Source organism: Phalacrocorax carbo, chromosome 11, assembly GCF_963921805.1.
Source record: "Phalacrocorax carbo chromosome 11, bPhaCar2.1, whole genome shotgun sequence".
In the NCBI taxonomy this organism is placed as follows: Eukaryota; Metazoa; Chordata; class Aves; order Suliformes; family Phalacrocoracidae; genus Phalacrocorax; species Phalacrocorax carbo.
The window spans coordinates 10,091,870-10,158,215 of NC_087523.1; the positions used below are offsets into that span (position 1 = coordinate 10,091,870).

Sequence of the window (66,346 nt, forward strand, 5' to 3'; positions counted from 1 at the left end):
GGCCTCCCTGCTGAACACCCCAGGGCTGAGCCACGGCATGGATGGGATCTTGCTGGGATGCTGCCAGCCATGCCAGTGAGCCCTGCACCTTGCACTGGGAGGGCACCAGGATCCCCTGCTCCAGTGCCTGGGTGCAGGGACCGTCACAGGCCAGCCTTTAATGTGTTTCTGGTATTGTGAGGAGATACTGCAAAGCTGCCTCCCCTCTTCTTTCTACCCCTGGATACCTAGTGCTGTGACTTGGCACGTCTTGCCCGTAAAGTCACGCCTCTTATCTCTAGAAAGGGTTTAAACAGAGCAGTCCTGAGCCTGGGCAGCCCCCGGAGCCCTCCCAAAGCATCACAGAAAGGGCGAACTACTTTGCAGCCAGGCAGACAAAGCCTGGGCATCTCTGCTAGTGGAATTTGCTACAGGGCAAGATTCAATGGAAGGAAAAAAAGAAAGAAAAGGCAAACCAAACAAGTCCAGAAGAACTAATTGTTGGAGCTGAATGAAGGGCAAATTTTCCTGTGGTCTGGTGTCCCTTATAATGAGTAAAGGTGGGAATTCAGGAGGTGTGCAGAGCTGGCTGCATGCAAGCTGGTCCTGCAAGGGCACAGGGAGTGTCGAGGCTGGTGGCTTTGGTGCATGGCACTGCATGCCAGCTGTGGCCATGCAGAAGACACTGACCAGGGAACATGTCCCGAGGTGGTGGGGGAAGTTCACACCAAATCCCACAGGCTGTTGCTCCCCACTAAACCACAGACTTGGGTGCAGCAGCCTGTGCTACAGGGATTGCTGCAGAAACATGGCTTTGCAGTTGGAGCACAAGTGCTGCCAGGGTGTCCTTGGGGGTGTGTGAGGGGTGTGCATTCCCGTGTGTCACACGTTGCTGTCTTCCTCTGGATGTGCTGCTTGTTTTCTTGTCCTGCTTACAGTCCCAGCTGCTTCCACTGTGGAGAGGAGGGGCGAGCGCAGTCTCTGCTTTCCACTGTCTTCTACACAGGGTTTTCTGCCTGTGGGTGCTAAACCTGGCACTGCAACGTCATCGAAGGCACATTTAGGCTCAGGCGTGGGGTGCCCAGCCCCATGTGTCCTGCCTCGCACTGTGCTCCTCCTGCACAGGCCCCTGCTCTTGCCTGGTGCTCTCCCGAGTACCACTGTAGCCCAGTGCTTGCAGCAGCGTGGGTTGGAGCCTCGGTACCCCACAAACACAGGATGGGGCACCTGCAAGCACCAATCTGCAAGAGGAAAGCCCCTGCTTTTAAACCATCCCCTGCATCACAGGGCTGCGTCTCCCCAGCAAGCAGTTTCTCCCAGGGATGGAGCCGCTTGCCTCCACTGCCCTGGGCAGCACTGGGCTTGGAGGAGAGCGGGTCGCTCCCAGCAGACATGTGGTGGGTAATAACCCGGTAAGAAATGCTTGTCTTTCCTGGATGCCTGACAAAGACCAAGGCCTTTCATGCTAGAAAATTCTAGCTTGGAAATAAACATTTATAATTGTTTTAATTACCCTTGTGATCTAGTAATTTCGAGGAGAACTGGGAGTGCTGCAGAGCAAATGCTCTTATTACGCTATCACTTTTCAGCAGCCTTTCAGCATGGAGCCAGCAATTTCAGCCCAGGAGAAGCCATGGAAGGTGGTTATTAGTGTGCATCACTGCCAGCAGCCGAGGTCCCTCCTGTCCCTGCTGGGAGCAGCCGCTGGCACAGGGAGCTGCAGCTTGCCTTCACCTCCATCACCCAAAATGCCGTAGTTTAGCAGCTATCTAAGGCAGCTTCTCTGCTCCAGTTTGCTTTTGCACTAACCCACGCTCATTTTTGGTCTGCTTTTCATGAGTTGGTGAAGGAGTAGCAGGGTTTTTGCTGGGGTGAGTCACTGCCAGGTTCATTCCTGGTGATTTCTGGAGCATTTTCCAAAGTCAGGGGCCTCCTGGGTTGTTCCCCAGCCGTGTCACACAGCACAGCAACAAGTCAAGAAAAACACCCTACAAGTGTTTCTGTTTACAGGGAATAACTACAGCCCAGCCTCCCTCATCAGCAGGTAGTGCCACTTAATTAATATTGCTGAAGTGCACGGATGACCCAGAGCCCAAGGTGCAGGGTCTCCACAGGGTTCTGTTGCTGTTAATTACCATTAACCATAATAGTAGCTCGTCCCCGGCAATCCGGTCGCTGGCTGTCAGGGCACACAGGCTCGCTGCACAGGTTTGAGCTGTGCTCCCGTTTGCTTTTATTCAAGCACATTTGCCACGGCCATGCCTGGTTCAGGTGGGCGCTCGTCCTGGGCATCGCTCGCTGGGTTCCCAGCGATAGAACTGCCCAGACAGTGACAGTTGCAAAGGATCAGCCAAAAGCAAGATTTCCTTTCCTTTCTGCTTTACACTCCTCAATACAAGAGAGAAGTGATGAGAAGGAATCTGCTTTCCAAGAGCAGAGGTAAGGGGCATGCAGCGTGCAGTTGTCCTGTCCCACATGCTGATGCCAACATTTAGAGTAAGGTTTTGCTGCAGCATGTTCAGGAAAAGTCCCACAACTCCTCTCGGGGTGAAGGCAGGGAGCTAAAACTTCTTCCCCATCTCACTGAAATCCCATCACTGCTGCTGTCAGCATTGTCTAACCCGCTGCTTCCACGGTGTGTTTGTTTGCTAGCAAAAATCCTGTGGAAAAGGCCTGTTCAACCTCACCTGCAGCCACCTCAACCTTGTGGAGAAGGAGTACTTTGGGCTGGAGTTTCGCAGCCAGGCTGGGAACCACGTGAGTGCAGCTCGCGGTGCGGGGCCCCGGCGCTGCTCGGTGCCGCATCCTCACAGCAGCCGCCTGCATGACTGGGGCCTTGCTAGCACCTCCCTGAAAAACCGGATCGAAAATTTCAACTGAAAGCTCTGCTACAATGCCAAAAACCCCTCCAGAATGATAGTTACAAGGGGACCCGCAAGCCAGCTGGCAAAGCCCTGGTGAAAGCCACGGCCCATGGGGTTCATCCATAGCCATCCGTGCGGGGCTGCCCGGCGGGACGGCTTGCAGCAGCAGCCGAGCTGGCCAACACTTTTATGTTGCATTCTAGCGTGATGATGCTGCTTTTATTCCCTGTCTCTTGTGCTGTTTATTCACCCAGGTCTTCATTGCCTTATTTCAGGTCTGGTTGGAACCGCTAAAACCCATAACAAAGCAAGTCAAAAGTAAGTATTTCAAGAATAAAATTATTCTAAATCACTGCCAGTGGCAGACTAGTGCAGACGCGTTCGTGCAGTGTTATTGCTTGGGGACGGGGTCTCTGGTTTTTCAGCACTTACCTGAGCTGATTCTATAGCGCGAGGCTGGGCAGGATTGCTTGCAAAGACACCACAGTCCATATAAAATCCTGTAGAAATACCACTGCCTTTGCAATTTGATATCTGCACCATTTTAGGCTTGAGCTGTTACTAACTTGACAGCTTGGCGGAGGAGCAGGGGTGGCTGCGTGTGTGCATGTGCGCAGGTCGCTGTGCTGGCAGAGTGGCAGGCATCGCTCCCTGCATGCCCTCCTGTCCCTTTTGCAGCTCTTAGCAGCCCAGGTGCCTGTGCGGTGAGAGCCCTGCGTGAAGCAGTGTTAGCCGGGTGCCCTGCAGGCTCTGCCGCTCCTCTCCAGCCCCCAGAACCCCTGTGGAGCCTGACCTGAATTCAGGCTCAGCATCCCCTGCCATCGCCACAACGTTAACACCGTGCCCCTTTCAGCCTACGCCTGTTTCTACTCCTGCAGTGAACCAAATATTTTCCCCAAATATGTGATGACCAGGAGGTGGTCAAGAGCACAAAGGCATGACCCCAGAATTTGCCGCAGGGAGGCTGCAGTACAGTGTTGCATTAATTTCCCTGTAAGGGGAAAGCCTGACAAAAAGCCTCTGCTTTCTGCATGCACCAGAATTGGGATTATTTCAAGCACTAATTTATTTTTCCATGTCCCTTCTGGCCTGCTCTTCCAGGACACCGTCCCTCCAGGAGCCCCCGAGCTGCCCCATGGAGTCCTGGGACAGTTGGTGCCTACAAAATTGCCTCCCTCCCTCCAGCCTCTTTGCTTTGGGCTTGGCTTCTTGCTTGCGCTCATCCCACAAAAAAAGCTTTGCCCAAACAATCTCCTATGGAGCTGTTGCATCCCAGGTGCTTGGAGGGCTGGATTTAATGCACAGGCCCACTGATGGCCACATGCTAGACAAGCACCCATGGCACCACTCCACGGAAACCCCCCTCCTGACAGGGGTCTTTGCAATTTAAAGAATTGCTGGGGCGTTTTCTCTTTAGTATTATTTAGGTGCCCAACTCCCTGTTCACTTCCATTGGTAATGCTGGGGGTCTGGGCAGACCGACCTTTGGGGGGAGGCTAGAGCCCCTGCTGGTAAGGGCTTCCAGCCCTGGTTTGCAAGGGCCCAGAGTAATTTACTCTGTAAGGAGACAGCATGTGTGAAGAGGGTTGTAAATGTTCTCAATAGACACGTAAAAGAAAACTTATGAAGGTGTTGTGTTTTAAGATCCTAAGGAGGTTCTTTTCAAATTTATGGTGAAATTTTTCCCAGTGGACCCCAGCCATCTGAGAGAAGAGCTGACCAGGTACAGTACTTGTTCTATTACTTTCTTACCGCATGGCCCTATATATATTTGCAATTGCAAAGCATGCATTTAACTCGTTATCCACCCAGACCTGCCTGTGAGCAGTGGTTATCCTAAGTATTGGAAGAGTTCTATACTTTACAAAACAAAACCCAAGAGAGTATCTTATCTTGATCTGTTTTCAAACAAGATCCACCTGAAGGATCAGCCATCTTAAGAGGCTGCAATTTGTTTACTGCCAAATGCTTTAGCAGTTGGGCTCCAAGTCTGACTTTGCTCATCCTAGCTCCTGCCTCAAGATGTGTTCAGAAAGAAGAACTTTAATTTTATTTTTAAAAATTGCATTGTTAGCTCTTAGGTTTTAGAGAAAGTGTTGTGAACAGGAACTAAGAATAAAACTAAGGCAGTGCTTCTGCAGAACATTAGCTCTGAGAGATACAAATGCCCTCCAAAGCCTAAAGGAATGTTAACTCTGAAACCTACTAATGGGCATTTCAATGGCAGGGACATACTGGACATGGTGGTGCCCAGCTGCAGCCTTCTGTGGGGGCTGTGTGCTCCTCCCATGACCCTGTGGACCTGCGTCCCTTGGGCTGAAACATGGGCGAGCGCAGGGAGAGGCACGGGGGGCAGACAGCCCCCCTGCAGCAGAGCCCCTGCGGCTCAGCCCAGCCACGAGCTCTTTGCTGAACCCGTCCCCACCTCAGGGCATGCTCCTGTCGGCCTCCACAGGTACCTCTTCACCCTCCAGATTAAGAAGGACCTGGCACTGGGGCGGCTGCCCTGCAGCGACAAGAGCGCGGCGCTGCTCGTCTCCCACCTGCTGCAGTGTAAGGGCAGGCGAGTGCCTGCAGGGCCGGTGCCCCTTCCCCAGTGATGGGGGCCCAGCGGAGCTTTGCTTTGGCTGTGTAGCCAGGGGTTTCCCTTACAGTGGCCCCTTGTAATCTAGCCCCGCTCTCCCCACGTCCCCAACAGCCGAGCTGGGCGACTTCCATGAGGAGATGGACCAGCAGCACCTGGCGACCCACCGGTACCTGCCCAACCAGGAGTACCTGGACAACAAGATCATGCACTACCACCGGAGACATGGGTATGGGCTGCTCTGCACCATGGCCGCCCACCCAAAGCACCGGTGGGCACCTGCCAGTGGGGCCATTCCCATCAGCAGGCAGGTCCGGAGTGGGGTGCATGTGATGCCACCATGTGCACACCCAAAATGGCATTTTTTTAGCCTGTTTCAGTGGCTGCCTTCTCACTCATGCTGCTTCCTGGTGTGTTTGTGTCCCCAGCGGGAAGACGCCAGCTGAGTCAGACGTTCAGCTGCTGGATGTGGCCAGGAAGCTGGAGATGTACGGGATTCGCCTGCACCCTGCCAGCGACGGCGAGGGGACGCAGATCAACCTGGCTGTGACGCACATGGGAGTGCTGGTCCTGCGGGTGAGCCCAGGGCTTGGGGCGGGCTGCCAGCACCCAGGTGGGGTGGCCTTTCCCAGGGACATTACCTCCAGTTGGGAGGTGCATGCTCCAGACCCTCCCAAATCCTACCAGCGGGAGCATGCCCCAGCAGACCTCGGGTGCGGAGGTGATGCTCTGGGGCATCGCTGCGGGGCTTGGCCCCACCATCCCCATCAGCGCTGGCTGCTCACCGCTGCGCCTGCCTCGGCTCTGTTGGCCCTTGTCACAGTGAGCGCGGCCGTGTCAGCACCACAGGTTACATGGCTGCGTCACATGCCTTCACCATATAATCTTCCAGCGAAAATAGCTACCTCACGTCTGTGCAATTACATAACACTGTAATCACAGCGAAGCTGCAGAATAAATACAGACTTCCTCGCAGCCGGCGTGAAGCAGCACTTGCCTCCCGCTTCCACACCGGCTAATTTCAACCTGGGAACATCTTGCTGGAGCAGTAAAATAAAAAATCCTGACTGTGGGTCTGCTGTTCCTAACTAGCACTGCCAGACCCAGTTATTTATTCAGCGCCATAAACACCCCTCACGTGTGATTAGAGCATCTGTGAGCCCATTAAATTCTGGGCTCGCTGAGAAAGCTGAGAGGGTCTCGGTGCCGCAGCACGGCGTAATGCAGTTTTACCTGGCCCTGCTGTGACACCAGTGTTGTGTGGCTGCGTCTAAACTGATGCATAATGATAATGAGGGTTAAGGTATGTTTGCAGACTGCTTAAGTTGGCTCTAAGGGCATGGGCGTGAGCTGAGCTGCGCTATGCTTCCCAGCAAAGGAGAAGCAAACCAATTATTTATTTTTTGGGGGGGGCTGATGTTGCATTAACTCACCTGACCTGTGAGCTGGGATGGATGGGATGCTCTGCCTTCACCTCTGTGAGGGTTGTCTTGGGATCCTGGAGCTTTACAAATAGCTTCAGTGGGCAGAGTTAAACCCTGAGTCTCAATTCTCTTTTTTGGGACCAACTGATGGAGAGGAGGGTCAACCACCACATCCTGGTGCCCCTTCCTTAGACCCCCAGCAGCAGTGAGAGCTGTGCTGGGGTCTTGTTCAGTGCCCTGCAAGCTCAGGACTTGGCCCATCATACTTCTGCAATTCTGGCTTGCCATGTTCTCCTTTAACTGCTGTGTCTTTCCTTTCAGGGTAATACAAAGATCAACACATTCAACTGGTCCAAAATTCGCAAACTTAGTTTCAAGAGGAAGCATTTTCTCATCAAGCTCCATGCAAACATCTCTGTAAGTACTGTGCTGCAGGCAGCTGCCAGGCTCAGGAGCAGGCAGCTGTGGACTGAGGGTCAGCCATGCGAAGTCCCTGAGTTTTCAATAAAATCCTTTTCTGCTGCTCATGGGTGATTCTCCTTTCCCCCCGTGAGAATGGCATGTGCCATCCCTGTGTCCCCAGCAGGGTCATGCTGCACTTACCAGAGCTGCTGGCAGTCCAGGTCTTTGGGAGGGTGTCGGGAGGGCAAATGGCAGAGCCTGGCCCTGATAGTGGCTCGCTTGTCTCCGGCCACACAGGCACTGTGCAAGGACACGCTGGAGTTCACCATGGCGAGCCGGGATGCCTGCAAGGCTTTCTGGAAGACATGCGTGGAGTACCATGCCTTCTTCAGGCTGTCCGAAGAGCCCAAGTCAAAGCCCAAAACCCTTCTGTGCAGCAAGGGCTCCAGTTTCCGCTACAGGTAAAGTCCCAGGGGAAAAAAACAAACCTCTGGGCCAGGAAGGGCGTGGGGACAGCTCTGAGTCTCCCCTTTATGTTGGCCCTGGCTGGATCTGAGGGGATGACGCCTGACAGCTGCTTTTCCTGGAGCGACTGCTGCCTCGGTCCTGCTGCATCCCCTTGCCTCCCCGGGATGTGGGGATGCCCAGGGCCAGGGGTGATGGTGCTGCTCATGCCTTTCCCCTCTTGCTGCAGTGGAAGGACGCAGAGGCAGCTGTTGGAGCATGGGAGGAAGGCGAAGATGAAAAGCCTGCCCTTTGAGAGGTACTGGGGGCCATGGACGGGTGCAGTGCCTGCGTGGGGGGTGGTGACAGGACCCTCCTGGCCATACACCCACCCATGCTTTTGGCCTTGCAGGAAGCACTACACATCCCGCTACGATGAGAGGCAGTGCCGCTCCTCTCCGGACCTCCTGACAGATGTCTCCAAGCAGGTATGTCCCTGTGGCATCAATAATAGGTAGAACCATGCCTGGGGTGGGGGGTGTCCTGACGTTGCAGCCCTGGCTGGTGGAGCTCAGCTGGAGGCCAAGCCAGAGCCTTGCCTCTGGGGCTCACTGACAGCCCCGCTCTGCCCTCCCTGCCCAGCCGGGGGTCTGGACACCCACCTGCTCTCTGCCCCTACTCAGGTGGAGGAGCTGCGCCTGGCCTACGGTGGCCGGGGCTCCTACCATGCCAATGGGGTGCACACCTCCGAGCCCACGCTGGACAGCCGGCGCCGGAGCTCCGCCGTGGAGGTGACATTTGCTGCTGAGCTGGACCGCTCCAAGCCTGAAGCGACCCCTGCCTTCCTGCCCCACTCCAAAAGCTCGTCTGCCTTCCCCCTGCTCTATGCTGAGCTGGAGCTGGAGCGGGCATGGGAGCCTGCTGACACATTCAGTGCCAGGAACCCCTTGACGTCCTTTCGGCCCCACCATCAATTTGCTGGGAACAGTAAAAGCACCTCAGTGGGCAACATGCGGGAGGTGAGCGCCCGGCCACTGGTGTACACGGATGTGCCGTGCCCCGTGCCCATGGCCACCCCAGCCCCCCAGGTCCCCTTCTACCTAGACAGGCCCCCACAGCCCTCATGCCATGCACCAGTGCCTGGCGAGGATTCAGCAGGACCAGCTGGTGGATGCGGCCCCATGGAAGCAAAACCCCCCAGGTGGAGCCCAAGTGGGACCCGGGCTGGGGAGTTTCATCGTGAGGCTCCGTGCATGGCAATGGACACAAGCATTGGCCTGGTCGGGGAGAGCAGGTTGCTGGCTTGCTCCTTAAATTATGGGCTTCAGGAGCAGCCTCCCAAGCGGTCTTGGAGCCAGTCAGACATGAAAACCATCCGCTTCCCCTATGGCTCCGAGTTCAGGCCCCTGGGGCCGTGCCCTGTGCTGAGCAGCCGGAAAACAGGCATCTTTCAGCATGTGCCGGCCCAGCAAGGGCTGGCTCTGGGGCCGCGGCGCTCCGCCGAGCGCTATGTGGGCAGCAGCACTGAGTCCAGTGACTCTGACTCTGACCTCCTGGCTGCTGACTACTGCTCCCTGTATGGCCGGGTGCTGCGGTCGTCCATGGCCCGCGTGCGGCTGTCTTCTGGCAGCCTCCAGCTGGATGAAGAGGATGAGGAGGTGTCCTTTGCCACCAGCGCTGCTGAAGATAGGAATTCCAAGGGGGCCTCCAGGTACTTCACCTAGGTGCCTGACACCGGCTGGAGGGAGCAGAGGTGGCCCAGGTCAGGGGCCGCAGAAGGGTGACACTGTTGCTTGCAGGGCTTCTTACTGCTTGCGCAACGTTGATGGGCTTGTATTGTGTGAGTGCTCTTAGCTATAGAAGTTGTGTTAATGGAAACTGGGAGTGTTCAGAAGAAGTACCCATGCCCTGCACCATGCTTGCATGCTGGAGTGTCTCTGCCACCACATGTGGGGTCCTGCTCCAGGCAGAGGTGCTAGGGCTCTCCTAAAAAAACCCTTGTGTCCTCCCCAACTGGGCAGCCACTGGCCATGCTTGTTGCTCAGCCACTGGAGTCTTCATCGGCGGGAGGGAGAAAAAGACAAGTGACATCTCATGGAAGAGGTTAAACATCTGTTTGCCACAGCTGCAGGGAAGCACACTGGTGGAAAGGGTGTCTGAGGCCCTTTTGCCAAGGTGCAGGATGGACGGGGAGGCTGCTCCAGGACGTGACATCCCGTGGACATGGGCAATGGATGGAGCCGCCATCCTGCCCCTCCTCCCTCTAATGCTGCAGGGAGTGCCTGGCCCTTGAGGACAGGGCTGCTCGTGTCGGGTGCTGCTTTTGGTGCTTGGAGCCACAGAAGAAGCAAACAGCTCTGTCTTCTCCCCAGCCAGTTTACAGCACTCTCCTCCCCCCAGAAAGAGCCTGTTGGTACTTGTAAATCATTTAGCAGCATCCAACAGTGAGCTCTGGGAAGTGGGTTAATGAATGATATCATATAGCTCTGCTTTTCTTAGGCCCATTAGCTGTCATTTTTTTTTGGCAGCAGCTCCACAGCCCTGGCACCTCAGTGCCCTGCTTATATTAGGGGGAGTGAGGCATGTGGGGGTATTTTGCTCCCCCAAATCAGGCCTCAGTTAAGCAGCATGGGGAGAAAGATCTCAGGAGGGGTTAGGAAAGAAATAGCTGGTGCTCACCCTTGGCGTTAGGAAGTCTGCTGTAACCACGGTGCTTCGAAACTTTCCTGTTTGCTACATGAGTGCAATGTAGTTTTTACCAGGGCTGTTTCTAGCTATAAAGGAGCAGGAGGGACTGCTCACTATCCATAGGGTAGCAGGAGGGGGATTTCCAGTTTAGCCATTGCTAGAAAAGGTATAGATGCTTCTTGGAAGTACTTTTCTTACAAAAACTTATTACCCTGAACCTACATGCAATCTACTTGGAAAACTGGAGAATGATGACACCTCTGTAAGCTTTTTAGGGGAGGATCTTTTTACTTTTCTTTAAGAACCCTGTAAGGCTCTGTAGGATGCGACTGTAAGGGGAAGGACAGCCTAGTACATCCACGGTTGCGAAACTACCGCAACCTGCTAGAAAGTTCAGAAACAAGAAAGCTGAGGCAAAGATAGAAAATAGGTTAAAATGTAAGAACTGGGCTTATGGGTACTGCTCACCTGTTATTTGTTTTAGAAGCTGGACAATAAAGATCAGTTGTTTACACCAGAGTTTTGGGTTCCTCCTTCTGCCCTGTCAAATCTGCGCCCCCAGCCCACCTCCCCCTGTGCCCCCCGTCTCCCAGGCAGCCCTCGTTGCTCCACAGAGCTGCCAGGCTGGCTTCCCTCTCCCGCAGCTGCTTGCTGGCTCCCTCTGTGCCTTCTCTGTCTCTGCTTCAATCTGAATGCTGCTGAAAACAACCACGTCCTTGGTTGGTTGCCCAAGGAAATGCATTAGATCAACAAGAGGGCACACTGTAAGGTTTGACTTTGTTCCTGGTTACCCTGTGCTGAGGAAGCTGTGAACTACAGGGACCCCACATGCTGTTCTGGCACACGTTCTATTAAGAAAAGGGATAATCTTTCTTGTTACAGAGTTGTTTCTTCCCTTTCCCAAAGCTCTGCACCTTGGAGAGAGCAGGAGCCACCGCTCAATACAGCATTTAAGCATGGCACTCTATATGCATGATTTGGTAGAGGGGGAAAAGAAAAGCAGCAGTGTTTCAAATACAGACTGTGTTACAAACACAGAGCCCTCGGAGAGCGTCCCTTAAAGGGTTATACCTTAGGCACCTAGGCAAACCTACAATCACTGTTAGCTCGTGAAAGCATGTGGAGACACAGGTAAAGGCTGGCCCAGGTCAGCTTTACCTTCAGCACCTCCCAGAACAGACACGCAGTCCCACCAAGGGATCAACGTACAGCCATGCTGCCCCAGTCTCCAGGAGCTGCCAGCTCTGGCATTCAGGATGCTGCTGGGAAAACAGCACCAAGAGGGAGAAGCAAGGACTTGGGAACTGTTTATGGATTTTTCCGTTGATGAGAGCGCGCTGCGGCCCAGCACGTGCGCTGTGCCTTGGCACATCCTACATGATGGTCAACAATAGCAGAGGAACAAAGCCGCTCGTGACAGAAAATTAACATCTTCAAGCTAAATCCATTGCATAAACTAGCTTTCTTGGGACTGACTAAACTAAAGGAACAATCCCAGTTAGCAGTGGCTCATGTGTCAAGTAACACTTGAAATAACCCTTGACTAAGTCCTTCCCCGTGGTCCCCGCTCAGCCCTATTCTCCCAAAAGAGGTAAGGACATCTGTTTAAGTGATTGCATTTCACTAGGGAAGAAAAGGATGGAGAGAGGACAGGGAATGGTTTGGGCTTTGGTCTGCTGATAGTGAAAGACAGACAGCAGTACCTGGAAAATGTAAGCTTTTATCGCCCTTACAGAGGCAAGGATTATTAAAAGGAGGCACAGCAGCATTACAGGGTCAAAACATTAAGCTACTCAATGCATTTGGACAGAAGCAAGTGGGGTTCATGTAAAATATATTACTTATAGATAAAGCCAATCTTGAAATTCCTATGCACGATGGTCAGCAACTTGTTAGGCATAGGTGCTTATGTTCAGATACAAAAAGGAGCAAAACGTACACAGCATACCAAGAACTTCGGTCTGGAGGAGCACTAAGACAGGTTTCAGTGTATTTACCTCATCTCTGTAGTGCATGTTGCTTCATTTACTGAAAAAATGTGAAATACGGCAAGCCAACATACGTACCACTAAAACTTTGCAAAGAGGAAAATAATTTTATTCCAGTGTTAAGTCATAAAACAGTGTGATAAAAATCAGCTCTTTAACAATTGCTAAACTTTGTGCAAACACATTAAGAACCTACACACTTTCCTATTCGGCTATAGACATTCAACCGAATGCAAGAACAGGTGTTCACGATACTACATGCTTACTGTACAGGAGCGTACTAGAGGAGTCAGAGACCAAGGGTTTTGAGAATGGTTACATTGATAAAGGACTCATCTACCCAAGAACAAATACATTTCTCTATTCTGCGATTCAGACTACTTTGATACGACTACTTCAATATCAATTCTTCTCAGTCTACAGTGGGAAGCCTAGCAAACCAAACAAGCAAGAAGATGGTTCCTGCATGAATATTTTGATATATGTTTCCATTAGCTATCTGCCAGCAACAGAATACTGCCGATAAAGTTACACAGTTCATCAATGACTGACTCGTGGTGGGGAAAAAGACAACTGCTCTCTGGAAACCAGGAATACAGGCATCCATTCTTCAGAGTTAGATTATAGTCTTATGACGCACAGAGACTTTAGGTGCAGAAATGCCATATGCGGCACAATAAAAAAAACCATCTTGAATGGACTTGAAGAGAACGAGGCTGTATTGTACACGCATGGATGAGTTTTTCCCCACACTGTCCTATGAGGTAGGTATACATCCCACCCATTTCACAGGAAAAGAAGAGGCACCATAGTTCAGCAACTTGTTACAGTCATAGCACAAACAGGACAGGTTCCAGTTCCCCACGTAACACGCTAACCCTACCTACCCAGAGCCGTTTACAGAGTTGCATAGATTAAAGCCCCTGTGCCAACAGGGTAGAGCCATCAGTTACAAAATTCAGGAGGAATTCCCATCACCTCGTCCCTCGGTCTCCCACATAAAAAGAACACCTCAAGGGAAGTGCCACGGAAGTAAAACCATTTTTATTCTGAGAAACTTGTATGGAGCTCTTTAAAACAAGATCTGGGTCGAGACTGGTGGAGTGGGAGCCGAGGTAACTGGCACAGGCCTTTTTGTACCTTCGCTCCACAATGCCGAGTCCACCACGACGTCAGCGTTCTGTCATCTCTACCACGTTGTCACAGGCCGTGCACGTTGGTCTGAGCACACAGATGCTGAAGACTCCTCTTTAGGAAGAGAATCAAACTGAACCCTGGGGCTGCTCCATCTGTCTATAGCATTCCCTGTGGCGTAGCAGCTGGCAGGTGTCCTCTGGACAAGAACAGCATGGGCGGGACCCAAACCTTTTCAAAGCAACCATGCAACTCTGTGCAAGGAACACCTTTCCTGAACTAGAACACAAGTTTGTAGGAGGTATGTTCACACCCCTGCACACCTACTAAAATCCAGAATAAAATGCACAACAGAACAAGCTCATGAAAGTTTACAGAACTTAAATATTTATTTTTAAACCATTTAAAACCCCCCAAAACACTGAAATAAGCTTCATCTATAAACAGATTTACAAGACTAGCAACTACAGAAGCTAAAGGAGCACTACAATTTGTTTCTGTGATGCAGTTATTTTGTAAAGCTTCAGGTCAACCGTATTTACAACTTTTTCTGCTTTTACATTTATAAAAATATTTATTTAATCCATAACATTATTGTTTTCAAAAACTATTTCCAGACTTTTTTCTCAGATATAAATTCTAATCGAATTTCAGTTATATAGCAGATGAAAGTTTTCAACAGAAAATTTTTTTAACTTTAAAACAAGGAGTTTAAAAGTAATTTTTTTACAGTGTAGGCACCATTGAAAATAATTGTCCTTGGCATATCTAACCACCATCTCTCACAAGTGTCCTTTATATAAAAATGATGTAATGGCAACATTGGCCTGAAGATGCAGTATTTACTTGCACACCATTACTTTTTCAATATTTGGCAGATATAATTCAGATTCTTTAAAATGACTTTTGTGCAAAAACAAAATGTGCAGGTCTGAGCCATAAAATAAATGCACCTAACCTTTATCAAAAATAAATTTACACCAACAGTTCCACAACAAAGTACGGAAAAACAATCGCAGTTCAAAACCTCAACATAATATACATACTGGGTTGAAATTGGAAAATATTCCTGAAGAGAAGAAATTACCCATCTAGCAGTACCATAAATATATAACTGAAAGCAACTTTATAGTCTTACCTACTTTTTACGGAAAAAAAAAATAAAATAAAAAAGTCACTCCGTACTGCACACTACTACCTTTTTGTGAAAGAATATCTATAACTCCGTTATTTGCATATTAACTGGTAAATACATCTTTAAAATACACTTCCAGAAAATTATAAACAAGTTATGTTGATGTACTGTATTTAATGTATCGAAGAACAAATGTGTATAAATATCTTACAGGAGAAACAACACCACCTCACAGAACGCTGGTGTTACACGTATACCTGCTTGTGAGGTATGTATCATGTGACGCTCGGCTTCTCTGGCTCCCTTCCACCCCCGCACATATACTCAGAAGAAACAAGTTAAATTGGACTTCAGGTTTTGTCCATTATTGCCAAAAGCCCCACCCCCTCAACTGTATTGCTTTAAATTTTCCTACCATGATGATGTAAGATTGAATTACTACTTCAGAACCTGTTCTAAAAGGTAATACATATACTGTACATCAGGATACACCTGTTGCTACATATCACCTGCAACCTATTGACATATTGCTCTCAAATATAGTTAATCATAGAGCTGCCTAGAATACTGTACCAATTTAGAATTATAATAGATACTGTTGCAGGTTTATTTTTCAGGGCACAATAACTATATGCTGGTTGAAGCAGGTGCTACAGCAATACCCTTGCCACTACGTTACTTGTCTTGAATACACTTGTGAAAAAGCTAATTTCTCTGAAGCTTGTTAGTGATTTACAAAAGTTTAACTCATGAATACAAAAGACCTGTACATCCCTATGTACAGGAACAAAACAGCATCAAAACATACTGTACTTGCACTTTCTATTAACTAAAGTAATGGTTATTTCTAAAAGCAAAACTGCACCTCAACATTTATCAGATTAAACAGGTGAAACTACAATATTAAAAGTTGTTCTTTACAAAATAATTTCCTGAAAATATAAAACCATGTGCACTGCCACAAAATAGTTGAGTAGGTTCTTTCAAATCCTCAATCACCATCAATATGTTGCAAAGATCCAAAAGGCACAAGGAGCTCATGAGCTAAGCACTGCCAAGCTTGAAGTAGTTTTGGTGGGTTTCACTGGGTCCATACGAAACATCAGTCAATTATGTGAAGTTTCTTAGGATGAGTCATTAACAGAAAATCTATGGATTAAAAAAAAGGCAATCAAGAGTTTTGTTGATTTTGTTGTTTCAGCTTAGCAAACGGCACACAGCTATTGTTGCATCACTGAACTAGCACATGCCTTCATCTCAACAGATCATAGGTTAAAAAACCAGAAGTGATCTTTAGAGAATATTTTTTTGAGATTGTAAGTTAAAGGTTCTCTTGCTCCCTTACTTGCTACAAATACACTTTGATAAAAATGGAGGCTGTTAAAGGAAGCAAGGTATAACAGCTACAGTGAAACTGCAGCACTAGAAGACCAAACAGATACACTAATCATTACTATTACTTTTTAGTCTCAAACAGAAGCGTTATACGTAAACTACTGAAGACAAAAGTTGAAAGCCCTGGAAATTGCAGATCTTTCACTTACCACTAAGCTACTCATATTTCCCCAACATACAAAGTTCAGTGTCAACTAACCTTTCCAGTGCACAAGTACTTAATTTAATTTTTTCCTCTTAAAATAAAGCTCTTTTTTTTTAATGCATACAGAAGAATTCCTTAACTTACTTCTGAAATTTCTCCATAAGTTTCTTCACCATCTTATCTGTGATCCCTGGACACGTTGCTTCTGCCATGTTGATGCTTTTCTCAAGTTCCTCAATTGCTTTCTTTCTGCTAGCGTTATTTGTGTCCTGCTGTTTCAGCTGAGCAGCAAAGCAAAACAGAGGAAACTTATAATACTTATCAAACACTTGGGTAATACTTTCAAATAAGTTTTTTTTAAGTCAACTCTTACCTCAGCAAACACAGGGGTGATTATCATAGTTAAACAACTCAGGGTTTTAACAAGATCCTGATCCTAAAAGTTAACAGATAAGGTTTACATTAGCATATTCCTATACAACATATATACATACGCTGCATTTAACACCGCAAATGTGGCTTTGAAAGTTCAGTTAGATTCAACAAAACATTCAAAATACATTACAAAAACAATGAAGGCACAGTACATCAACAAATGTTACGTGATGTGGAAACAGATGCCTTATGACACATCTGAAACAATGTCACGTATCGTCAGAAAAGCAGTTCAGTTCTTCCTCTGTAATAGTATATAAACCTTTAATTCCCATCTCTATGAACAGATACCGATCTGTTAGTATGTGATATCTTTTGCCTTTAAAGCTGACATGGGCAGAGGAATCATCGCTAACACTCATCACCTCTTGAACTACAGAAAGACAGTTCTTATGAAAAGTGAGTAATTACTACGTTTTATCACTATCTTCCTTAAATTGGCCTCAAAACCAGCACTTAAAGAAGAACTCTTCAGACTGCACATACCGTCCCATTCTGCAGCTTCTTTGCATCTGGCTTCTTTCGAACTGTAGTAAAGCTCCACTCAGGATGAGAGTTATTTTCTTTGTTACTGGACTCCCTGAAGACAAAGGATACACCATACAGAATACCAGCCACAACATAACGCTAAGCAAGCGTAGGTAACCCAAATACATAATAAATCTATACAGATTAGTTCTGTACTCCATAAAATAAGAAGAAAAATATGTACTGAAATGTTAACTGAACTTTAAAAAAAACAACTTCTGAGGCTGAGTAAATTGAAGTACATCAAGATGTAGGTGATGTTATCTACCCATAAAGCTTACCTTCTCCCATGACATCCCATTTAGAACAGTTATCTGATATCCAGAAAAGCAAGAGACTTACAGAATGTATGTTGTTCCACTGGCATTGTGCAAACCTCTTCATACCCCTCAACCTTGCTCTGCAATATTTCTAATTGTGATTCATTGTTTTTTGTATAACCACTAGCCCTAGACTAGGAATTCTTAAACAGAACTGAAACTGAGTTCAGAGAGAAAGTTTAAAGAGATTTTGAGCACATAGCTTGACTTATGGATTAGTCTTTAGGTTCATGCAAGAGGTTTTCTTGAAAGAAGCCAAAGAAAAACATATGGAAGAAAGACAGATGTACATAAGAGGAGATAATTACACAGAGAAACTGCAATAAACCTACTTGAGTAACATTAAAAAAAAAAAAAAACCACAAAAGAAACTAAACTGAAAATAAACTTACGAATCAGAACCATCGGAATCACTTTCATCACTGCTATGTCCCTCTGCTTTCCATCTCTTAAACCTATCAATCAGTTCTGTCAGATATGAAGTCTTCTTGGCGTTTTTCATAATGAATTTGTGCTTCAGAAGTTCTTTTGCAGTAGGACGCTGTAAGAAACACTTAAATATTTAATGTTATGCTAATATTTAATGATTTTAAATGTTAATAGGGGAGATTTAGTAAGACTTCTATAGCTAACTCATATAGTATCAGGAAATTAGTGAAACAGGAAGTCAAGAAAAGCCAGTAATCCACATTTACAAGCACTCTAAAAATATGATTAACTCGCACACAGACTATGCTGCTTATCCTTCCATGCTAGAAGGTACACACCCAGGAAAATGACTAATCAAAAATCTCCAATGCAACATTTCCTTGTAAGCACAATTCAGCCAGACGGCAAAAGTTCTGCTGGAGAAAAAGATTTAAGTTCTCTCCTCTGTTAAAGTTTCTCTTCTGACATTATCCTACGTTTGAGTGCATTTTAGGAAGCTGCCTCTGTCACCATCATTTCTTTCAGCATTCCTCCTCTCCCTTTCAGTACTTTAAACAGAAGAGACCAGGATGCAGACGCAGCTATTAAAAAAACTACCACTACTATTAATAGTGGAAAGTATAGTCTCTAAAATTATTTCCATCAGTTATGATGCACTGCACCAGCAAAATGCTTTGCAAACATGACAGACTGAAAAACAAAGCATCTCTACATACACACACACATAGCTACTCACAAACGTTGGGTCCTTATTCAGACATGCATCAATGAATTCTTTAAAAGGTTTACTGAATTCTCCTAATAAAGTCGGTGGATTGTTTTTTGGAATGAGAAACAGAACTCTCATCGGATGCATATCAGAGTTGGGAGGTTCCCCTTTGGCCAGTTCAATAGCAGTGATTCCCAGTGACCAGATGTCAGCCTGAGAAAGGGAGAAGTTGCTTTTAGTACAAAATTAAGGGCTATCGTGACTAAGCATTTAATAACTGAAATCTTCACATATACTGCATCTATATAATAAAACTAATTTTGGTCTAAGCAGATAATGCACAAAGATTCTTTTCTAATTTTCTTAAAGGCTATAATTCCTAAAAACTTGGCATCTACAACACCACTTTTGTTACACTGTCAGCAAGTTAAACATGCCCCTAAGGACATGTTTTTGGAAAAACCTTCAGAAACATTAACCTTCCTTTGATTTTCTTTTCTATATAATGAACTACAAACTGCCACAAATTTCCTACGTCTAGTTCAGTTTTTGCTTAGATAGCAAAGCTGCATGCTGATGTTACTTTTTAAACCGGAGATGCACTGAGGAATCCAACCCTGTTTGACACCGCACTCTAAAGGAACAAAGCGCAGTTGAATCAAAACAGCAGGTGATCACCTAATTTCTTTCCTAACAAACTGCTTTGGTGAATTTAGCTACAAAATTATCAGCAACCAGTTAAACCTGAAACACCAAGTTCACAGGGTAAGTTTCTGAAGAACAATGAAGTAGTATTTATTTTAGCTGAAGGTAAGCATTATGAACAAATTTTGTCTTTGTATCAAAATATTTTATGAACTATAAAATTATTTTCTGATTTAGAGATTTTTTTCCCCAAGTGAAATATACATTACTTGCATCTTTTTAGATGAGCTACGATAGCTATTAAGGTCATTAAAGGTGTTTCCCATTAAGAAGTGGCTGGCAATGATTTGACTATCCCTGCACAGGAGTCATAAACTAAAGTTGCCTATAGACTAAACAATCTCTCCAGTATTCCCTTCCTATTCACAAGAACCAAAATATCTGTATTTAATCCTGAAGAATTAAACTAGCTCATTGTTTATTACTGAAATATAACCAACAATTGTCTATTGGAGCAAAATGCTTTGAAAGAGATGGGGCTTGTAAATCTCTGCCACTATGAAAATACATTAATTTCTAGTTTATTTTCTGTCATTTTCAAGTAGGGAGAGATGGAGATAGGTTAAAATTCCATCCAGGTGCCAAAATATTCATCAGTATTAATCTAAAAATTGAATTGTATCCTGTCCAAAACCCTTCATCTGTCCTACTGAAGGCTTGCATTTTCTGTGCTTTCTGACCAGACTTAGCATAGAAAGAAAAGGGAGAGGGCATTGCTTTTGCAACCTATTGAGGAGATATGGAAGGCAAGATTAGGTTGCTGGCAGAAAGTATATGAAGGGGTGGTACAGCTGATTTTTCACAGGGAAAGCACTAGAGGAATTTTCCTCACTTTGACTGGACAATATACATTTTTAAAGCGGGGTAGAGTGCTTTTCCAAAATCCTCTAGGCGGCACATTACATTTGCACCACTGAAACCCTAAACGTGCTAAGTACAACTGCACGCACATGCTCCGTCTTATCAGCAAGAACCCTTGTGATATGTACACAAATTCCTTCAAGTCTGAATGATCCTGGGAAGGTCTCCTGGAGTGTGAGTATCTTCAGGATATTTCAGACACTCAACAGTCTTTCTTTATGTGCACATCACAAGTACAGTTACATGTTTACTATTTGAGAAAAACCAGTATAAAAGTATTACTTTGCATACACCAAGTTTTTTTACATTTCTTGCTCCTATTTAAGGTTGCACCTACAGAGTGTAGGAAGTCCAATGCTAGCACCAAAAGTACACTGCCACTTCATTACCTACACGCTCTAGGTCATCTTGTGGGCATACACATGGAAGAAGAGGGGACTGTTCCCTCCTTATTGTCATTTCCAGCCACAGTTCCCAACCCTCAGAAAAACATGAAGGAGGTCTGCTTTTCTACTGCTAGTTCACATAGGGAAACTCCCCTTGGCAATTAGTCATCCATCAACAGCTGCCATGAACAAATGTACAAGGTTCCATAATGCTACCACCATACTACCACAGCTTCCCAGCCTGTAGTTCAAGTTACTGTTTTCCTCTCAAGATCAGTCACCTGTATTAAAATCTTCAGTATTACACAGGTCCTCAGGAATACCATTAAATAAATTATATCCAGAGTTTTTTATAAAAATCTGAGGAGAGAGTAAAATTTCAGCCATCATCTTGGTTTTAAATAGGGCGCTACGTTCTGGTGGCATTCTAATTTGTGAGAGCTTTATTACTGTTTGAAATGGGAAACACCGAATTGAAACTGAAATCAAATCAACCAACCAACCTAACACACTGAAAGCATTGAGGCAGTTTCTCTGAAAGAACTTTAACATGAAGTATCAGTTTATTCAGTGAGTTTGCATGGGTCTTGCACGTGAGTACAGTGACACACAACTCCTGTACAAAAACAATGTAACTGTATTTTCAACTTTACTATTGAAACCCTGTAATTTGCAAATTTTTTTCCTCTCCATACTGACAGAGCTAAAAAGACAAAAAACCAAAGTAATTTCTCTTGGATCTGCACATACAAAGAAAAGGTGTTCTACTCTCATACTTACTTTGGAATCATATGCTGACTGCTGAATAACTTCAGGGGCCATCCAAAACGGAGTTCCAACAAAGGTATTCCTCTTAATTTGCGTGTCTGTCAGCTGCCCAGCAACTCCAAAATCAGCAAGCTTGACATCGCCTTGTTCTGATAACAAGACATTGGCAGCTGTCAAGGGGAAATAATATAATACCTGATTTAGAATACTGCTCTTCTGATTTTTAAGGGCTTTAACAAAGTAACACGTAAAATGTTATGCACCTTTTATATCTCTGTGAATTTTCTTCTCTGAATGTAGGTAGTCAAGACCCTTCAAAATTTCCTTTAGCATGGTAGCAATCTGGAATTCATCAAATGGGCCAGCACGCAGCTTTAGAGAAAAGACACATTAAAATAACTTTAGTCTTGGTTTAATTTCTGCCTTGTTATTGATATAATTAGATCTTAAACTTGGAAGACTTTAAAGTAAAGAACTAACAGAATTCATAAACATTCAATGAAGCACATCAACATTCTATCAGAAATAGGTGCCATGGGAATGATCATCTTCACATCTCTTCTACTGATAATACATTGCAAATGCTGTTACTTTTCTTATACAGTATGCACTCCCCTCAGCACGCAGTGCCCATGAAAAGCTAGAACTAATTTTCCACAAAGTTATAGTTTCCTATAGACCGCAAACACAGTGGGCTGAATTTTGCATTTTAGGTTAAGTAAATTAAGAAATTCAGTTTATTTCAAAATAAATTAGTCTATTGACTGTGGTTTTTAAATTGAATTATGCATTTTTTTTCTCTTGTTCCAGCATTTTTGATTCCATGCTTGCTTTAGCATGAGGAATATAACACACTATTATAAAGCTGCTAGTATGGAATAAATGTAAACTCTGTACATTAGAAAGCTACGTAAATAAAGCAGAAGCAATTAATGTGGGGGATTCTGCTATAAAAAATACCAACAACACAGCACTGAAACAGAGAACGCCATGAAATTACAGTATGGCAAAGTGAGACAAATGAGGCAGAACTTAAAAGTTTTATTCTTCTAAGTGGTTCAGTGGTTTCAATTGTCACTAGTGAAAGCTATTTAGTTATTTCTGACACTCTACAGAAGACTATAAATTACTCAAAAGTGTTAAAAAAAGTTTCTCACAGACCCTTCCTCAAAAAGACTAAGTTCCAGAGCCACAAACATGCTACACATAATTACTATGCTTTTGCATTCCTGTAGCTGAGTTGATGTAATTTCATAAAGAAGTTTAAACCGATTTGTGAAGTTAAGCACACGCTTCAACTCTTGCAGACAGGACCACCATTGGCAAATATATAATTAACACCATCCTGTAACACTGAAGACATGACATTTTTCCTTCAGAATCACACGAACAAAGACTGAGTTATATTATCTTACAGGAAAGGGTGGGTCTAAACTTTACAGCTGAGGCAGAGCTGTACTGAAAGTACGGGGAAACCACATCCACATACAGGACTGTGCTCTTGTATTCTCTAAGCTACATCCTTCATGAATGCTACTCTATCTTAAGTAAAAGGCACTTTCATGCTTAACTGAAAATGGGAAACCCAACACCTTTTAACCAGTTGAAGTTAACTGTGCTCTGTAGGCACACACTTCGTTCATTCCCGAGACCCAATCCCAAAGGAAACATTTTTTGTTCAAGTGTAGTGAGTATTTCATTTGTGGGGGGGTGACACTGAGAGAGATGACACAAAAACCCACCACATATGGCAAGAACAGTACTTCTCATACTGAAAAAAAAATTATCTTGTATTTGACTGATAACAAATGGATGCTTCCTAATGCTTAGAGACAAACAGGAAAAAAAAAAAACAAAACAAAAAAATCAACATCAACGCAATGCAACAGAACTACCATTCAAATTCACACTTTTTTGAGCGTTTCAATGTCACAGTGATGTACTATATTTTGTCAAGAGTTATGAAAGCACAATGAAGTAAGGTTCACTGGTACTTATAATGCAAAAATCATATACTTACAAGATCCAAAGCTGATCCTCCACCCAAGTATTCCATTATTATCCACAGTTTTGTGCCCTGTAAAAGAAGGCATGAGTTGTTAGAGATCCAAGGCTGACATAAAAAAAAAAACCAGACCAAAGACTACCAGCATACTGTTAGAAGAATGCAAATGCAGAGTCCAATTAATCACCAAGTTACATAAATTACTTCTTGTAGAATGATCACACAGCTCCTGTGCAAGATGTCTAGATATTAAAGTTTGACTTCCGTATTTAAAAAAAGCAACAAACCACCCCCACCCCTGCCTCCCTCCCCCCAATCATTTTCTGCTAACTGGTATCTAAAATGATTCCACCTAAAGGAATGGAACTTAGAGAAAAAAGTTATTTGGTAGTGGTTTAAGTTTAAACTAAGTGTTTTAATGTAAGAATGCCAAACTTGGAAAACACAGTCTTTGCATTACAATTATTAACTCCAGCCATTTGTGATATAGATGCATTAAAGTTTTAATAGGAAACTTTCTCGTAACATCACCACACCTCTCACCTGAGGAAAATACTCAGAACTTAAAATCGCTTTTGAGCAGGAGAGCGAGCATAAGCACACTTCAAAGACAACAGAGATTTAAAGCCTAACACAGGTAAGCTGCTAGGTGCCTCTTCACCTACGTGGTAACTGCACGTGTGTATCTAACATGTCCACACGCTCCAACTTAAGTTGTCAGATCCAGCAAGAAGTGAGAACTGACATCCCTTGAATATGCTTGTACCTAAGGATTTACACCTTACCACAAAACATGCCTACTACCATAGAGGCAGCTCCAATTTTGAGATACAGCACTACAATCACTAGCCAGGAGAAACTGATTGCCAGACCTGGAACCTCACAAAAACGTTCAGGTTTCTGAAGTTTTTTGGATCAGAGGTTTGAAATCAGCCATTAAAAGGTCAAAGATAACAGCAATATAGTTCAACAAAAAGTATGACTTAAGGATATTTTTTTTCTTAAATATTTCTAGCAATATTGCAAAGTTCATGTACTCCTTCACTATATCCTATTTGAATCTCTACCCCTGTGAATACATGAGTGTTTGCACTTTCTTTGTGGCTATGTCTCAACTACTAGAATACTAGAACCGACAAATTCTTCTAACATTGATTTCTAGATGCTGACTCTGCCCTTGGTATGTAGCTACAAAAGGTGGCTGGTTCATATAAACAAAACCGGAAAGATTTGGTATCAGATCTACAGGCTGTATATTTCAAAACTGGGATCTTCTGCTATTTGCTTGCCAGAGTCTCCTCACATTTCAGAAGAAACCCAAATACTAATCTATGGGCTACTACTCTAAGAAATTCTGCAAATAAAAACATTTCTTTATTCAAAATAAAAACCAGTTATTAAAAACACTCAACTGAACCAGACCTGGCGAAGTACCATGCATGCTGGTTAAGTCTCCAGCAAATGTTTACTAGTGCTAGTTTCTTATAACACAGCACAGGCTTAAAGGAGAAGTACTTTTTAGAGCCTCTTGCATTCTACACTATGTTTTCCCACCCTGTTGCCTGAATAGTGACAGAAATCTAAAGAAAACTCAACAAGCAAATAAAGGTGCAGTTTCTGAAAGTACCACATCCAATTATCTTAACAAAGTGTGCTCTATTAGATTTATACTGAATTTAAAAACCACACCATTTATGAGAGTCTATTCCAATATTATGAGATCAGCAGGGAAGGGCTGGCTAATTTTAGCAGTTTTCATAAAGCGCAACTTTGTCAGCTGAGAAGACCTGCAAGGAACTCCGGTTTAAGGCAAACATTGTGGTTACCAGACATGTTTGGAGGATTTGACTCTTACTTAAAAACAGTATAGGGTGAGAAATGAATAAGTACTGTGTTTCTGAAATAATGTCTCAAAGAAATTGCTACTATCCACTGTAACAGGGTGTGGAAATTTTCTAGCCAGGCATGAACAACCTTTTTCCTAGCTATTTTAGGTCAACCAAGTATAAATAGACAATGTAGAACAAACAGTATCTTTAGATTGTCTCAAAGGTTTGCTGCACAAGGCACTGTACAATTTTCATGGAAGTCTCTGGATGCTACTAAGGGAGTTCCCCATATTCAAAGCTGAAAATCTGATAACTTCAGGCTTGCTTTAATTGCAAAAGAAAAGAGCAAGCCCAGATGGCTGTAACAGTTACAAGGATAGATATTGAAACCCCTCAGCTAGATGGCACAAATAGGGAAAACAATACTGACATTTCAGTGATCAAGAGATCTATCTCTATGGTATCAGATGGAAAGTATTTTATCAAGCTTCACAAATTTGTGTAGCCAAAACATGCCAGAACTAGGGTAACTTTAATACCTTTCATCTTTTTCTGATGAACTGATAAGCTAGTAACACATTTTGATGAGGCATTAGTCTTGAGGAAAACACTCGTTTTAGCTATCTAACTTAATTTGCACTGCACTATCACTTTCAAGGGTACCCCCTATAACCAATGTTTTATTTATTGAGATGTGATGTTAACTGCAATCAAAGTGCAATGAGATGAGAAGACAAATTTAGATCCTGACCTGCCATATATATGAACATCTACAGACATCTACATCAGGATTTAAGTTATCTTACAGCTACAAAATTGCATTAATACAGCTGTAAGCTTGTACAATTTTACATGCATTTGTGAAAGACATGATATAAGGGTATAACATTTTACTACCCTACACAAATGTGTTTATTACAGTGCATTCTTTACATGCTTGTACATCACCTACCAGTATGGTTAAAATTACTACTGATCTTGCCAGATACCCAATGAAGATTTAAGAAAAAAATTACTAATACCTAGCTCTAAGATTAATTAAATGGGAAACTCCCATTCAAACTCCAAAATTGAAGATACACTGGTACCCCAAATTACAAAGATATGGGGGTTTGCACCTTTTTGTGTCACAGTAACTGAAAACCAGAGTCAGCTTTATCCCAACAACCTCAAGGAAGTAGACCCTGCCATCTTGTACCAATGATAAGGTTTTTAAAGAGTAAAATAACTGATAACAGACAAATAACACTGCACTGTTAGGTAAAAATATTAAGAGACTGTCCACATTTTAAAAATCACATTTACAAGTCAGATGTACAAGCTGTAGGTAACGAGCAGCTAGGCTGCACAATCTAAGAGGTATCTTACATGGCATCAGCTGAGCTAAGTTACAAATTAGTAAGTCAAGAATTGAAATAAAGACACCTTTCCCTTCCCCGTCAGCAGCAGGAGCATCTGGCAGAGCCTGCATGCAGTGGTAAGCCCCAGGCTCCCTAAGCCTGGGCCACTTCGCCACAGTCAGCCACAACACTGACTGACCCTAGCATGCGAGGAAACAGTAAAGCTGCAGAATACATAGAACGGACAGTACAAAAATAAAATCTCTCACCTGAAATGCTTGCAATTAGAAAACCCTCATAGTTAACATATCTTTTTCCATGTTTCAGTCATGAACAATTTTTAATTATCAGATATGCACTCTTACCAGAGAAAAAACTGAAACTGACTATAAATTGATGCCAAGAATGATCTGCTTATTCAAAGCTTACTTAAAATTGTCTAAAACACCCAAGAATAAGTTCATAAAATGTCCTGAGTGAGAAGGGACCCGCAAGGATCATCAAGTTCAACTCCCGTCCCTGCATGGGACAACCCCAAAATTCACATCATGTGTCTGAAGGCCTTGTCCAAACACTTCTTGAATATTTTCAGGCTTAGTGCCATGACTGTCTCCCTGGGGAGCCTGTTCCAGTGCTCCACCACCCTCTGGGGGAAGAACCTTTTCCTAATATCCAACCTAACCCTCCCCTGGCACATCTTCCTGCCATTCCCTCGGGTCCTGTCATTGGTCACCAGAGAGAAGAGATCAGCGTCTGCCCCTCCGCCTCCCCTTGTGAGGAAGCTGCAGACCATGATGAGGGCTGCCCTCAGCCTCCTCCACTCCAGGCTGAACAAACCAAGTGACTTTAGAGGGGAAAACGTACAAGGAGCAGCTAAACCCTTCCCCAACTTTGCGACCCTCCTCTCCCGTAGCTTTATATCCTTAATGTCCTGTGGTGCCCAAACTGCCCCCAGCACTCGAGGTGAGGCTGTCCCAGCACGGAGCAGGGCGGGACAATCCCCTCCCTCGCCCAGCTGCGATGCAGGGTGTGATGCCCCCCAGGGCACAGTTGGCCCTCTTGGCTGCCAGGGCACGCTGTTGGCTCATGTTCAACTTGCCCTTGACCAGAACCCCCGGGTCCCTCCCTGCAGAGCTGCTCTCCAGCCTCTCGTTCCCCAGCCTGTCTGTACATCCAGGCTTGCCGAGCCCCAGGGGCAAAATCCGCCACTTGCCCTTGTTCAACTTCATACGGTTGGTGATTGCCCAGCTCTCTGATTTGTCTAGATCTCTCTGCGGGGCCTCTCTGCCCTTGAGAGTGTCAACAGCTCCTCCCAATTTTGTGTTGTCAGAAAACTTAGTTTTCCTTCCAGTCCTGCACCCAAGTAATTCATGAAGGCATTACAGAGCACTGGCCCCAAGATGGATCCCTGCGGAAACCTGCTAGTGACTGGCCGCCAGCCCGATGTAACCCCATTTACTGTGACCCTTTGAGCCCGACCCCTCAGCCAATTGCTCACCCACTGTATTATGTGTTTATCCAGGTGTGCGCTGGGCATTTTGTCCAGGAGGATACCATGAGCTTAATCCAAAAAGATTACATCAGCTGTCTTCCCCTTGGTCAACTAGGTGGGTAACCTTTTCATAGAAAGAAATTTAAGTTTGTTAAGCAGGACTTGCCCCTCCTGAACCCATGCTGGCTGCACTGTCTTTCAGATGTTTGTCAGTAACTCCCAGAATAACCACCTCCATACTTTTGCCAGGCACAGAAGTGAGACTGACGGGCCTGTAGTTAGCAGGGTCATCCCTGTTGCCCTTCTTGGAGATTGGGACAACGTTTGCCAGTTTCCAGTCAACTGGGCCCTCTCCAGATTCCCAAGAGCACTGAGAAATCATTGAGAGAGGTCTCGCTATGATATCAGCCAGCTCTTTAAGTACCCTTGGATGAATCTCATCAGGTCCTATTAACTTATATGGATCCACCTGGAGCAGCAAGTCCCGCACTAGTTGGGGGTTGATTGGGAGTTTATCATTCCCACGGTCATGGTTCTCTAGCCCAGGGCTCCAGGGGTCCCAGAGCCCATCATCAGTGTTAAAGACCAAGGTAAAGAAAACATTAAACGTTTCTGCTCTGTCTGTGTCCCTGTTTGTGAGGTGACCATGCTGATCAAGTAACAGGCCAATGTTATTTCTGGCCCACCTTTTGCCATTAACATATTAAAAAAAAAACCAAACCCCTCTTACAGTACTGGCCAGCTTCAGCTCCAGTTGAGCTTTGGCCACACGAATTTCCTCCCTGCAGTGGTGACCAGCATCTCTGTAGTCCTACCACGTTGCCTGACCTTGCTTCCACTGCCCATATACTTTCTTTTTTTTGCTGTATTTCTAGATGAAGATCCCTGCCAGATCTAGATTACTCAACTAAAATATCAATACGTGTTGTAGGCAGCTTGAGTGCCTTTGCACTGAGGGTTTGTTTTGGTATAGTCAGGAAAAGACTATATCTCTGATTTAAGCAGTGCAAAACTTAAAAACATTTCTAATGCCATTCCTAGAGCTTCAGAGAAAGCTACATGTATGATTAATATATTTTAGTAAACTATTTCTATTCCATAAGCATGATCTGAAAGAGGGCGCACTGGCTCAACTGTTTTTCTTTTTTCCCTTTTCGTCTTTATTTATGGGAAAACAAACTCTTAAATTTTGAAATACCTTCTATTTACTCTATGTTTATGCTCTTTTTAACCACTACTTTAAAAGGTATTTCTAGGAATATTTTCGGTGATCTTATATAAGGTATTCACCAACAAACCTATGGAGCCACTTTGAATGTGATCTTCATACCAGTCATATCCATAGTAAACCACTATTAATCTCTGCAGCCTAGGATTTCACTTTGTAATAAGATGTAAATTCCGAAATTTACAGAATTTACAGAAAATTTACAGAAATTTACAGAAACATTCAGAAATAAATTCTGAAAATTATTTCAGAATTTAGCCTCAATGTTCTTTAACCTTTAATTATGAATTCATTTGGTACACAACTATACCTATTTCACCATTTCCAAGATATGTCTACAGGATATAGAGACATTAAATACTTAGCCTGGCAGCCATTCTCAGAGTAATAGCTAAGAGAAAGTTAAAAGCTACAGAAATTAAATAAAACAAAAAAGAGGGTACTACAACTCTCAAAATACCTGTTACTACAATAAAAAGGCAGCATACAAGATTCTTTGCACATTTAAAGCTAATACACTCTTTCCCCTGAGAAATCTCAAGCTGAAAGATCTAGTATTAGTAAAGAAGAATAAATCTAGCCAAAGAAAAATTTAGAGCCAAGATGCTACTTAAACAATCATTTCATTTATTTCTCTTTAATTAGAGACCTAAAAGTACTCATCCATTTGTGGACATTTTTATTCCTTTACTTGAGGAACAGCAAGAAGTAGAATTACCTATCACACTAGTCTGGGATGAAAAACACTCCTGTGAACCATTTTTTTAGTTTGTGTTTTTGTTGTTGTTGCATTTTGGGTTTTTTAAAGAGAAATTTCTTAAAGGAATGTGAAAATAACCAAAATTCCACAAACAACTCCCCAAGCTCTACATATAGAAATTTTCCTTTCCTAAAAATATTAGAAGTGTGACAAGTAACCAGGAGATCAGCATTAATCTTTCAGAATTTATCCATTTAGAATAGAAATGGAAAAAAAGAATTCAAACAGTGGCAGGGAAAGTACTGCAGCATTAACATGATCCTATATCTGCCAGGAATTTTTAAAAAGTAAGAAACCCTACCCAGAAATTGAAAGTTTTATAGCACTGATAAGTAAGTATAGCTATTCTATCTAAGAAAAGGGGTAAAAAGTGAAAGACTTGCATAACAAGGCCAAAGACAACTGCTGTGATGCACAGGTACTTGGGCAGATTTGCAATACCCTTTTTGCTTTCAGTACTTATGTTGCCATAAATAATGAAAAGACTATTTTCTTCCTCTATTCAATCCATGACCTAATACAGCGTTTTCCACTCACCACCCTCCAAACAAACAAAACCCATAAAACAAACCCCCACCAAATCAAGGTTTCATTTCCCCATTTACAGCTGCTGAAATTGCTGTTTAATTCTGAAATTTAACACACACTTTTCCAAGCAAAAACACTTTCCAAGATGTGCCTTGACCTGTTTGTACTGCAGGGCAAACAACTGCACTTTTACAACACAAAGTTAAAATGATGGATACCCAGGATGATAATGTTTAGGACTCATCACAGAAAACAAAGGACTATTTAAAAAAAACCAGACTGACCATGTCTGGATCTGCAGTACCATTTGTGTACTGCTCCAGGGGAACACTGCTAGCTGAATTCAAAGTTACCTTGAGAAGAACCAGCTTGTTCTAATATACTATGATGCAGGGAAGTAAATTCTAGTACATCTCAGAGCTCTACCGCTTAATAAGAAACAAAACAAAGTCCAGTAAAGAGAAGGAAAGATGGGAAACCGGTGACAACTTGTATGTTCACTTCATCATGAAGAACTCACAGAATACTGAGTAACTAAGTAAACAACAAAGCCACCGTAGCTGTCTTATCTTGGCCAAAATGAGAATTTAGTATTTGGAGTACAGCAAATTAAACCACCCACTTAGCATTAAAATCTTAAAAATTGAATACTTTGGCAATTTCTACAAATCTACGAAGAACACTACTAAATAAATACTGCAAATATTTTTATAGTATCACTGAAAGTCACAACACAAATGTGACACAGGAACATTTCTTAGAGATCCATTTTCAGAATAATGTCAAAAAGCCACTATACGTCAAGGAGCCAGAAAAAAAACCAACCAATCCCACAAAGAGTCAAACCTGCCAAAACAACAAAAAACCCACCAAACAGACCAAAACAAACAAAACCCAACAACAAGAAAACCCGCAAGCAAAAAAACCCAGACATTTAAGATAGCTCTAACTATAGTTAACTCTTCAGCTTTTATTAAATGGATTTAGGTTTTTTTTTTTTAATCATCTAAAACATGTATATACGGCACATCATTTAAGCAACATTTTAGGTGATTATATCTAGACAGTTCTCCAAGTTGAGAAGACTTACTCAACATTTTGGATTTCTGTAGGTTTTCTTTTTTGTTTGTTTGTAAGTTATGCCTTAGATAACACTTCACTCCCTGGTTACATAACTGCGGATGTCAGTTTTGCTTTGTCTCAGGCCTACTCTGCTGCATAATTACCAACCCTTCTTTACATGGTGCAAGGTTTCTTTCCATATCAGAGAAAGGTTCTTGTTTATATTGCTACAAAGGTTTTTTTTTAATTCTCCAGAAAGGCCACAAAATTTTGCTAGGGATTGTGGAGGGAGGAGAAACAAATCAAGGTCCAAAAGCAATAGCAACAGCAAGACAACAGCAATCCTCTATCAACTCTGTTCATTCTCTAGCTGTTTTGTAAAAATTCCAGCCTCAAAGAGAGCCACAAAAGGAGGGAAACAAAGTGAAAAGCTCTGTTCAAAGTAAAACAAAAACCTACCAAAAAAAGGTCAAGCTGGCATGATAACTCTTCCTCAATTTTACAATTTTTTTCCTAGCAGCATTCAAAACAACTGGGTGCTAGCAAATCTAGCTGTGCTATACATTACCTTTAAATACGATCCGTAGTATTTTGTTACATAAGGACTATCACACTGACTTAAAACAGTTATTTCTTGCTGTATATCTTCTATTTCGTCTTCTGCTTCCTCAAGGTCTATGATTTTTATAGCAACTACTTGCTGTGTCCGATTATCAATTCCTTTAAAGACTTCACCAAAGGAGCCTTTCCCAATGCGTTCCAGTTTTGTGAATAGTTCTTCTGGGTCTGCTCTGTGGTTCTAGAAAAAAGAACGAAAAAAAGAAAAAAAAAAAACCACAAGTTACTTAATTTACTTCCAAGTTACCAGCCCTCATTACTTCCCAAGAAGGACACCATCCAGATTTATCATCACTAGAAGGCTCACATCAGATAAATTTATATCCTGCACACTAACTTCTAATTCAACTATTAGTTACAGAACATACATTATGCAATTATGTCAAAGTTAAATGAGCTTCACCAAAAAGGGAGTCAGGTACAAACCTCATTTCACTTCCCCACAAAACAACCCTTTAAAATGTAAGAATAGAGCCGTTCTTAACATTAATCCTACTTGTGCAGTAATTCTGAAGGCTGGGGAATTACTGGCACAGAAGCACTAACATCATCATCCAGGCAGAAAAGGCTGGGCTTTCTACCTGGCCAACAGCCTTGGGCAGACAAAGCATCCTACCAAGTAATACAGTGTGGAGCTAGTTGTGAGGGGACTGAACTACCCGGTGTTCACTGATAGATTCCAAGATCTGATAAGATCAGGCGTCTCCAGGGCAGCTAAAACTACTGACAGAAAGTAGAGCAAAAGGGACTGAGAGATGTTCAAAGAAGGAATAAGAAGGCTGGAGCAGAGTACTGAAACTGGGGTACTGATCAGAACTGGTGGGTATCACCCAAGCACGCCTTAAAAAGGGGAGCAGAGCACCAGGCACCATACCCCTGGTGAGGGGACTTGGCTTAAAGTCTCTGTTTACTCACTACTTTAAGTTCAGCAGACTGATTATCACACAAAGACTTTAAATTTCTCAGGTCCAGAAGAAAACAAAAAGGAAGCAAATTCTCATTTTCCCTTCAAGATAAAGCAAGCTACGTGGCTGCTCTGTGTATCCAAAACCCACAGCAGTGAATTCTGAAAGATATGGTTGACTTGCTCCACAGTTTAAGAACGCAAATCTTTAGATCACAGTAAGAAAGTTTGCAGAAAGGTCTTTTCAGGAGGCAAGACACTATTAACAGAACAGCCCACACTTTGCAGAAAAACAGAATTAAATACTATCAGAACTGGGCAAGTCATTGCACAGATCTTTGAACAAGAAATATCTGCCAAAAAAAGCCCTCTGATTCAATAGCAGCGTTTGAAAATATGAGAGATGCTTTGCTTTAGATGTTTCTTGCACTCCAGAACTCAGAACCAGCAAAACAAGTGACAGTTTTGGCAAAAGCAGACATTCAACCCAAGGTACAGATTACCCTACACAACAAAATACTCAAATATCAACATGAAACTCCAGAAAACGTCTTTACACTGGTGCTCTTGAAAATTGATGTGAAAATCTTTACTGGGAAAAAGATACATTACTACTTTAACCTAGTACAAAATGAACAATCTCATTTCCTTACTGGGCCCTTATTGTCATTTCTTCCCTTCTACCAGAACCAGAATTTATTCCACAATATGGTGAGATGAATCAGGAAACAGATTTAGCTGAGATTAACTCTGTCAGGTTTATTTTCAGAGGAATCAGTTCACTGCTCATATATACCAAGCTGTCATTTGTGCTATCACAAGAGAAGGGAACATGAAATAGCATGGCAGATTCATGCTGATCTGTGGAGTCAGATTTTTAGATTTTGCAAATATACAAGACACACTGCTGTTCCTGAGCAGCACATTAAAGCAAGAAGAGATATTTCCCCTTTGTCTACAATGAGCTCACTGCTACTCTGCTCCATTAAAAAAAAAATACCCACACCACCTTCAGAGACATTTAAATCTATTTTCATATGTGTTTCAAAAAATATTGTAGGGACACATGTGGCAAAAGTAGCAGCAACTTCTACTCAGCCTTTCCCTGCTGCTAGAAAAGCTGCAGAACTGTAACTTAGCTAGCAACCTAATGTGTTCCTAAACTACAACATTAGTTGCAATAAGGAATTAGTAACTGATAGTTCTCTGTTTGCAGTAAACACACACACATCCCCTCCAGGAAACAAAAGAGTTAAGAGAGAAGATTGGCAGAACTTGCCATTAAAGTACTAATCTCCAGAAAAAATACCTTCATTCTCATTTTGAGACATGCTTGGAGCCTGGGATACCGTGAATCATTCATGCTAACTAATAGCTATTGTTGATTTGAGATGAAACCTGTTGAACACTTCCAAACAGATAAAAGAACAATTCAATCACAGATACAGTCAGCTAATTCAACCTTTCACAAATGTTTGATGAAGTCGAAGGGTGACACTTGGGTTTTGCTTGTGGAGAAACCTTACACAGAAAATTCTTCTAGGCTCCTCAGTGGAAATGCACATCATCACTCCATCCTAAACACCCACTTAATGGTCATCAACAAACCCGGCCTCCAAACTCTCTCCCCAAGCTACTTCAGGTGAATCAGAGCTCTAAAGGCTATTTTAACTTCCTACAACTCCTCACCCCATTAAGTGGGAGTGCTGGAGTGAAGGGAGAGATGGGCATGGCTGGACTTCCTGACATGGCAGAATCCCATGGGAGGGAGAGGTGCAACAGAGGAGCATCAGAGGAGAACAAACTGTGTGGGGCTACTAGAGGAGAAAGTCACATCCTATTCTGAGAGGATCCTTTCACAGCAAGCCAAGTCAGCTTTACAGCTTCTGTTATTCACCAAGGCTGACAAGGAACTGTAGGACACTCCAGGATAAGGGCAAATATTTCTGACCAACTATGGCTATTATTGAGATAATGTCCTTTGGAAAGGCTTCAAACTTAGAACACTACATAACTTTTAAAATGGCCTTCGAACAAAGACCGCATCTTGAAACAGATTTGCTTTTACCTTTCCTAATTTCCTTATCTTTCAAGACTATTGTTCTACAGGAAGGTTTTTCTACAACAAATAAAAAAAGCCCCAAAACATCAAAACTTTAAAAGACTACTTTTTAAACAAATGTAAATTTATATAGTGCAGTAATGCCTATCCTCCTTCTCTTAGTATAGAAAAGGATGGAGATATATTTTATATAATTAGAAGTGTGTATGTGTGTATACACCCCCCAAATATATACCAATATATTTTTGCGGTACAACTGCCAGCTAAGCTTCTAATATGGTAGAACTTAAGATCTCTCACACTATTAACACTCCTGAGCCAAATGTTATTCCCTGTTCTTTCAGACATCTTTCATTGAACAGGAAAAAGGTTTAGAAGTTTTGAAAGGTGACTGCATGAATAATTGTTGGGTTTGTTTTTTTTTTTTTAAATAAATACCAGTTTCTATGGGGAGTCATGTCTGTTGGGCAGCAGATGGTAACACCACCATAGACAGTGTAGGGACTCCATCATCACCTCTGCAGGGGTAACACCTATAATTGGGCAAATCAGGAAGAGAATCTATGGCTCTTCCCCTCCCCTAAGCCGGTTTCCACCGACAAAAGCAGCAACAAGTATGACAAGCACAGGCCCATTTGCATGCCAACCTCAATCCCGCCAGCACAAGCGTGACAATACAAGCCCTCTGCACAGCTTAGGAAGTCCACCATTTCACCAGTCTGGCACAACCAAAAGGCCTGCAAGAGTGTTCAGTAAAATCTCTCCTCCTCTTACCCAGCCACGTGCCATTACTGTATATGTTTATAAACATATACATATGTTTATAAACACATACAGAGTCACAGGATCATGGTGTAATTCAGCTTGGAAGGGACCTCAGGAGGTCAGCTAGTCCAACTGCCTGCTCAGAAGCCCCAAATAAAAACCACTATAGCATAACTTTTGCCAGGACACCTGCATTAGCTGCATCCAGTATTCTGCCAATACAGCTTATATAAGCATTTTATTTTTATTCCAATAAACACAGCTATGCAGCAATGTCTTGGCTGCATTCTGCTACAAGAATGACTGGCTGACTCGCCTTCCCACCGCTGACCCTTTCATGTACCTGTTCTCCAAATTCTGTGTTCTTCCTTTGAAACACAGTTAAAGCACACTGAATATCTAACTTCCAAGGTTATACAGACACCTACTGACATACACAAAATTAGAAGAAACAGTATCTATGTTAAACTGCTTCAAGATCTGTCAGTGCAGGACACCTCTTTTACGGAAACAGGTCTTCTAAGAAGTTTCATTAACAAATTTTGTTACAGGGTACTGAGTACAACTGGATGAAAAAAACCAAAGCTTCAAAGAATCTTGGACAGAGACTGAGCTAATGTCTTGATCTAATGAAATCAAAACCAGGATCCTCTAGGTCTCCCAAAGCAAATAATTTAACATAGTCTTGTGAGATTTCTTATAAGTAGTCTGTCAATGTGAAAACATACAACCTGTTGTCTTAACAGTATTTCTAAAACCGGACCCAAGAGTGCTGTTATACTATGTCAATTTTCAAACATCTCCCAGGCTTTTTCAAGGGAACTTCTGTTCCAGATATTGCAGCAATACTACAGAATAGCTCACCTACATTGGGAGACATAACTCAAATACACATTAGATAAAGAGACAATAATTGCCTCAAAAGATTTTATAAAAGTTTGGTAAGAGAAGACTAGAGTGTCTACTTGTATGTTTTTCAAGTATCCACTACTATGGCATCCTAACTCGAACTGGTATCTTTGAAAGCCGTTAGAATTACCTGTGTGTTTAAAAGACTGCCATTTCAAGCAACTGCTCACTAAAATAAGACCCTGATCTTCACAGCCAGGGTGAAGTCAAGGGTAAACTATAAGAAAAAGAGCTATCTTACAGAAAGGTTGAAGACAAGGAGGTGATTATGTTACGGCAAAATATTTAAAACCAAACCAGTCCAAAATCAACCCACCATCAAGAAACCACCCCAGTAATTAATTTGTTGTGCAGCCTCACAGCTACATTTTTAAAATGCCAGATCAGAAATGTACACCAACTTTGTTGCTGAAGCCAGCATGCACTGCACCATTTCTCTTAAGTCCCACTGCCTGCACTGTCTGAATTATGGCTAACAATAAAATTAAATAGCAATTATGAGGCCTAGTTTATTATCTGTAAAATCTAAAAGATACCTTTTATTGTCTTAAGAATGAAAACCTGAAATACATGAGTAAAAAAGACACTTGAAAGTCAATATAAGAAAAACAGATTAAAAGTTAAGACATTTAATCTAGACTCAGCATTTAACTGACTCGTACAAAACACTGCATCTGGGTTGAGCACATGGACATCATAGGTAATCAGTCCGTTCACAGACATTTATCTAGTCTCAGATAATAAAGCACCTCTAAGTTTTTTTTCTGTTCAGACTCCCCAAAAAATTGAAATTAAGAGGGAATAAGATTAGTAAACCTGACACGCTATGGGACTTCTTAGAGTAATATCTTGATCAACAGATACATTCACCTTAATTAAATTTCTTTCCATATACTATCTGCATGTAGTTTCAGGTATTTTATACATACATTATACACCATACATAGTCTGTTATGTAACAATACATATTCACATATATTCTATATATTTCCATATTTTACCTGCATAAGGAATGTCCTATTTCTTTAAAATAAAGCCACCACAGGCAGTGACAGATTTTTAACTCCTGGAGCTCCTCCCCACCTTCCACCCCCCACTTTATTTTAAAATCCTATTACAATTAAAGTTACCCAAACCAACAGTGCCATAGGCATGTGCATGTACTTATATATATATATATATATGAATTTAAATAGTTTGAAGTTAATGAAGACACAGATCCAGTATTACTTTTAAAGAATCAGAAAACAATGAACCATTCAAAACAAGGGCAAAACCTGTAGATACCTTTTTTCTCCATCTTGCACACACACTCTTGCTCCTTAGAGACTTCCGCATGTAACTGAACTCTGATGCTACCCTGCAGTCCTGTCCAAGACTCAAACATCAGTATAGTAGATAATTCATTATATTTACTGGAACTGTATGATACATACTGAAGAAGAAAATTATTTTAACAACAAAACAATTTGATTTTGTGAAGTATCAAACTTCTACATTATTGAGCTTTTCTACACAGTAGGTAGCAAAACTAGATCTGAGCTTTGTTGTCCTTAAATGGGACCCTGACCTCTCTTACACCCTTTATGAAATATCTCCTGTATCTGACAAGGTGAAGACTCATTGCAACTTCTAGTGAGAACCTGGAGAACTTCAATATAAAACAGGAGCAAAAATAAGCAAGCAAAACCCCCAGGTAGCTTTGGTTTCATCAAGCCAGCCATGAGGCGAGCTGCTTGAAAATTTCTGTGACTATCAAAACTTTAAAATCAGCAGACCCACCCATTCTCAGATTTTTAAGGAATCACCTTTGTCTTCAAACTGTCTCTGACCTGTGACAGATGCAAGCTGTCAATCGTACGTTGTGCTGAAAATGGAAACCACTGAACTCACTTCCTCTATTCTTAGCTATTCTTTCACTTTGGTAACACAACATGAAGCAGCTTAGGAAACAGCATAAATAAGCAAAAAGAAAGAACAACAACACATCTCCCAAAGATTAGCTCTTTGACACAGGCAATTTAAAAAATTTACACCAATTATTTATGAAGAGTATTCTGCACTGAGGAAACAAAGAGAAATTTCTCATGCCAGTGAGCTTCTCTGTAATTGAATATCCTTACATTTCATATGGAGTCCCATTAGCTTCCATTCTATGTATCAATTCCTTTTAATCACTTAGCATCTTTAAAAAAAAATAAATAATCAAACTACTGCATACAGCTGCATATCCTTCAGTCTGCTCACATCTCTGAGGAGCATGGCCTACCAAATGAGTCGGAGGAATTAAAGAGGGAGGGGGCACAACTATGTGGCTAGGTCTTTACTATGATTTGAAAAAGACTAAGTGACTGAATGCTCTACAGCTAGGAAGGGTGGACATCCTTAGATGGAGACAGAAGTCAGTTCAAGAAATCAACAGGTTGTGGTGTCCCAAAGTGTTGAAATTCCGTTCTGCATTTATTAGAGTTCAACAAGCTGATCTTTCAAAACAAATATAATCTCCTTTGTTGAACAGTGCAGAACAAGTGACCACTGGATGGGTAATTAACCCACCTCAATGAACTAACTGCCTGTACACCTGAACTAGAAATCAGAAGACAGAAATCCTGCCATTTGTCATTGCTGAAGAGCATTCGTGATTGGTCCATTTTACAAACTGCTGTGAAAAACCTAATCTGCAGAGAGATTACAAAAGCCATGTCTAATTGGAACATGGAAAAATAACCATTTATGGGCTGCAGCCTACTTTCAGCAGTATGCCTTCCCTTTCAGCAAGCGGCCCGCTTATCAGTAAACAGTTGGGGTTTTTTTTTTTTTTTTGCCACACCCATTTGAAGGAACAACTACGTCAAAACTCTGCCAGCAATAAACTATATCATTACGGCATTTGGACTATTTTCCTAATATTTAGAGGTTCAGTATCTACACCTAAATGGCAAGGGCTACATAAATTTTACTGGCCTCCTCATGGCTCTATCTTAGAAACCATTTTAGCATTTTTTCTGTGCAAGTCAGAACTTGATACACAGATTTTCCTCCTGTAAATAAGATTAAACTTGTACTACAATCCGGAGAGAACAAAAATAACAAAATCCAGCTTTGTAACTTGCCAGTTCATAAACTAGAACGCAGCAACTAGACCTCAAGTTTAACACACACATGTATCTTTGTTAAATCTGTCTACTGAAGTAGCCATTGCTTATTTTCAGGCTAAACAAAATTAAAGCAAGGAAGAAACACACTGGTTGAAAAGGATGGCTCCAAAACACAATGTGGGTTAAAGAGCAGGCCACAACTTTATTTACCACAGATAACATAATCACTGCCTGCAATGAACCCCAAGTGGGAACCCATGGTTAGAGGATATCACACCATTCCTTAGCTTTGCTAGGGACCATTTTGAGAAAGGGAGGCAAACACTAACATCCTAGGTTTCTGTCCTCTCCCCAAGGCTAGATGACCACAAGCTTGAAAGCGGTAGTCTCCTTTTGAATACTGGTCCTTGATCATATCAATCATACTGGACCTGAAGCTACAAGAAGCACACAATGAAAAACCAGAAATACAACTCCAAAATGAGCTACAAAGGAAGCAAGAAACCTACCCTGCCAGAACCAACCTGCCCGTTTCAGGAAACTCCTTTTTCAATTACTTCGCAGCTCATTCATGGCACGGCAAAGCATCTCATTACATAAAAGGCGAGGGGAAGGGGGAGGGGAGGAAGAGAAACACCCTGAAAAAAAATTCAGATTCTTCTTGCCAACTAGGCTGGAATAAAGCTGTGCAGGAATGTAAAAATGTTCTTGCTATGACCGGTTGCCAGATGACACCTTCCTAGGTGAGAGATCAACAGCAAGCTCATCTTGCTCCACTTGTAATTCTCTATACGCTTTTAATTGATTTATGTAGTATAAATTCAATCTTTTTCACTCAGTGTTTTACATTTAGGTGCTTTACAACACTCATGGCCATTTCAAGCTGTACAGTGTTTTTATTATTCTGCATTCAGCTCCCAACACAGAAACCTGCATTGAAATATAACTTGACATCTAGCAGAGCATAGGCACCCTCTGACTCCCCCCGCCCAGTCAATATTATTCAAATATTCAGAACATACAACAGTACCCAGCTGAAAGGAAAGCCTGCAAAAAATCGGGGAGCAGGGGAAAAAAACTGAAAAAACCCACATTCTTCAAGACTGAACAGATGGTTCTTGAATTCTGGTTCATGAAAACAGTGAAGCCACCCTGGGCTCTCAGACTCCCCCTTCCAACACACAGCTCAAGTAACACTTCTCATTCCTTCTTCTCCTTCATCAATGCATACAGAATTCATGCAGATCCAGGACAGATCACACCACAAAACATTTCCAGATACACTGCCTCAATCAAGACCATTCAAATACAGATTTTGGCAAGACAAACTTGGTTTCACACTTCTAAGAGTCAACTATGCAGTTCTTCAAAGCTTTCTTCATAAAGACCTAAGCCAAAGGCATGCTCTCTCCCAAGCTATGGACCTAATCAATATAGCCTCTCTCTGCAAAACCACACGCACAAGATATGAGGAAGAATGAGACTGGCGAGCTACTGCTACCTTGTTGGTCTCTTTATTAATTGTTTCTCTGACTGAGCTCTTTTTGCCAGATTTACTTGGCTAGCAATCCCTCTGGCAGGATGGATTTCAGTGAATATCACTAGATGGGCACCCTTCCTATGAGATTTAAGTCTCTCCTTCAGAGCTAAGGAGTGTCCTCAGTGATCCTCATCTAATCAGCAGAACAGACTTGTTCTAGAAGAACTGTTAGAAGTTTAAATTTAAAGAACAAATGACAATTCTTTAAATAGAGTAAAAATTGGTGAGGCAGTATTAGAAAAGAATTTGATTTTCATTTATTGTAAGTTAGAACAAAATAGCAGGATTTGGAACAGTAGTTCCTCACCAATCTTTATGTCTGCAAAGACAACATACACGTAGCCACTAATTACAGCATGTCAGAAAATTACTTGTTACAGAAGAATTTCAAAACCAACTTTGTACTGTTCATCCCCAACCCCATCCCTGAACTCTTCAAGTGTCTGTCAATTATTAAACTCAGTCCCTAAGAATAAATGAAAGACAAAACAATAGTCCGTTATCACTTCTCAGAGTTGGTGACTCTTTCTTATGTCTGAAGGTAATCACCAAAGAGCAAACGAATAGTACTTTTACTAACAGGCTTAAAATTCATCCTTTCACTTTTGGAGTTGACTGAAAACAATGAAAACTGAGGATAATACACTTGCCTATCTTTACTGAGATGTTTCATAGGTCTCATCACAAATACTGCTGCAGAGGCACTTTCAGTCATATATATGCTTCATGGTGTGCCATAAAGTTACTATATATAAACAACCCTCCCCTCAAAATAAGCATCTAAAGAATTTTGTTTCTCTCTTTTTTTTTGTTTAACAACATATTGAAATATATTACTGAGCTACTACTTGCTACAAATTCTCCTTTTTGAAGAAAAGAACATCATAAAAAGAAAAAGAAAACTTTCATCAGGATTTGTAAAGCATGACAATAAAACACTCATGTTCAAAAACAGCCAGTGTGAAACTTTTCAACAGAAAAAAAAACACTGAAGTAACGATTATATAGTTTTAAAAGTTAAAAGTCTGGTTTCAGATGTAGTGTTTTTACCTTTTGGGGGAAATGATCCTCTGCCCAAAACTGAGAGTATATGACGGTACAGAACAGCAGAGAGATTAAGGCGAGACGAGTTGAGTTTGTTTTACATGCTCTCTGCAGCTTCCGCAGACTTGCCTCTGAATTCCAGGTCAGTGCACTTAACACATGTATAAAACTGTAAAATCTGCACAAAAAATACTAGTAAAAGACTGCTGTGGATTTTTTCTTCTAAGCCTTATGAAAGCATCCGCTGAATTCCAGCTGATTATATACCTACACAGATCCCATGTATCAAATGCTTTCCAGAGCTCACGCTCTCCTCCTCCTTTGATAACAGTAAGACAGCATGACTGAGCCCTACTTTTCCTTGTCATCAGAATAACTTATCACAATGCACAAGATGGAATAACCAAGTTCAGCTAATAAAGCCTGAGCTGAGTTAGCAGACTACTGTTAGCTATGATACAGCTTGTATATCAAGCACAACCAGGAAAGGAACAACTGCAGTGTTGAATTCCACAAATATTTTAATGCATATCTCCCTCAAGTAGCAAACAGGCACGTTCTCCACAGGTCTTAAAATACTATCTTCCTGCACTCTGCCTGCACTGTGGCTCAAAGTACAAATCACAGAACTGAAATTGGACAATGTATTCATCACCAAATCACTGGATCATAGCTTAATCACAAGAAATCCCTGTTTTCAAGGCACTGTGGAATCCTTCTGGCATCCTGCAAGTGCTAGACTTCCCAGTTTCCTTTAAGTCAGTCATGTCTCTAAATAAGAAAAATGTAAAGCCTTTTCAAAGTCACTGTAGAAGCATCTGGATATATCTCAGTTCCTAGGAGAGGAATAAATTAACAGATCCTTCAATGGATATTTCCTCAAAGGTTTAAGTTCCTCTAATGACCACCTTCTAAACATTTAAGCACTTGACAGTAACAGACTGCTTGCTCTTAACAGAAGTCATATGCTTGTAACTACAAATGCATAAGGTTTACCAGAAATGTGACACATTTCCAGACTACCTTTCAGCACCACACAAAGAGCCCATTTCTACAGGTGCACTAATTTAAGAGAAAATATATTTCTTTCTTTGGTCTATGAAAAAGACCACCTCCAAAATTAAGTGCTACCTCTCCTTTCATCTTTCTATACCCACCCAATAACTAGATGTTAACCAATCTGCCTCTGAGCATCCTGCAGGGAGAAACTCTCCAGCTGCCAGGCTCAGGTTATTCAGTGAGCAGCGCCCTACAGCCAGTCTATTAACTGGCAGCACAGAGAGCAAAGCTCACCTTTACATCCAACTTTGTATTTAATCAAGCAATCCTTCAATTGTGAATCAGAGTACACTGGCTGACGGGTCACATGCTTCTGGCTGCTCTGCTTTTAGAGGAAGTTAGGTTCTTTATTGCAAGATAGTCTGAACGCCAATAAAAACAGATGGAGATCAGGTCTAAACAACCTTTCTGGCTGCACTCAGGACTACTGCCATACAGGATCAGGAGATATCAACAAAGCCATGAGAAAGGAAACAAAGAGCATTTAGATGAGTAGGATAGCAGACATAAAGGGAAATAAAGACCCAAACCAGGTTCCAAAGATGCACATACTGACAAGAAGAAATGCAAATGAAAAGAATCAACATTTCCATCAGTTAATGAACAAATATTTTACAGACTTAAAATTTTGCACTACAAATTACAATAAGAAAAGGGGAAGTTTATAGATAAAAATTCTACCAGGTAAAAAAGGCATTTATTACTTGAGTGATGTTCCATTGCTGAAGTTTACAGACTATTTTGGAAAATTAGGGAGTTAACAGAGAGCAAGATTTCCTCACCGTCCACCTTAGAAACGTTAATTGCTGCTCATCTGCAAACTTACAAGTAAGAGAGGCTGGGAAGCATTCAGGATTGGAGTACTGTAAGAGATGCTGCCAATAATGTAAGTTCATCAGAAATGCATCATTCTGAAATGACTGACGTAATTTAAACTTCCTGGTCATTTGAAGTGAACATAACCCTCTGAATATCCATCCTGCCTGCTAAGCAAGAGAAAACCAGTAGTGTATGACTACTCGTAAAGGGGTCCAACACCTCCACTCCAGCTCCGTTTTCAGAACAGGCCCTGGATTGGTAAGAGACACATGTAGGCTCTAACAGCCCTCTTGCAAGCCATACCCAGAGATGCTCTGTATGAGTTCAACTGGATTCCTTGAAGATAGTGCCAGTGGACAAGTTTCTCACTGTGAGATCTCAAAGCATTCCAGACTAAGAACTAGTCTGAATATCTTTATCCCAAGGAACAAAGTTACAGTGACATTACTGAATAAAAGCTCCAACCTGACATTCAAACTCACTGCAGACTGTGCTTCATGTAACCAGGACACCTTAATTGTGTTCACATAGTTCCATCAATCTTTCATTTTTCCCTCTTGTCTTGGATTCTGTATAAAATGCAATAATTTGGGGTATCATACTCAGCATCAGAGCACTTATTTTATACATTCACCGAGTACTCTGATTTTATTGAATGGGCTTAGAAGTTTGGCAGTTGGTAAGTTAACATCATACAATCGGATCAAATGGAGCCCTTCCAAAGGAGCAAGGAAAATGAACGTGTTTAGGAAGTTGTTTGCACAGGCAGGAATTGTTAGGCATAAAATTTGGTTTTGTTAGGGACACAAGACAGGTTATACAGAACACAACTGCTACATAAACAAAAGGTTCTGTAACTACTCATAAGGGCAACAGATAATACTACCTCTGGGTCTTCCATTGTTGCCAGGGTACAGAAAGTCAGACTCTGAGTTCACAAAAATAACTGTGACTTTCTGTCATTTGCCATGCTTGGATTATTATTTTAAAGGGAACCTGACTCTTCATAAGATGAAAGATCTTAAAACAGTCCGAAGAGCTTCTGCTATACTTTGGCGATAAACTGTCAAAGTCTTCTGAGTATGGGTATTACATAATAAATTATTTCTGGAATTTTATTGATACTGTCTTTTTGTATAATGAGATGGGATTGAAAGTGTAAGATTACCATTAGGTTGAAAACTTCAAACCTGTAACACATTCTCTGGCAAATTCAGTTTCCAACTGTTACATTCAATAAAATGCTTCTCCCAACACAGGCTACAAAACAAGGGGTTTGACATTACAAGCACTTTCCCACAGTGATAGTTTTAACTATTAGACCTTCTTCCATTAGAGAAGAAACTTTATTCCTTCTTCAGTCAAACACCACGCATTTACTTTAACACTGAACAGAAGCAGGGAGCCTTATATCATCACTGGGATGATCCTGACTGAAGATTTCAAATAGGTTAAAAACACAAACGAAGCAACCCTTACACCTCAGACTACCTCTCCCTGTCTAGAACACTAAAAAAAAAAAAAAAGAAAACACCCAAGCCAACTTTATTATGACTCTTATTCTAAAAGAAAAATGAGCAGGTGAATAGAATAATTTTGCACCAAACTGTATTTCTTTGTATTCTAAGACCTTCAGGACTTGTGTAATAGCCTTCATAAAAAAAAGTCACCAAGGGAAAAATATATTTTAACTCTATGCAGCTGTAAATATCTTAGAGTTAAATGTTTTAAACCTACAGATATATGTTAAGGGGTCTGGGTTAACCTAACAATACTAGTGGAACTCAGTGTGCTATTACATAAAGTTTATTGGTTTAACAATGGAAAATAGTTAAATAATTTCAAGGTCTTTTTGTGATGACAAGGCAGCTATGGAAAATAGGACAGCAATACATTAAGCAGATATAAAAATGAGGAATTGATAAACTCTGATTCTGAAATAGAAGTCTCTCAAATACAAACACACTAAAAATGACAGAGGATATAAATAAAGCAGCTCAGGCTGAAAGCCTCTAAATCTTTATCAAAATTTTCTTTAGGTTCCTATTGTTAAGGATGTCCCAATACAACAGTAACCTCGACACATCAACGGAACAGGGAGGCTGAGGTGGTTTACATGCTCTTCAATGAACAGAAAGTCAGTGGATGACCCAAATTTAACTGACTTCAGAAAGCCGGCAGATTGTTAGAAATCAGAAAGGTAAACCAAACCTTGGTATTGTAACAGACCTAAAGTAATAAGTAAATATTGTTTTTACATCAATTCTACACTTTCTAAAAATGGATGAGGATATCCGAGTAAGAGAAATTTTAACTTTCTGTTCTGAAACCTCCTGAACTTTCAACTGTATCTCTCACATACACAGAGACGTATCATAAAGACTTCTGTTATTTGAACTGAAAACCAGTATTGTATAGGCACGACTACCCCACAAGTGAAGAGAATGTTCAAAACACTGACCTGGCTGCGGGTGCCTGACAAGCAGAAGTCAGCACTGAAACGAGTTTGGTCCTCAGCTCCTTTACGTTTGATAAAGATCTCTGACCAAACACAAGTTAGATCGCTCACCAGAGCGGAACAAAGAGTCAGAGGTATCCCACCTTTCCTATGAAAAATGAGTTACACAGGAGCGCGTCTGCTTTCTAAGCGGGTATCAGAAGCACAGAGAAACGGCACCAGGTCCCCTTGCTAGGCGGAGAGAGGGGTAAGCTCCCGACAGACGACGGCTCCCTCGCCGTTACACCCCCCCATTAACTGCAGGGTCCTCGGAGACGCTGCGCTGCAGGCCCAGCGCCGAGCGCACGTCGGTGGGGAAGTCCTGCAGGAGGTGCGCTCGCCAGCGAGCCCGATATGTCATTTACTGCACACTCACACGCCCTGCGATTAACTTCATTTCGCCTTTAATCAGTTTTAGAAGCTCTTACGCGTGCTCCTGGATGCAGCACCGAACAAAGGGGGAAGGGAGGGAGGGGGAGCCCCGCGCCCCCGCGGGGCTGGCTGCAGGTACGCGGCCCCGGGCGGAGCGGGGCCCCCCCGGCGCCCACCGTTACCTCAGAGCACACCCCCCCCCCGTTCGCTCCCTCGGCCCGAGGTCCGGCCCGCGCTCCCCCGAGGCCCAGCCAGGCCTTCCCGCGACCCCTCCGCGCCCAGGCCGGCCCCGCTTCGCCCACCCGCCGCCCCAGCCGCGGCCTCCACCCGGTGGGGCCGCAAGCGCCGCTTCCGGAGCCGGGGCCGAGCCCGGGCCCGTCGCCTCCATTTTGGGGCCGGCGCGGCGCAGAGCTCACCTGCATGCCGGGCACTTGCACCGCCACGGGCGAGTGGGCCATGGCGGGCTGCGGCGGCCGGGCGCCGCCCGCTGCTCCCCTCTCTCGGCCTCCCTGCTCCTGGGCGGCGGCGGCGGGGCCTGGAAGGACAAAGCGGCGGGGAGGCGGCTTTAGCGCGGGCCGCGCTCCCTCCTTCCCTCCCCGCGGCCCGCCCTGCCCGGCAGCCCCCGCCTGCCGTCGGCTCACCTAGCGGCCGCGAGGCTGGGGTCGAGCTGCGCGACGCGGGCGGGAAGGGGGTCCCTAGCGCCGCTCTCCCATGCCCGCCGGGCTCCTAGCAGCGGCCCTGCCGGCTGGCGCCGCTCGCCCTGCCCATGCCCCCCTCCCCGGTCCCGGCGCGGGGGCGGCTGCTCAGGGCCTCCCGGAGAGGCGTGCGGGGTGGCGGCTCTCGGCACGGCCCAGGCTGGGCTCAGGACGCCATGTCGGCCTCCGGCAAGAAGCGGCGGCGGCTGCTGTGCGGCGGCGGCAGCGGCTTCTTCCGTCTCAGCTCCAGCCTCGCGGGGCGGAGCCGCCGCCGCCACACGGGCCCCCGCGTCAGCTGCCCCCGCCTCCCCGACCGCCTCGGGCCGCCCGCGCCGGGCGGGCAGGGACCGGCGGCCGCGCTGAGGGAGGGAGGGAGGGAGGGGCGGTAGCACCGGCAGCACCGGCACCGACCCCACCTCAGCTCCGGCACCTCGTCAGCTCCGGCGACCCGCCGCGCTGGCCCGGGCCCGGCTCGGGGACGGGGCCGCCCGTTGCCCTGGGCCCCTCGGGCACTGTCGCACCGGCCTGGACCCCGCAGGTGCTGTCGCAGGGTCCTGTCCTGACACAAACGCTGTCACAGCCCCTGGAGCCGCGGACACAGGGCCTCAGCCCCTTCCACCCCCCAAACACCCTGTCAGCACTGCGCCTGTGCCCCTGGCTCCCGCGCCCCAGAGGCATACAGGTACAAATAGATGATTGAGTATCCGGATATTTTATGGGTCTTACTTGCTTTTGTGGCACAAAGAGTCGGTGTGGTCTGGCCTCGGGGCTGCTCCGGGCAGCCAGCCACGGCGAAGGCAGGGTGGGCAAGCCCGCTGCAGCTGTGGAGGTCCCGGCCCCAGTTTGGGGTGGTCGGTGTCCTTGCCTCCCCAGGAGGATTTCCCGCCCGCCCAGGCCGGCTCTGGGCCAGCCCTGCCGCTGCTGCTGCAGAACCCTTGTGCCCGTCACCGCCGCCTTCTTCCCCGGCTGCCCCCCGCGTTCTGTCAGGGCCTGGCGAGGAGGTAAAATAACAGTGTTTTCGGGTGACATTTTCCCCATCCATACATGAGTCACCTATTCGTGTGTGTGATTCACATTCCTATACATGAAAGTTTTGCCAGTTACTCAAGCAAAGCTAAAAATGACATCTTTTATGACACTGGTCTTCCCCTCACTCCTCTGAGCAAGAATATAGAAATCATATGGGCCGGCAACAAATATACTAGTGGGAATGCGACAACATCCCCCACAGTCACAGGTTTGTGGGTTGCAAAGCCAAGAAAATGTAAGGTAAGCTGGAGATGTTGGATTGTTGGCCATACTGGAGCTACCCTGTTCAGAGGGTGGGACCCTTCAGAAAGGATGTGACGGGAGGCAATCTCCCTCCCTTACGACTTGGAGAAATATCGCACTGTGGCAAGGAACACAAAACACCTCTGTTTAAGGTAAGGTTGTGTTAAAACAGGCTAAAGCCAAGAATTTCAAAGTTAGGCAGTCTTTCCATCCTTAACTCGCTGTGGTTTGAACCAAAAAACAAACTCACAGTGATGTTAGTTAAGGACAGGCTGGTAGCTCAGGCTGCAATATTTTTTTTTCCAACTTGCAGTTTGTTAAGCCTTTACCGTTCTTAAGATATTTACTCTCCCCTGCAGCTTTTACAAATATAACATGGCTTCAAAAGGCTTCTATGTGAAAGTTATACATTTAAGTTACCTAGAAGCCTATAAGAAGTTCATTTTAATGGGTAGAAAAGGTAAGTATTTTCTGCAAGTTTATACCATATACATAAATTTAAAAATATTTTTGATTAAAAAAACCTTTGGGAAGAAAGGGGGATTCCTACTGAAAAAGCTTTCTTAATTATGTACAGTGGTTCAGTAAGTAAAAGAATTACTATCCACCCCTGGAACTTCTGAATCCTGCCGGGTTCAAACTTACTTAAATCACTTCTCCTCTTACCTTTTAATGATGTTTAGAACATGACCCCTGAAAAAATCCTGACAAATGAAATATGAGGATTTTTGTTTCACACTGCTAATGCATTATCATCCCTCTGTTCCTCTTCTGGCTATGAGGCTCCACTTTTTTTTTTCCTATCCATTCGTTACCTTGATTTTTCTCCATAGAATCCTGCTAACTAGTTATTCTCAGCCTTGTCTGGATTTTGTCCTCTCCCTCACATATTTCCTCTTGAAGGAGGCACCTGTTTACTTTGTATTAGAGAGAATGGTAATTGCCAATCCACGCTTCCTGTTTTGGGGCCATATGCTGTGATTTTTGGCCTTTTATGCATTTCTGACTTGCATGCAGCTTAATATAACATGAAAGGGACTATAACAAATGTATGTAATAGAGCACGAGCAGGACAATTGCTATGCATGTGATAAGGCATTCTCTCCAGTAATTGACTGTATCTGTGGTTATCTCCCAGCCATGGCAGATTGGCCAAGAGAACTGCAGTGACAACACAAAGCAAAATGCTCAGCGAAACAGCAACACTTGTTTATGCCATACTTGCTCAGAAAGCCCTGGGATGATACAGTGAGTGAAGCCAGGGAGGAAAATCTGTCAGGGAATCTTAAGTAATCAGCTGGTCACGTAATGACTGAATCATCGAGCCAGGCTGTGAAGTGAGGTAGGCTGGCACCATAACATCTAAGAAAAGGGCTGTAATGTTGTATGCCACTCTGTAATTAACAAGTTCTAATTTATGCATTAAGAAAGTCAGATGGTCAGTTGCTGATATTGCTGCATGAAAGACCTTCCTGCGCCCTCCCAGACAGCCCTGTAAATACCTGTTGCTGCTGTTTTCCAAGACTTAAAATGTGTCTGTAATTCACTTAGGACAGCTCACAGGGCCTTGCAGTAGCAATGTGACCCAAGTCAGACTGTCTACTGTTCCATGTGGTTAACTACTATTTTTGTGTTGTTGGTGTGAAAATATAATTATTTTTACATCAGAAGACTGCAGGGAGCTAGTAAAAACACTGGGCTCTTTGAGAGTACCTGCACAATGTTAGCTGGTTTAGACCCACGACAAAAAGTGGTAGAAATGTCTCTCAAACTTCCAAATGTAAATGAACACAATGAAATTACTTACACTGCTAAATAGAAAAAATGCTGCATCTTACAGCTGTGGACTCCAGGGACTCCTCGCAGTGGTTTGCTGGGGAGAGGGACAGAGTTTGCAAAGCTAATGCAAACTCACCATTAGGAAAGACCCCATCAGACTTGCACATCTGTCTAGGAAATGTGATGCCCAGTTTCTCTGTGTCAGGGTGGATTTGGGTATTTGAAACCCTTTAGTGCCTTTGCAAAGTTCAGCTGGCCGGTGCAGCGCTGACCCAGGCTGTGCTGATGACCCCATATGATGCATCTTCCTCATGCCTTCCTCTCAATCAAGCAGCATAGCTAATGGGTCATCACATAAAAATGGAATATGGCATCCCAAACTGGTAAAATTCAATGCCTTTCATGTTTTTGCCTTTGAAACACCCTGCCAAAGATGTTATGGAGGTTAATAGTTGACTGGGATTAGAAAAAAAAGGGCTGCATATTTATTTTATTAATGAGAACACCAGAGATGTAAAAGAAAGAATGAAAATGTTTTTCAAGGATGTAATTCCTCTGTTCTTCAACATAGATCAGTCTCTGATTCAGGGGCGTTAGAGAAATCACTTTGTCTTAGAGGCAAGTTATTCAGCAGCTGCAGAGTTTCCAGCACTGCTGCTAGAAACTGCTGATACTCACTAATGTGGCAGATGTAGCTCTCTTCAATCCTATATTACAACCTTGATATTTCTGTATCAAGCTAATAATTTAAAATTATAAAGCCTTACAGCTGGACCAGAAACAGTACCATAGTACATCCACTTCTACCCACTGCTTTTCTTCTCACACCCTGTATCCATCCTCTTTGCCTCCCCTCACTCTCCAGCTCCTGCAGCATGACCTTCCCTGTTGTCTCTGTGACCTGGCACAGCTGTTTCCAGCATTCTGCAGCCTGGATGCACGAGGGTGAGTGCCAGGACATAAAGCAGAGGTTCCCCTTGTTCCCAGCACAGTGACAGCAGCCCCACACCACCAGGAGAACTGGCTGGCAAAAGCCTTCTCCAGCTCTTGGTTCCCCAGAGGAGACAGCTCAGTCATTCTGTGGGACAGTGGGTGCAAGGAGCTCCTTCCGCATAAATGAATTATTTAGAGAATTCAGCTACCAAAGTCTGCCAGTGTCCACTAAGCGTTCATAAATTGAAATTTTCGCATAATATGGCCAACTTGTGCATTTTCTCCAGGAGACAACAATGACACATCCTTGACACAAGGATGATGGCTTTACCACATTCCATGTCCTTCCTTAAAAGCAAGGAGTCAAAATGATATTTCCTAGCAGGGCAAAATGATACATCTTCCTGCAATCTTCTTCTTAGAAATGGCTGAACTATTTTTTAATTGATGCTTCCTGTACTTTTAAGGAAAATAATCAGGCTGAGCTAAATACCTAGGATGGAAAAGGTGGGTGAAGGATGCTGGTTCACCATCTCCTTCAATGCAAGGACTAAGGATCATTAAATCAAACAAGCAGGTGCCAAGTTCAAAACAAACAAAAGCAGGCGCTTCTTTACACAGGGTATATTTAAGCTGGCAAACTCCTTGCTACAGGCCAAAAGTGACTGGACAATTTAATGGAAGAAAAAAAAAAACACATTGGGAAATACTGTTCATAAAACTAGCACCTCTGGTTGAGGAAGTACGTGAGCTGCAAAGCCCTGCAGGTGAGTGCAAGCATTGCCCCTGCTCGCTCCCTTCTCATGCGCTTCCCTAAGCCCTGCCGCTGGCTCTAGCCAGACATGAGCTGCTATGGCAGATGGGCTTTGTTCTGGCAAAATCGGCCTGTTCCCATGTTGAAGTTTCAACCTGGCAGGTTAAAGTTTGGCCAAACAGTACCCAGCTGAGACAGGAGGGACTGTCCTGCGATCGGTAGGCAAAGCTACTTGCTAACAGAACAAGTAGATGTGGTGCCCATGGTACTAGGTGAATCTGTAGCACTGTTTCATTTTTTTTCCTGGGAGTTCTCTGTTGACATAATCTTTATGTTTCCATAACGGGGGGGGGGGGGGGGGGGGGGAAATCAGTAAGTTGTCTTTACGCAGGTACTAAGCTAACAGTGAATGTGTATTGTACCGGTGTGGTGACTGGTGAGTCACTACGTGACTAAGGATTACAGTACATTGAATGGGCTGTTCACAAGTTCAAGGGCAAATTTTCCACCTTTGTCTCAAAAAGATCCTTGTACTGGTGAACTTTTTGTTTCAATGTAGTATTTGGCTTAAAGAAGCCAGTCTTCTGCAGAGTAGTCCTGTGCTTCCAAGATTGCAATGTAAGTGAGATGGGGTTAGCATTTTGTTTCTGACCTCTTTATTAAAAATATACTCTACTTACACTTCCATCTGTAAAATAAACCATACACACACATATATTTATAGGTAATTATATCCAATTCAGTAGTTTAACATCACAGAACGTTTATCTTCTCAAATTAATGTTCTCAGATATTCTCTTCCCTGCTTGCAAATATATTTTATTCTTTTAAGTAACTCTTCCTTGCTCTAATTTCCCCCTTAGCAGGAAACCAAAATTTCAGCAAAGCTTGCGCTCCTGGAATACCAAAAATAGTTTGGCCACAACAGTGGAAGGGGTGAAGGAAGTGAGTGAGAGGCCCTGCCAGTGGGCAGACAAAATGCCAGCCCCATCAGCACAGTGTCTTTGCATAGCCAGTCTAACTGTTTGGGTTTTTTTGGTAAAATACATACAGTATTTATGGAATTAAAAACATTTCTATATAAGGGAACATCAACAAGAAGCTGGTTCTGGTGGAATTCCTATACTAACAAAGCACCCACTCCAAAGGGGCATGAAGCAGGTGGGTCTGGGCAGGGTGCTTGTAGGGGCAGACTGCTCCTAGCACCCTCTTCTGGCAGCACCAAGAAAAGGGTGGGGAGAAAGAAAGGGACAAGATGGGTTAAAGGAGAGAGGAAAGAGAAAAGAAAGATAATTTTGATAAGATTTCAACAGGAAAACTAGGGAGGAAATGAAAGGAAATGGGAAAGGAAAAGGGAAGAAATAAATCAAGGAAGAAGTAACTCTTCTCAGTAGTTCTCACCTGGAATTACTGTCCTAAAGTAAGGGATCTCCTTACCTTTTCTGCCACTGCTTCAGTATTTTTTGGTGCCTGGCTTCTCACACTCTGAGGAAGAGGATGGTCTCATCAGCTCAGCCCCCAGCCACGCTGGTCCAAGTCTGCAGCAAGGCAGTGATGATTTGATGAAGGCAACTGGGAAGAAACAGAAAAATTAAATGTTGGGAGCACTTGCTGTGAGCAGGAGACAGCTTTTCCCCAGTCTTTCCAGGCTTTCAGCACCATAAACGAAGCTACACAAACACACGTCCGTGCACGCACACACATGCGTGTGCACAGCCACACGCAGGCACACGCACATCCATTTTCAGCCAGTCTCCCCAGAGCCTCAACCATCCCTCCTGAGAGGCCAGGGCCATCAGCTTGCTTTGTGCCACTCTGCCACATGCCTCTCAACCCTGTTCCCCTCCGTGCTGGCTGCAGATACAACGCCTGCCTGTTGGGCCCTGACAGCGCTTGGCTCCTGGGAAGAAGTATTCACACACGATGGCAGCTTGAGAGAAAAGTTGAAAAGGAATCAAAGCCATCTCTGTTGAAATAAACATCTGCTCTGCGTTCAGTATCATGGCAACAGGGCTCACAAAATGCACGGGCAACCCTCCAAGGGCTCCTGGCACATCACAGCTACCAGTACCTGCTGAAAACAGGCTGGCGGAGCGGTCATGGCACGGTGGGGAGCGCAGACGGGGACGCTAAGAAGAGAAAACTTTGGTCAAAGCTAGAAATAACTTCATAGTTCCCTTGGAGGAATACAGCTTAGAAATCTACCACCCCTGCAGCGATGCTGGCAGATAGGAAGAGACAGTGGCACCGCAGCTCCTTCCATGCGGGTGGGGCATGTGCTTATCACCCAGCCCATGGACAGTTTCTTCCCAGTTGCCCTAATGCAGGCAGAGGAAGAAAGCAGTAGGACGCAGTGGTGGAAAAGCACTTGCCCCTGAAGCCCATGCAAGGAGACGTGTGTTTAGCAGCTCTCAGTTAACAGGGAATTACCTGAGGAATGGTCAGGGTAGGCAGAAACCTGTTGTCTTTGCCTCTGCCTACAGCTTCTGCAAGGCCAAACTGGGACCTTAAATGCAAACCTCTTGGCTCTGTTTCTAGCTTTGCATTCCCATATCCCTGCAGAGGCAGCACTGTGACACAACGTTGAGTCTGTCCAAACAGGGCAGTGGGCTCTAACTATCAGGACAGTATTACTGTCACAGGCAGTAGACCCAAGCGCTGTACTTGTCACGTATACCCTCTGCTATCAACAATGCCCTAGTAGGGGGAGGACTACAGCTCGGCTCATGGACACCCACCTGAGCCTCTAGCTCAGGAACAACGGCAACAAGTCTTTTTAACGAGTGAATTGGATGTGGTTGAGCCGGGAACCAATGTGAAGGGACAGCCTGATAACACCACTGTTACTGAGCTCCTTCTCAGAGCAGAAAAGCTCATGAAGTGCAGGAGCCTGATACCTTCCCGGGAGAGGGAACAGAGATATTTTTGTCTCCGAGCCAATTTACCCAAATTCCTCCTAGAGCACTGACAAACATAGCCTTCACTGAGAACTTCAAAAGAAAATTCCTGCTTGCATAAAAGACATACTAAGTTGAGTTGGTTGTTAAAAGGGAACTTGAGCAAGAGGAGAGAATGGAACAAATCTCTTGGAAAAATGTCCAAAATCCACTGGATTGCGGGAAACGAGGCTCAACATCTGTGTCCCAGTTGGGCTGTCACTTGACAAGAACAGTACGCGCCCAGCTTTGGGTGCACTGCTAGACATCACAGATGGTGGCTCCTGTGTAGAGAAAATCAGAAGATGCTCAAGACGTCAAAAAGGACAGTAAAAGGGAAAGGGAGGGCACTGAGAAGCTGAGGTGAGGACAGTTTGGAGTTTTGCTAGTTTTACAGCAAGACAGAGTAAAAGGATAACAGAAATGAAAAGGAAGCACAAGGCTACCAGAAAATCCTGCTAGGTTTTCACCTCCATTTGAATATGTAAATAGGGTGATCTGGAAAATTTCCTGCCTTCATGAGTCTTGTTTCCAGGAAATGAGCCCTCAAGCAATGCTGCAATCCAACCCAGCTACCAGCACCGCTGCGACTAGCTGGGGGACAAATGGGGTGACAACAGGGTTGACAATTCGCAGTCCCAGTTCTGCAATCAGACTGGTACAGGCAGATGAGTGTACAGAGCCTGGCAGGTAAAACATAACTCCACGCAAGGGCCATGGTCTCTCTGGGTGAATGGGTAAGGCCGAAGCACCAGCATTGTGAGCTGTGTGGGTCTGAGTGGGCTCAGTGACAGAGGCTGCAGCAAGGAAGGGAAATTTCCAGTACAACCCTGTGCGTATGGAGTCATTTTTATGCCAACTAGGAGCAACCAAAGAGCAGATGACTCATAAGTACACATCTCTCCTGGCAGCTTTGGGAGCGCTCCTCTCTCTGGTCCAACTGCTATGTACACTTATCCCTTGTGCTGATGAGGAAGTCACACATAAATGCATGGATCAAGGCCAGCAAGGCTACTGGTGAGACTGTAAATGCCGTGGCAGTGACAGTGTGACCTGTGTGCTAGAAGGCTGCATCTATAAAACTCCCAGTGGTTGGTGTGTCCTTCGTGTGTGCTAGTGCTTGACCACCTTTGCATCCAGGAAAGCGGGCATATTTTTCAGTAAAACATAAATAATGGTGAGACCTAGTTAAGTACCACCTTCTACCAGCAGATGTTGAACAGCACGCTCAGTCCAGGAAACTGCCACTACAAAGGTTAAAGTACTGGGAGGATATGAGTGAGAAAGGGAAGAAGGCAAGAGGAAGCATCACAGACCCTATTACCATTCACTGCTAACGAGCTGCTGAATACATGGGCCATTGGTTCCCCCTTTCTCAATGTGTGAATGAGGAACAGCAGCAAAATGATCCCTGGGAGATGTGTCAAGAGTGCACTCCAGAGCCTGATCTTCCTGCTATGTTTGGAGAGGCTGCCACGGGGCAAAATGTTTACTAGACTGACTCACATACTAATGGGAGTCAGGGGATAGGTGGGAGAAGAGGGAAGCAAAGAAGTCAGTGCTGCAGAGAAGAGCTGAACTTTCATAAGAGGGAAGTGAGGAAAGCTTGTTTATGAGCTGCTTTGCCAGGAAGTCCTGTGACTAACCTTATTTCACACCCCGATTTTATGGACCAAAATTGTATTTATGGCATGCAGGGCAAAACGCACAACAAAGCTGTGAAAAGGTGGGCTCATCCTTCCTTCATAAGGTTATAGCGCACTCCCTGAAAGCTCCCCTGCCATGAGAGTGGCCCACAAGAGCAAGGCTTTGCCTTTTCAGCTGAGACTGTCGTGCGGGAGCCTGGGAGCAGATTTTGTAACCCCAGGGAGGAAACGAACCCAGCAGAGCTGTGTGTTCTTGCAAAAAGGACTGTTCTTTTTGCAGTTTAAAGAAAGAAAATTTGACTTGCTGTAGTTTTGTGCTGTGCCGGTCTGATTGTTCCCCTGCAGCACAACAGGGCATCTCTTCTCTTTCCATTCCCCTTCTCCTGCACTGTCCTCTCCTCTTTGTACTCAAAGGAAAGCAAGAGTGTACTGTTCTACAGTTTCAGTGGAAACTTATGGATCACATGGAAAATGTACAGAAGCCTTCTCCAGCAGAACCTTCCACTTTCTGCCCATACCACAATGTGGACAGAAGACCAGAGATGGTCTGGGAGTTTGTGCAAGCCAAACAGGACAGACGCGAAGCACAGCATCACCTTGAAAAGCCTGTGGTCATGGCAGGGCAAGTCAAGGAAGATGCTGACAGACTGAAAAAATCAGGGGAGGAGAAGAGGGAAGGCTCAAGGGTAACAGTGCTGATGCAGAAAGATTATAACAAAATAACGCTTGACTTGGTTAAACATCAACTTACAGACAAGAGGAATGAGCCAGCCTCTTGAAAGGGTTTGCAGAGGTAGCAGGGACGTGGCCAGCACTAGTGGATCACCTCTGGCATAGATGCACACCAGGATGCAGTACTGCAGGAGCTGTGGGTTTGCACCACCAGAACGCTGGATTCCTCATGCCAAGTCCCAGTGGCACGTGCCTGTGTCCCTTCTGCTCCTGGCGCAGGCAGCATCACCAAGAACTTGTCATGTCCAGGCTAGACAGCCGTGATGCTCCTGCAGCCTTGCCTGCACGGTTGCATTCACTGCTGAGATAATTACAGCTGGGGTAGACTGAAGCCCCTCCTGGTGCTTCCCCATCTGGTGTGGCACAATTTGGTCACGATTGGGTCAGGTAAGTTGGAGATGGGAGCCTCCAGCTCCAGGCCAGCCCCCAGCCAGGGCAGGTAAGGGCCTGGCAGCATACCCTGCTTCCCACGCACCTCCCTGTCCCCACCATGGCTCTGCACAGCCCTGACCATCCAGTGCTGCCACACCGCAGCAGGGACTGTGCTGAACCTCACCTGCAGCTGCAGCGCTTCCCCTGGATTTCCCCAGCACTCTGCACAGTGGTTTCTGTCGATGCTTTGCTGTGCTCCAGAGGTGCCTGTATAGGTGGATTCCATTTAACCCACTTAGATTAACATGTTTCTGCTATCAGCCCTAGCACCTCGCCTCCCTCCACCCGCAGCGTGCCCATGCTGATACTCCTGTGGCATACAAGCGTCTGCATTTTGTAGCAATTCATGCCAGCTGGACGTCACTGCTGGTACTCTGTCAAAATGAAACACCAAAGCTCACACACAGGTATGCAAATATTTGTATGCATGGCCTGCAGTCCCTGTTTTCCATCACCACAATAAAACCCTGATGCATCCTACAGCACAGCTTCCTCAGCGTTTTTGGTTTTGTCCCAGGTATTCCCCCAGCCTTGACTTTGCTCCCAGGATGGGACCTGAGGAGTGGGCCATGGCACAGAAAGACTCCGTGTGGTTCCCTGGGGTCCAACATAGATGACCCTTTGTCCTGGGCTGGCTTTTGAGACCTGCCTCCACAGGCGGCTGGTGCAGACCTGGGGGCACCTCTCCCTGCCGGGGACAGCGGTGAAGCTTGGTGCATGCCCCTGGTGCATTCCAACGGGGAGGGCTATGGCTTCCTTCCCCGAAGCGCTCCCAGAAGCTCCCTGGGCATTAAGGACAGGAGAACCCTTGTGAGGAGCTCTCGGCACCCTGCTCCTATTTTCTCATGCCAGCAAGATGGCAGGGATGGGGGAGTAGTTTGCCCCAGTTGATGTCAGGGCAAGAGCTGCAACCTCCCTCCAAGTTTCTACTGTGTCTCCAGCCTGGGAAAGGAAAACACAGGCTGGCAGCATGCCTGGCCCAGCACTCTGCAGGGTGGAGGAGGACAAGGGTCAGTCATACCTTACTGGGTCAGGTGAGGTGGAGATGGGAGCCTGAGCCCTCCAGGCCAGCCCCCAACCAGGGGACCATTCCCACAGACATCTGCCCTTCTCATTACAAAAGCCACTCTGAGGAATGGTGCTGTGTCCCTGCAAAGGCTCCACTCCCTGGAAAGTCACTCCACACTGCAGTGCTTTCCACCCAACGGTCCCCACTTTCCTCTGCTCTGGGTGATAAGGGAAAAGAGGGAAGGCAAGCAGCAACCGACGTCCTTCCCCAGTGTTAACTCTCACCCTGGTTAGCTGGGAGAGGCAGCAAAACTGCAACCAGATGTCTTGAAAAGGCAGCGAACACCTGGTGAAGTAAGGCCTCTCCCCAGTTATTTGGCAGATATTTATCACATAACACTGACACCTGCACCAGCACCACCTTTGAAGCCGATTTGTTTAGGAAACAAAAATGAGAGAAAATAACTAAGTCACCCGAGGTGTCTGAGCACGAAAAGGAAGCTCAATAGTCAATTAGCTTCCCTCTGATGCCTGAAGTGGATGGCGATTTGGGAGGGAGGAGAGATAAAACAGCAGATTAGCTGACTTTCATTCATTTGCAAGTCAGGCCGGTTCAACAGGATTTCTGGCTGCTGACATCAGAGCGCTCCTCAACAGAGAACAAGGCAAAGCCAACAGCCAAAGTTTTCAGGAAATGCCAAAGAGATGGTCATTAGTGGCTTATTAATAAAATGTCACCCTTCCCATCATCTCTCATCTCAGCCTTTTGAGCTGGGCCTGGGCACCCTGCTCTGCCCTCTGCCCGAGGGACTTCCTAAGCGTACTTTACTACTTCAGGCCATCCTGGCGGAGCAGCCCCCAGTCCTTTCCAATTTATTTGTCCCATTGCACCAATTTCTCTTGATCTGGCAGGAGCAGAAACCACGTTTGTATTGTGTTGACAGATGTTCCTCCAGGTGCCAGTGCTGGACATTCACAATCTCGCGGGAAGCATGTGGTGCAGAGGCAATCTGCCAACTGCCAAGGGGTGTGTAGAGGCAGAGGTCGCTTCATCAGTGCCACATGCTGCATGACCACAGCACCTATCCTCTGCTACTGGGAGCCCTAAAGCAGGGCTTAGCACATTGTCAAACATCCAGGAGTGGCTGGTCACAGGTCACAGGCTGCTCGGTCCTGCTTGTTAGAAAGCACAGATTCAGTTAAAGCAAAGAAAACAGATTTTGTTGAAGCATCATGTAGGGGGTCAAAGGCAGCTGCAAGAGCCCTCTCTGAAAAAGGGAACATGAGGAACCTGCTGCTGATACTGGGTAACTCTTGGGTAATGCAGCCATGGGCAGCTCTTACCCACTGTGCTCACTTAGAAAAAAGATTAAATTTCAGATGGATACAGATCCATCTGCCGCTCCTGGCAGGGGCACACCATGAGGGCCCCATCCACCCATCTGCTCCCCTCTCACCTTTGGGCTGTATTTTGCACCTCAACCAAAGCCCCTTCTAGTCTCTCTGGGCCCTGCTCAGTGCCTGGGACAAGGGCCTCGAGTGAGTGACGTGGGAAGAGCAGGAGGACTCACACATGAGCAAGGGGGTAGCAGGAGACTATAAGACCTGGGACATTCCTGGATGGAAGGTCCCTCTGCCCTGAGAAGTTCTTGGAGCTGTTAATCCCTCACGGCCAGACATCCCCCAGTTTATTCAAACTCTGGAAGGATGCTCTCCTTCTGCTCACCCACCACGCCAGGCGCCCAGTGGCGGCCACAGTGCTGGCCATGTCCTGGAATCCGCATGGAGCACGCCTCAGTGCTCTCGCACGCCCATGGCGGGGTCCTGGCACGCACAAAGGTGGCCGGGCTGGTGTGCGGGGGGGTCCCGGACATGCACCGGGCGCGCTTGGGCACGCCCGGGGGGGCGGCGTGGGCACGTCGGGGGCGGCCGGGCGCGCAGCGCGGCCTGTGCCGCCGGTGAGGGGCCGGGAAGGGCCGGGGCCGCCCAGGGGGGCCCCGTTGGCGGGAGACTCCTGCCCCCCAGCGCCGGCTCCAGGCAGCGCCGCGCTCCCGGGGCCAGCCCCGGCCGCCCTCGGCTCCCGCCCGCGCCGGCTGGGCTGGCGCTGGCTGCGCGGCCACGCGTCTTCTTAAACATCGGTTTAACAAAACAAAGACAAAACCAAAAACCACCCCCCGACCACCACAAAACAAACCTCCAAGAACCCCACCCCCGCAAAAAAAAAAAAACCAAAACCAACAAACCCCACCAAAAAAAACCCAAACCAAACCAAAACAAAATAAACACCCCCACCCCAAAAAACCCCAAACGCCAACCCCACAGCCATAGAAGCATCCCGAACCCGTGCATGACAGGGACAAGCTCCCCTTGGATGACATTAGCTCCATCTCCCCATGCTGGCCGTGCCTTCTGGTCCCACGGCTGGTGACAGCGGCACCTCCTGGCCTGTTCTGCCACTCTTAGTCACCTTTGCACTTAAATTCTACATTTCCACTTCTTGTGTAAACCTAAGTTTTCAGGGTGCTGGGGAGGGCCTGAGTACTCCCCCTTCTTTCCAGAGTAACTTTTGCACCTTCTGACTACTTTCAGCTGACTTTGTTAAAGGCTGAAAGGGCTTCCCCATGGATCTGCTCCTACCAGCTTGTGAAGACGGGAGAGGGATGAGCCCTGGGAACGCATCCCAGGCAAGGGATGACAGCACATCTACCTGCCAGGGAATGCACAGAATGAACCTGTGGGAATCAAGGCTTCAGTTGCTTCAGTGCTCACAGCCTTTTTTTTTGGCATGGAAAGTATGACACCTTTCCCTCCATCCACCCTCTGAGCTATGAATATAAACTGTAACAGGGGCCTAAGCTCTCCCGAGGAGCTAGTTATCCTCCAGCATTAATAACTACAGACAGACATGTCCAAGTTGCATCTGGCAATAGCATTGCCTCAGAATATCTGTAAACGAGGTGCAAGTAATACCACAGCTGCCATGAATCTCACAGTGTTTGACATTTTCCCAGAGCTCCACATCCTGGAGACAAATGGTTACAGCTTCCACCTCGAAAGCAAAGCTTTTACCTTCCTTATTATTAAGGGAGAGCCAGAAACTGACTTGATTGCACCAAAAAAAAGCAAATAAGTCGGGGGGCATGTGGGGGTGTGTGCACGGCATCAGTATGATGTGTCCAATCTCTATCTATGTTGCATCAGTCCTGATCAGTTTGGATTCTGCGCTTCTGGAGACACAACATGCTAAAGCTTTCAATTTTATTCGGATTTGGCTTTAAAAATAGAGCCTTTTGTTTTAAACACACACACCCCCCCCCCGGGCAAAGTGGAAGGTTTACTCCTGCTACTCAGGATTCAAAACAGGACTACAAAATTAAAATGTATTGTTTCAGTATACACACAGCAGTGAGTTTTCTTAATTGTTTCTCTATCACTCATTCGGAGGCATCTCATAACAGTTAAGCAGTATAATAAAAGCATTAATTGTGTACCAATTCCTGTAGAGGCCGCACACAACTAATTTATAATAGCAGCAGGGGCTGTGGTAGGACGATCTACTCACCAGTCTATCCTTGTAACATGAGCTATGCATGCTGAAGAAAATGCTTCTTTTGCAAGCTTATTTCACTTATCTGACCTAGCAAGGAATAAAAGTGGAAATGCAATCGACAAGTCAGGAGATAAATGTAATAGAAGGACAATTTAAGCAGAAGCACATTTATAAAATAATTCAGAAAATGCCTTTGCTTTGTCATGTCTGTTTATATTTAAATATGAAGAATCATGGTCATATTCCAGATCATCCAGAAAGACACTTTGTGCCCATTACAGGTGGAAAGGTTCTCCCTTGCACACTGCTGTTCAAGAGTCGGGTCAGTACAGATGGGAGGAAAAGCCAAAAGGCTGGAAGCAGCCGTGCCCGGGGGAGAGCACCCCGGGAGATGCCTGGGGAGTTATTGCAGGGCTGCAGCAAGCAGAGACCAGCTGTCTCCGGCTCCCCGCCCTGGCTGGCCCCCGCCACAGGCTGAGCAGAGCAGGATGCATGCTGGCTCCCCGGCCGCTTCTCAGCGGAAGGGACTGGGAACACCGTAGCTCCTTCTGCTCTGAACCAGCCAGCATCATGCCCCTTTCTGGGCTGCCTACCCGTACTTGCGGAAGGCAAAATAGCTCAGCAAAGGTCTGTTCTGCACCAGCAACAAAGCTCCTGGCTGCTTCCTCTTCCTAGTTACTTAAAAAAAAAAAATTTAAAAAATAACGTTTCCCAATCCCAGGCAGGGTGTTACATTTCCTCAAGAGGAAGCAATGCTGTACAACAGCTGAATCAGCTCTGGGTTGTGTAAACTACACCTCCATCACTCAGGGAGAGACATCCACTCCAATCCCAGCATTACTAACATCTACAAATCTGCATGGACCACCCCGTTGTAATGGTAAATTTGTGGCTCTGGAAGTCTGGGTAAGTAAAGTGAACCCTGCAAAACCCGTGTGCATTAAGAAGATGTTGCTATACAGCTTACAGATACAAGGTTGCAGGTGTAAGTAAGACCGTTTTAACACCAGTGTCATGAAGGTGGGCCCTGGCAAGTTGAAAATCTCTTACTACTTACAGTGCATCTTGTATGAGCACAACAGAGCCCTGACCCCTCTGGATGCTGGTTTTTTTTTTTGCGCACACTTCCCATTTTTGTCTTAATTCACTAGCACAGCAACAGAGCAAAAAATGTGCATTACGCGCACTTTCAAATATTTTTTCAAACCTTTTTAAAATTACCATTAACATGCGTGCCAAAATACATGGCATGTTAAGAAAACAAGCCAGTGAACTATTTAGGAGTGACATCGAAGCACCTTTGAGAGCACTCTGAGCAGGGGGAAGCTCCATGTCAGAACCGGTTGACATGCATGCTGGCAGGGCTCTGCCTCCCCGCATTCCCACCAGGCACTTGTACCATATTTGGTAGAGTAATGAGGACGGAAGACCAGAAGGAAAAGCCTGGCTTGGCAAGCAGCTGACAATAAAGCCTGTTTTGTATATGCTGTAATTTGCGGTCACTATCTCGGTGAGCACTGATGCCCTTCATTTGCGCTGAGCATGGCCTTCCTCTGCCCTCCAGCCCTCGCCCCACTGAGGACGGGGCTCTGAACCACAGCCTCCAGCATCACTGAGGGCATGAAAGCAACAGGCTAAAACGAGTCCTGATTACCAGGGGCCAAAACAGATGAGGAAAGAGCCTTTGGATACCCTACAAGGTAAAGGAAGGTAAAGTGCAGGCTCATGACCTGATGGGAAAGATCAGAACGAGCTGCAGTGAAGCTTGGTGCAATTTTTTGTTTTAGTCTTTACAAAAAGAATTATCTATAACCAGAGCAAATGAACTTTAACAAGCAAATAAACATACATCCAGATGAACGAGCTGGAGAACATTCAGATAAAGTGGGTATCTGCGGGTGGGCAGGGCCTTATTAAACATGCAGCATGTAACAGTCTGAACGCTGATGCAACTTGTAATGCAGGCAGTTTTCTTTGAGGCCTATAGAAAAAGAGAAGTCTTTAAAAACTGAAAGACAAACACGTTTGTCTTCAGAAAGGAAGCATCCAAGAAATTATTGGTCCATTTGTCCAACTTTTATCCCTAGAATAATTCTGGAACAAAGTAAACAATTTTTTTTATCCCTTCTTTGCATTGTTTACCACCATCAAGAACAGTTGGTGCCAAACCAATCTGCTTTCCCTTTTTGATAGGCCTAACATATGAGGCAACATCCTTGTAATCAGCTTGAGGAAATACAACGGTTAATCACTGAGATGGATATGCAGCTGGCCGAAAAAAACCCTCTTAAAGAGCACTTGACTGCCCAGCAGGACAGGAAATGCTGCTATTTTGCAGGAATCTGTAAGGTTAGCAGCTTTATTTGCGTTTTAAACAATTTGATCATGTGAAAGAAGGCACTCCATGGATTATATCAAAGGAAGAATGGTTAGAAAGATGTTCAGGGACACAATCAGAGTATTAAAAAATTGCAGCAGTGTTCCAAATGGCACAGCAACACCAGCGACAAAATTGCAATCCAATATAATCGTTAAAAGCATTCCTCTTAAGCAGGAGGAATCGATTTTGCAGTAAGGAGTGACTGACAGGGCAGCAGCATTGCTGAAGAGCTCAGAAATTGTAGGAAGCCACCAACTGAGGAGCAGCTATACAACAATCTGTTGTGACAGAAAGAAGCAGCTACTCATTCTGGATGAACTTGGGGAAAGAGGACTGAGAGACAAATAAGGTAATTGTTCTGCTGGTTTGGGGATGATGCAGTCTGGCTTAGCAACGCACTCGGCTCTAGCGAAGACCAACAGGAACAATGAATGATTTGGAAAACATAACTTAGGAGATGAGGTTGAAAGATTCAGGTTTTCTTTTTCCAAAGCAGAAAAGAGCAGAGCCAGAACTCAAGGTAGCGTGATCAGAGTGCAAACCAGATGCGAAACAACTGTGGTCCTTGGCGAGGGGAGGAAGGACGAGAAGGCAACTTAATTTGTAGCAAAATCAATTTAGGTCAGTTGCTGGGTGAGTTTTCTAATTAAGCAGCATACAGCAGTGGGCTGGAGCATTTGGGAGACTCTTTCACTAGAGATATATTTTTTTTTTTTTTTTACAAGTTGGACAAACTTCCACCAAGAGCGCTCTGTCCTAGCACTGCTCAGCAGAAGAGCACAGGGCAGATGGCACCCTGACAACTCTTCCAGCCCTACCCAAGCTTTAATAAACAAATGATCAATTCCATTTTACATACATCCCAGAAACAACAACAAAAAAATTGTTACATACCTAGTAAAAATGGCCCAGTGTTTCCAAGGCTGCAGGATTTTTGTTCCAAGCCAACTTCAGAGAGCCCTTAAGGTCCCGCAT

The 66,346-nt window shown here is 44.6% G+C and overlaps 2 protein-coding genes across 2 annotated transcripts in view; one reads left to right on the forward strand and one right to left on the reverse strand.

Moving 5' to 3' along the window:
- Nucleotides 1–9,421, forward strand: part of FRMD7 (FERM domain containing 7) — an 11,347-nt gene extending 1,926 nt beyond the window's left edge. Inside the window, exons 2-12 of the mRNA XM_064462725.1 lie at nt 2,632–2,736; nt 3,119–3,161; nt 4,488–4,566; nt 5,299–5,396; nt 5,542–5,656; nt 5,856–6,003; nt 7,173–7,268; nt 7,551–7,714; nt 7,948–8,016; nt 8,110–8,185; nt 8,381–9,421. Coding sequence (XP_064318795.1) covers nt 2,632–2,736; nt 3,119–3,161; nt 4,488–4,566; nt 5,299–5,396; nt 5,542–5,656; nt 5,856–6,003; nt 7,173–7,268; nt 7,551–7,714; nt 7,948–8,016; nt 8,110–8,185; nt 8,381–9,421 — 2,034 coding nt within the window. The remainder of the gene's footprint in view (nt 1–2,631; nt 2,737–3,118; nt 3,162–4,487; nt 4,567–5,298; nt 5,397–5,541; nt 5,657–5,855; nt 6,004–7,172; nt 7,269–7,550; nt 7,715–7,947; nt 8,017–8,109; nt 8,186–8,380) is intronic.
- A 4,450-nt stretch (nt 9,422–13,871) lies between these two features.
- On the reverse strand, nt 13,872–48,223 carry STK26 (serine/threonine kinase 26). The gene is made up of 12 exons (XM_064462979.1): nt 47,896–48,223; nt 47,671–47,789; nt 32,136–32,366; nt 23,344–23,400; nt 21,587–21,695; nt 21,336–21,493; nt 18,631–18,816; nt 17,858–18,006; nt 17,104–17,197; nt 16,556–16,618; nt 16,327–16,463; nt 13,872–15,791 (listed from the first exon to the last, which is right to left on the reverse strand). The coding sequence occupies exons 2-12, from the start codon at nt 47,710–47,712 to the stop codon at nt 15,767–15,769; spliced, it is 1,251 nt and encodes a 416-aa protein (XP_064319049.1). The 5' UTR covers nt 47,713–47,789; nt 47,896–48,223; the 3' UTR covers nt 13,872–15,766.
- Between the last annotated feature and the right edge of the window lie 18,123 nt (nt 48,224–66,346).

What these genes read in the sequence shown, in the direction of transcription:
- STK26 (XM_064462979.1), bottom strand. Translation starts at nt 47,712, where the DNA reads ATGGCCCACTCGCCCGTGGCGGTGCAAGTGCCCGGCATGCAG. An exon ending in AATTCACAGAGATATAAAAG is followed by an intron (nt 21,494 to 21,586) that starts GTGCATAACATT and finishes TCCCCTTGACAG; the next exon opens with CTGCCAATGTCTTGTTATCA. An exon ending in CTTATGGAGAAATTTCAGAA is followed by an intron (nt 15,792 to 16,326) that starts GTAAGTTAAGGA and finishes TTTAATCCATAG; the next exon opens with ATTTTCTGTTAATGACTCAT.